Below are 72,089 nucleotides of genomic sequence, written 5' to 3'. Positions count from 1 at the left end.
TTTTCAGACAAGAATATTGTCCAGGGACGGAAAGCTGCCTTGCTGAATGTCACACAGCACGAAATACAAGTACAGCGACCCCTCCTTCCCAGACTGCGCTCTGTTCAACAGAGCAAGCACCCTCTCTTTTGCTGTCTTCCATGTGGACCCAAGGGGCAAAGATGATCTGATCCTTGCTTTGCTAATGCAGAAGTGGAGGCATGAAGAAGAGCCTGATTCCCTCAGTGCACTGTCTTCGAGGTCCAAGCATGGTCCCTAAGGGTCCAGATGCTTGCTACGCATTCTTCAAGACAACTTGAAACGTCACTGTTTCCATGAAATCTCTAGTCCCTTGGTTGGAAGCAGCCACTGCCTCCTGTGAACCTCACCCACTTGCAACCCAGGCTGTCTATCCACCCCTGTCTTGTGACGGTTAACTCCTTACAGTGATGCCTTTGTCCACTTAGCCCCTCTACCAAGATGTTAGTATCTTTATTTTTTAAAATTTTTAAATATTTACTTAAGTTTAAGAGAGAGAAAGAGACAGAGCATGAATGAGGGAGGGGCAGAGAGAGAGGGAGACACAGAATCCGAAGCAGGCTCCAGGCTCCCAGTTGTCAGCCCAGAGCCCGATGTGGGGCTCGAACTCACCAACCGTGAGATCGTGAACTGAACTAAGTCAGACGCTTAACCGACTGAGCCACCCAGGCGCCCCAAGATGTCAGCATCTTTGGGTGCAGATACTGTAGGTAATGGATTACAGCCAAACCTAACTCTAATGAATGCAATGCACGATCCTTATTCGTTAATGCATTTCTGTATTATTATATTCTTTTTACAGAGTTAAAAAAAACACAAAGTTTAAAAGAAAAGAAGGATCTGATTTTAGAGCATTCTGATTCCATGAAGCCTGACTTACCACATTGATCCTTTGCGTAAAGATGCATCTGTGGACAGGCGCATACCAAGGGCTGGGCAGATGACTGGGGGCAGGACAGATTAGCCCTGGGTGTAGACAATAAGGGGTACATTGTCTGAAGTGATTTTTTTAAATGATAATGTCAATGTTCTCTGTTTTTCAGCCATTTTCTCTGTTTTCACGGTAGAAAACTTCTCAGTTTTTACCAAAAACAATAGGAATTGTGATGGATTTTCTGCTGAAGGTATTTTAGTGGAAATTTTCAACTGTGGAGACTTTGGAACACTGCTAGAATAAATCCTGAAGGGAAACAAAAACATGGACAGTACTGCAATTTCTGGAATTTATTGAGAAATGAGATAGTTTATGTATCCCTGCCAAACTTGCCCTGATGAAGATAGTAAAAATCCCTATTTGTAAATCTGTTACTTTGTGTGAAAGAAAATTTCAAGATTAAAATTGGTAGGGGCGCCTGGGTGGTTCAGTCAGATAAGTGTTCGACTTTGGCTCAGGTCATGATCTCACGGTTTGTGAGTTCCAGCCCCGCATGGGGATCTGTGCTGACAGCTCAGAGCCTGGAGCCTGCTTGGGATTCTGTGTCTCCCTCTCTCTCTCTCTGCCCCTCCCCCGCTCATGCTCTGTCTCTCTCTCTGAAAAATAAACATTAAATAAATTAATTTAATTTAATTTAATTTAATTTAATTGGTAAAAAGAATTGTTTGATGAACCAGTAATGAAGAAAACAGCCTGACAAATCTGGCTACTGAACGTGAATTTACAAAGACTAATTTTGACAAAATCACTGACGAATATATGGACATTAAGGGGCAAATGCAGAATTTATAATATTATTCCTTATTAATTGCTAGAGACCAACCTGCAGGTATACGTTGTCTTCCTTTAAAAGAAAATACACCAATATAATTTTTAAAAGTATTAACCTACTATATGCTTTTCCTTTTTCACTATACACATTTTTGTTACTGACATGATTACGTATATGGTGTTCAATGAGAGGCCATTTTGCAGTCATCTGCCGTTATTATTTGTTTTAAAATAATTGTGGGGTGCCTGGGTGGCTCAGTCGGTTGAGCCACCGACTTCGGCTCAGGTCCAGCTTCGGCTCTGTCCAGCTCTGTGCTGACAGCTCAGAGCCTGGAGTCTGCTTTGGATTCTGTGTCTCCATTTCTCTCTCTGCCCCTCCCCCGCTCATGCTCTGTCTCTCTCTGTCAAAAATAAACATTAAAACAAAACAAAAGAAAACAATGTAAAATAATTGTGTTGTCCAGAGGAAAGAAGGCTAAAAACGATCCATTCTGGGTCCATCCCTGGGTGCTCCCCTCCCCCGCCCCCACCTCCAGCCATGGTGAACTCCATTTCCTTTTAATCCTCCAGCAAGACTGGAGTCCCCATCCCTCAGCGTTTTGGAAAGGAAGCTCTTATGAGGCTGTGTTTCTGGCCAGTTAAGGTTTATTAGTTGTGTCTTCCTTATTAAACTGCAATCGCCTTGGCTCTGGGTCCTTGTCCATCTTTACAATGTAAAAGGAGAAATACAATTTCCTCCCTTGGAATCGCCTGTGTTAGAGAGGCTCTCCGCCTCCGCACTACTGACATTTTAGGCCAGGAAATTCTTTGCTGTGAGGTCCATCCTGTGCATCGTATGAGATGTGTCACAGCATCCCTGGCCTCTCCCCTCCAGATGCCAGTAACACTCCCTCCCCCCAGGCGTGACCACCAAAATGGTCTCCAGAAATGGCCCTGGTTGCAAACCACCATTTAGATTGAGGTTCTGCAGGCTGTAGTTGAAATGGGCGTGGAAAAGGGGCCCTCTTCTCCGTTGTTGAACTTGGACAACCCTCCCAGCATCGCGGAGCCTCTGTTTTCTGCATCTGTAAAGTTGGAAGAAGAACATCTATTTTGTTTTGATGTGAGGTTCAAAAAAGATAACGTATGTGAAAATGACTTGAATGCTCTAAATCTATTTGTGGTTGTGGAAGGGCATTATTATGGAGAGGTCAAAATTTTTACGCTGCAATTCAGTTGTGGGGGGAAAAAATGCTGTAGCTCTTAAAAGGATCTATAATTGATTTCATCTTTATTTGAGTCCCCAGAAAACTTAATTGGCCAATTAAATGTAATTTCTTTTTTTCCCATTTAAAACAGCCTTTTCCATTCAACTTAATTTCTTTGGGTTACGAATTCAATCAATTCAAAATACAAATGGCCAGGGCAGTTTCCCTCAAGATATGTCTCCACCTTCTTCTCTTTCTCTAGATTGTGTTGGGGGAGGGGGGTGTTGGCGGGGGGACTTACAAGTCCTACAGTAATGGGGGCTAGTCTCATTTCCACATGCTGGCCACCTGTCACCGCTGATCTGTTAAGTTCTGGACTGTTCCCGGGTATCTGCCTGGGAAAGGGAGTCCCACCTTATCCTTTGGAGCGTTGTGTTTGGTCCCCACTCCCTGAAGCCACCTTATCTACCACCCAGATCTACTGGGTTCTTTATTTCTTTCAGCCTCTGCATCCCCTGGAGGGACAGGAACTCCCAGGTGTGTTCCCCGCACCAGGCCGGAGTCTGAAAGTCTCTGCAAGTCAGACCTCAAGCCCCTTACCTGGACACCTTCCTCAGCCCCAGTGCCATGCTGGGTGCATTCTGGGCCACCGACCCTAGGCTAAGACATGTACATGTTCCAGGGGCAAGTTATCCTATTTCCCCATCGAAGTGCTTCTAAATTCATACTAAACATCTTTCACCTCTCCTACCTTCAACAACCCAGGGTTTGAACTTGATTTGGGGAGCAGAAACACCCCCATCTCACACCTCTTACCATCTTCTCCCTTCCGCGGCCCCTGCCCAGACCTGTAAATGACTCTCCTCCTTCCCAGTGGTAATATGGCCACAGGGCTGCTAGGAAGGAAACAGGTTTATCAATAAGAGAACATACATTAAGATGTATTTCAAAACCATCAGCAGCTCCAGTGAAGGCTCCGGGCCAGGTGATGGGAAAGAAGAATCCTCTGAAAATGGAAAGCATGCCCCAAACTGCCTTCCTATGTCGGCCAACTGTCCTCCCACACGGAGACGGACTCCTGCCCTCGAAAAGCAAAACCTATCCTCAGAGAGAATGTCTCTTAAACCTCCTTGCCCTTCTAAGCTTCCCTGCTTTCTCTTCTTTTCCTCCTTGTTTTTCCATTGTCATCTCCTTTCTCTCTGGATTTGGTTTCCGGTGTGCTTTGCTCTTGGGAGTGGTCCCCTGGAAAGAGGCCCTTGGGTTAGCCGAGGGCTCCCTGCTCGCTTTCCCATCTTTTCTGGGGAAGCCGGGCTGACACAGCTGCTCTGGCAACCGGTGTTTCCAAGGAGAGCCGCCAAGCATGTGGAGCCTCCGCGGGGAGAGCTGGGACAGCATCTCCTCATGGAAAAGCCATTCCAGTGTGTTTCTTCAGAACCACCGACAAGGGCCAAGACAGACTCCAGGCTTATTCCCCAGCTGAAGAGAGCCTTGGGAGCAATTCCCAATGGCTCCATCAACAGCTTCCTCTGGAAATTTGTATCCTACATTTCAGAGCCAACTGTGCATTCTTGGTAGCACCCAAACGTATGCTACATGTACACACACAAGGACACATCTCCCCTTGGACTCTGTTTAGAAGCCTGGGTTAATAGAATGGAACTTCCTCCGCCACATGGACTAAAATAACTCTGGCATCCCCTTCTGGATGGAGTTTAATTAGGAGAGACACAGCATTTAAACTATGCTTATTACTTTCAGTTGCTTGTACAGGCTGCGGATTTAGGAAAAAGAAATGGAAGTCATGTGCGCTGGGGTTTTTTAATGGGATGACACTCTGGAAGGGGAAAACTGCCAAGGGAATATTTAATATCTTTCTCTCCTTCTAGGCAGCCTGGCTGAGAAAGGAGATCCAGGTTCTTTTTTTTTTTTTTTTTTTTCAACGTTTTTTTTTTTTTTTTGTTTTGTTTTTATTTTTGGGACAGAGAGAGACAGAGCATGAACGGGGGAGGGGCAGAGAGACAGGGAGACACAGAATCGGAAACAGGCTCCAGGCTCCGAGCCATCAGCCCAGAGCCTGACGCGGGGCTCCAACTCACGGACCGCGAGATCGTGACCTGGCTGAAGTCGGACGCTTAACCCACTGCGCCACCCAGGCGCCCCTGAGATCCAGGTTCTAATAACAATATCCTCGTCATCATCACTAGCATTCCTTGAGTGCCCACTCTATACCAGAACTCCGGTTTTATTAGCATTATATTATTTAGTCAAAAGAATTACAATTCAGCCAACAAGTCCTATTGGGGACCATCTGTTTCTTGGGGGAGATCAGGGATGTACACTTAGCATGAATCAGGGGTTCCTCCCTAGAGCGACCATATACCTATGCAGGGCTGGCTCTTAATGTGCATGTGAGATGAATCAATGTATAAATGACCTAATGTAGATGTGCTCAGAATGAGTAAGATACAGAAGAATTATCTGTGAGGATAGGGTCTGTCACCCCACCGGGTTATCTTGGCCACAGACCTTGCTTTTGGGTGGACCAAACATATTTATTGTTCCATTCTACAATGGACGGATAACTTTTTGGTGGAACTTAAAATTTGGAAGAATAGGGAGAATTTTTCTCCCCCAAATTTTTACTGGCATCCCAAAGGGGATATACTTTTAGGACACAACTGCGATTTTAAGCATGAAGAGAGTAAAAGAGAGCAGAATAAAAAGGCTGTGCTGGGGGCAGAGTGGGGAAACTCCAGAGGAGGTCCTCAGGGAAGACCTCTCACAAAAAGTGCCTCTTCAGCTGAGGATCATAAGGGGGAAAAAAGCCATGCCTAGACTTTTCCTGGGGGAAGAGAAGTTCAGTTAACAAAAATGGCAAATGCAAAGGTACTGAGGCAGAACTGACTGTGATGTGGACACAGACAGAAGATCAGTGAGCTTAGTGAGTGAGGAGGAAAGTGGTCCAGGACAGGGATAGAGAGGTAGGCAGGTGTTAGATCATGGAAGGTGTTACAGGACCTGGTGAGGGGTTTGGATTTTATTCCAAGTGCTATGATAATATTTGGAGAGTTGCAGCAGGGGAGTGACATGTTCTGATTTACATTTTAAAAAGAACCCTCTGGCTGCCATATGAGGAGGGAATTATGAGACCTATAATGTGAGTTAAGTGGAACAGTCGAGGGCAGAGGTGATGGTAGTCTGGACTAGGGGTAGTGACTCTATGGAAAGGCCTGGATCCAGCTGGTGAGTAAGGGAGCTGGGAGTGGAACCGGGCTTACAGCAGCGTCCATCCCTCTGGCCAACATAAATATTCCTGCTTTTCTCTTTTAAATGGACTTACCGCCTAACAGTGCTTCTTGCAGAGCCGTAAGGTCACCGGGAGTTGCTAAGGTCTACACCAGAACAAGAATAACACGGGGGTGGGACAGCACCCCCGTCAGCATCTCCACAGTTCAGTATCCTGGACGGAGCACTGGACATGAAAGGGGCCAGGAGAGCCCAGTAGGGGCAGGAAAAGAGGGGCCGGCAAAGTCCTGGGTTCCTGCAGGGAATGGGGCATCTGAGGAATGCACAGTAGGGCTTACACTCGGGAAGGGGGAGGCCAGTTTCTGAAGCTCAGTGATCTTGCAGCACAAGGACAGAGAACCTGTGTGGGGTTTTCGGGAGGGATAGGGTCAGTGGGAGCCTGAGGCCTTCAGAATTACTGGGTGGGAGCCGGCCCTCCACTTCGGAAACCTGAAGGGAAGTCCTTAGAAGATTTGTCCTCACCCCACCTCCTCATCCGCCCCACCCCCTTCACCCCTCCTTACTCCCCACCCCCCTACCTCCCTAGCCCACCACCCCATCCTTACCCTCACTCCCCTCCACCTCTCCTCACCCCCCCTCCTCCTTGCCCCCCCACCCCCCTCTTCACCCCCCATTCCCCTCTGCCCCTCCCCCTTCTACCCCTCCTCCTCCATCCCTCCTTACCCCTCACCCCTCTCTCCTCCCCACCCCCTCCACCCTCCTGGCCTCCCACCCCACTGCTCCCCTCCTCCATCTCCTCACCCCCTTCACCCCTTTACCCCCCCACCCCTCTCCACCCCTTCTCACTCCCCACTCCCCTCTACCCCTCCTCACCTCCCTCACCCCCCTCTTCTCCCCACCCCCAGGAGGAAAAGGTGCTGTCACTTCCAGACGCTCTGTGTTCCTCAAGTGCCCGTGTGTATCTCCATCATTATCTTTTAGACATCTTATCATAATTCTTTGTTTGCAGGTCAGTCTCCCCGCAGGACAGTAGTCTCCTTGGAAGCTGTCTTGCTTACTTCTTCATCTCACACCACGTCAAAGGAGCTGGCATGCAGTAGGCCGTCAGCAAAAACTTGCTGAACTGTGCAATGCATGACATTCCTAGAAGCACGGAACCGAAGAATTGCTCTAAGGTGGATTCTAAGAATTTGTAAATCAACAAGCCCAGGGATTCCTAACCTTTGTTAGTCACAGACCCTTTTGAGAAAATAATGGCAGCCATGGACCCTTTCCCCAGAAAAATCCATACATAAAATAAAAATTTTAAGGACTTTTTTTTCTTGTTGTTTTTCGTTTCGTTTCATTTTGTTTCGTTTTGTTTTGTTTACAGATGGGAAAATTGAGGGCCACACAACAGAAGTGACTTATCCGAAGCTACCAAACTTGTCTATGACATCATAGCTAGAACCCAGGTGTCTTGACTCCTATTCTGTGTCCATTCCACCGTGCCTGGGCAGACCTGGCTAACACGGGGACTCTGTCACAATAGTCCCACAGAGGGTGCAAAGATAACAATCAGAACCATACCAAGAACTGGCCCTGGGGAGAATTCTTAGAAAACAGACAATTGCAGAGGTGATAAGCTCCTACCCTGGACTGCAGTGATCACGCTTTGCCCACCATGGGCAGGCCAGGAAGAGTCTAGGAGGTACTTCAGTCCTGAAAGTTAGTGACTACTCAGTAGTCACCAAGAGAAAGGCAGCAATATCATGTGTGTGTTCAAGGATCCAAACCTACTTGTAAGCACTAATTAGTTCATTGTCAACCTCCCTGGTACGAGGTATGAACACCTCGAAGCAGCAAAGCTCTGTCCTTGCAGATAGGTTTATTAAGGACAAAGTCTTGAGGGGATGTTCCTCAGGGCCTGCCCCCTCCGGATGGCAAACACAGAAGAAAACACAGATTTCTGTAGGCTTATCTGACCCCCTCCCATTTAGCACAAGAGAGACAGAGACAGGGAGACAGAGAGACAGAGAGACACAGAGACACAGAGAGAATGTGTTGAAAGACAGGAAGAAGAAAAAAAGGAGCACAGAGTGTGGTGTGAGAAGAGAAGGAATGGGAACACAATTCCCTTACAAGTCTGTGGGTCTCTACAGCCTAGAAACACTTTCTGACTCAGTGGCATCCCAGAATCCTCCAGCCCTGCTTGTAATGGCTGAGAGGACCTGGTAAAAAAAAAAAAAAAAAAAAGTAACATTCCCTGTGACCATTCTGACTGTTTTCTTCCTTCAAGAACCACAAGGCTGGGTCCACAGGAAAACAGAAGAAAACAAAACACACTCAAAGAAAAAAAAAAAAAAAAGAGAGAGAGAACTCACTTCCCTCTGAGGCCCGTCATTAAACACCAGATGTCCAGCAGGGAGAGATGCTAAACCAAAACAGCTGTGCCTGAGTTCCCCAGCCACCTCTCTCCTTCCAGGCTCCGCAAACCACAAGTCCCTGTGCCTGTCAGTCTGATGGGAGCTTCCTCTCCACCATGTGAGTCCCTGGCTTTCAAGTTGCAGAGCTGTTGATGGGCGGGGGTGATCCTGACAGCGACCTGCTCTCCCCTCACAGACGGACTCCTTCCCTTCTCCAGCCCTCCAGGCACCTGGCATTTGTATTCTGTTCTATTCAGCTCTGACGTTACCCCTTCCGTGCTGCTTTTATTCCTAGACTCACTTTTTCCTCTGTGCCTGAAGATGAGCCCAGCTAACATTTATGTATCTATTGTGTATCCGTCATGTGCTACTTACAGCGTCTTCAGTCTCAGAACTAGGAATAGCTGAGACTCTTCTTCAGAACTCCTCTGCATTTATCTTGGCTCTCTGAATCACTTAAGTAACCATATTTCCTTTCTTTTACTGCCTTGGATGCTAAGATGCCCAAAGCCAAATTTGTGACCCCATCACTAGCAAAGGACACACGGAGACTCTGAGGATGCGACCTGAGATCCTAACCTATTTCTTGTTTTCCCTCATGTTTCCTATCCTTGCTTTTTCTTCACCCTGATTTTATTACCTGCTTAAAGAAAAAGTCACTGGGCTACTTTTTGTTTTGTGTGGGTAAACTCAATTCCTATCTGAAGTGGGTCATGATGCAAATAAAAATAAGAGGTGCTGTATATGTATGTATCTCTGTAATTTTCATAATAATCTTGCAACTTTCTTAAGATTTTTTTTTTTAAGTTTACTTATTTATTTTGAGAGAAAGAGCAAGTGTCAGCAGGGAAGGGGCAGAAAGAGAGGGAGGCAGAGAATCCCAAGCAGGCCCTGGGTGTCAGTGCAGAGCCCGACACAGGGCTGGATCTCACAAACTGAGATCATGGGCTGAGCCGAGATCAAGAGTCAGACGCTTAATGGACTGAGCCGCTCAGACATCCCTAATCTTGCAACTTTCAAGGCAAGTATCAAGGAGCTCGAGAGTTTGCATAACTTATTCAAGATCATACGACTTTTAAATATTTTTATTTATTTATTTTGAGAGAAAGAGAGCAAGAGAGAGGAAGGGAGAGAGGGAGAGAATCCTAAGCAGGCTCCACACTCAGCGGGGAGCCCAACTCCGGGCTTGACCCCATGACCCTGGGATCATGACCTGAACCAAAATCAAGAGTCAGACGCTCAACCAACTGAGCCATCCAGGCACCTCCTAAGATCATGCAACTTTTAAGTCAAAGAGCTAGGAGTTAAATCTATATTGGTCTGACTTCAAAGCTCATGTTCTTGACAGAGTTGCTTATACTTAGTGAGCACTATGTGCCTGGTTTTATGCCATGTCCTATGTGTACTATCTCATTTATTCTAACAACCCTATAAAGCAGCTACTAGTGGTACAACTATTTTACAGGTAAAGTGGGGTTCAGAAAGATGAAATCATTTGTCAGAAGTGGTTCAGCATACTGAGATTCAGATCTATGAGGCCTGAACTTTGAGTCTCTGCGCTCTTTCCAGATTCTCTAACTCATAATAGAGATAAGCATGCAAAGAAAAAAAAAATCAGATTCTAATTACGTGTTTGAGTCTTTTGAGCGTCCCTATTGCCTGGTTATGTCACAAAGGCTTATCAACTGACAAATCCTACTGGAGCAATGGGTGTCTGGGTAGCAGTAGGTATTTCTGAGTTTCACAGTTCTTCATGGACCAGATGGATCAAAAACACAAAGTCTGTGTGTATTACGGGATTTTAAATGCCAGCCTGAGCACTGACAGAGAGGAAGATAACTACCTACCTAGCGCCCAAAGAGCGGAAAGAAAAGCCTTTGGGAAAGGGCGGCGCTGCTCACCAGCGCCACCTGGCAGTAGACGTGTGGAATTGCTCCGAGAAAGAAACCTGCCGGCAAAATGAAATTCCCAAGTACAATTTATTGGGGCTCTTGTGTGTTGACTGCTTAAGTGCATAAATGAGAAACTTGAAACTCACAATAAGTAATTTTCTGAGTTGCTGGACCACAGTTTATTTAGCCGATCTCAGCCTTTATTTCCATTGTACCGTGCAAACTCTCAAAAGTAGCATTCCTTGGTAGATCCTGACTTCTGCAACCCCTCACAGCCAGCTGGCATGGTGAATGCCCCACACTCCATATTGAGGCATTCAGGGAGTCAGGCAGAAAACATGTCAGCAGTGGGTACTAACAGCACTGTTGTCCCCTGTGTCCACATAGTATGGCATTTCTGCCCTGGAGACGATGTCTGAGGCTCCAGTCCTGAATTGCAGTCAGCTCAGCGGGCCTTATTACCCTGTATGACTCCCACCAGCTCCCTCTCCTAGGAAGTGGGAAACACTGGATTCTCCTCCCTCTGTCCACTAATTATTGACGAGGTGCTCTCATGTATAACCAAAAAAGCCAGTCCTGAGACAGCACAACCCACTGAGTGCAGCTTGGAACTCTGGTATTGATGGTTTCCACACCACTCCAGGAGTTAGCTATTAGCTATCCAGGCTGCTGGATTAGCAGGAACAGCCCCTGCGCTAAGCTGGTTCCCCCCTTACTCTGCCTGGCCCCTCCGTCACCAGGGACAAGACAGAAAAGTCTGCAGATTAATTCCCACACAATTGCATTGTCCTCTGAGAAATGTCTGGAAAGATGGAAAGGAGCTAGAAATTTGAGGATAAACCAAATGTTGCTTTGCTTTTCAAAGAGGGGCAATGATGGGTCCTTGGTACTTCAAAAAGTATAACATTCTTTAGAAGCAAATGCTGTGTGAACAGTAAAGAAATAGTGAATAATAGGAGTTGGGAACATTCGCTATGAATAAATCATGTAAAATGAACCAACTTTCCTTTTTAGGAAAAGGTGTCTTACTGGTAGATTTTGGAATGCTAGAAGACACCATTTGGGAATAAAGGGTGCCCAAACTAGTTAATGGAGTAAACATCCCGCTGGAGGGGATACCTTACGGAGCCCCAAAGGTGGGTCCCTGCTTTGACTTGGGCCAGTAATGTTGTCTATGACTCAAATGAAACAAATGAAAAAAAACCCCACACTTACCGATGCCAGGATTCAAAATTATCTGACATCTTGGAACAACAACAAAAATTAAGAAAACTAAATTTAATTAGTGAAAATAGAAAGTCTTAAACCTACTTGAAAACAATCAAATACAGGAAGGAGTAGTGGGCAGTTCATGACAAAGACTCAGGGGCCTGAGGACTACAAGTCAAGCATGAGTGAGCCCTACGGAGCAGGGGTTTAAGAAGCACTGTTCCTGGGAGCTCTGATGTCCATGACAGCAGGGTAAAGACTTCTGAAAACCTACTCTTCCATAAAAGCAATGAGAACACTGACAAAACTGATCAGAATCAACGTTTTCAGAACTCTGGAAATTAACCAAAGCCTTGCAATAATCCAAGGAGTATTTATTGGGGAGAAATGGCTGCATCTCCTGAGACACAGCATGCTTTGCTGTTGGTGAGAATGCAGACTGGTGCAGCCACTCTGGAAATCAGTCTGGAGGTTCCTCAAAAAGTTAAAAATAGAGCTATCCTATGACTCAGCAATTATACTGCTAGGTATTTATCCAAAGGAGACAAAAATGCTGATTCAAAGGGGGAACATGCACCCCAATGTTTACAGCGGCACTATCAACAATAGACAAATTATGGAAAGAGCCAAATGTCCATCAACTGATAAATGGATAAGGAGGATGTAGTGCACACACACAGTGGAATATGACTTGGTGATCAAAAAGAATGAAATCTTACCATTTGCAACAACATGGATAGAGCCGGAGTGTATCATGCTAAGCAAAATAAGTTAGCCAGGGAAAGACAAATATCATAAGATTTCACTCATATGTGGAATTTAAGATATAAATCATATGAACATAGGGGAAGGGAAGGAAAAATAAAATAAGATAAAAACAGAGATGGAGGCAAACCATAAGAGACTCTTAAATACAGAGAACAAAGTGAGAGTTGCTGAAGGGGAGGTGGGGGGATGGGCTAAATAGGTGATGGGCATTAAGGAGGGCACTTGTTGGGTTGAGCACTGGGTGTTATATGTAAGTGGTGAATCACTAAATTCTACTCCTGAAACCAATACTACACAATACTTTAAGTAACTTGAATTTAAATAAAAAACAAAAACAAAAACAAAAACAGTGTGCTTTGGGGCATCTAAACTTGTCTATTCCCACCCACTGCCCATATAAATATAAATGATATAATAAATCTTTTTGATATATAAAGATACAACTATGTATATTATATATAAATATGTATACATTAGTAAGATGTATATCACATGTATATATAACATCTTAGCAATGTGCTTGGTACTTAGATACTACTTCATAAATATTTGCTTATCAATGACCGTTTTTCCTTTTCTTCACTTCCTTTATTATTTCTGCCTCCATATACGATCTGTTGCTAGATCCCGTTCATTCTTCTTTCCCAATTTTCACAGCAGCTAGAAAATCCTGGCAAGAATAGTGGCCTCCTAGGTCCATGTCAAGGCTCTGATTTATAAGCCTGGGTCAGGCTGGGTTGTCTCTGGGAAGGGAGACGCAAAGGTGAATTGTAACCAAAGACGAGAACCGAGATTAGCGCCAAAAGTCAGGCTCATATCCTGGACATATGCTAGGAGTTGGGAATTCCATTATACGCTATTGTATTATATTGTTATTCCATTATACGCTAATGTAAGCCAATGGACAGAATGCAAAGAAAAGCAGGCGAAATGGAGCAAGGAGAAAGCAGGTAAAGGACAGAGGATGTAGCTGTGACCGAGCAAAGACGCCCGGGGAAAGCCTGGTGTTGGGTCCGGGGCTATCTTTCTGCCCCACCTCCTTCCTCCATCCTGGATGTCATCGTATCCTGCGCCTTCATCCATCCACTCTAATGTTTGGACAGTTGCAATAGTTCTTGAGGTGTGTTACACAGAGGTACACCCAAGGTTCTTTCAACATTTAACTCAGTTTTGAAAAACTGTATCCAATTCACCATTTGGGGAGCTGTAAGAAGGTGAGAAAGAGGTCCAGTCGGTGAAGACTCAAGCGCCAGGCTCCAGTCTCAGCCAGCTTAATTCACTGTCTCATGTTTCAGCTTCATTTTTATTTCCTTAGCTGTTGGGATTTCTCCTACAATTTAGTTTTATTGAGAGCTTTTGCTTTAATCAAGTTTGACTTCACACTGGTCTACTGCAACCTTGCCAGGGACATCTCTGCCTTTTTTCTCCCCACTCTTCTTCCCTGTACTCCACTCTGAATGAATCATGCTACCTACCTTCTTCGTTAAGTTACCTCCTCCTTGCTCCAGAATACCGATTGTCTTTTTATCATCCTCAGAGCAAAGGTCAGATCCTCAGCTGAGCCCCTGGGGCCCTCTTCCATCAGAACAAAGGAATGTTATGACGCCTTATGCTGATAGGATCCGTGATGTGTGGGACACAGTAAGTCAACACCAGCTTCGTGTATACAACTGTTCCTGAAGGGAAGCTCTGCATCCTCCCATCTCCCAGGCCCTACCTTGCACACAGGAATAGCACCTTGTAATTCAAATGAGACTTTCCTCCTGACAGCATACTTCCTGCGCCTATAGAGCTAAGATTCCAGTTGTGGGGGGGGGGGGGGGGGTGCGGGGGATGACCCAGTGATGTTTAGGAAGGGTCTTGAGTTTCTGTCTTCTGTGGAAAATAATACAGTGATGTTTAGGAAGTGCCACCACTCCTATCTTCTGTAGTGGGGATCCACTTCTGATTGGCCTAGAAATATAACCATGGGGACGACCTAAGGATTCCTGGCAGGCTTCATTACACCTGGTCCTTGATGCCCCCTTGTGGCAATCTGTCACCATGCAGGGGTTAATAAGATGAACAGGAGAGTGGTCCTTTAGTGGGCGCCTAACTTTGAGCCAACTACCTCCCAGGCTTTAATCCATTTATCCTCACCACAATGCTCTTAGGTAGCTACTAGGACTTTTACAACTTGTTCTAAGTAACATAGCTAACAAGTAGCAGAACGGAGACTTGAATCTGGGCTGGTTAGATGGTTAGCTGGTAAGCCCCCCAACATTACTTTAGATATTCAGCATATAGGCCATCATGCGATTGAGGTTTCCCACAAAAAGATTGATTATAGCCCACATTAAATTCCCGTATGAGGAACTTGGACTTAACAGCACCAGTATTTTCAACTGGGTTATTTCTAACTGGGTTAGCAAAAGTGAGATTTTTTTTTTAATCCGGTAAGTAATTTTTTTTTAAAGGAGGTAATGCTGTTAGCCCTGATGCTAACATGTCCAGAGATACCGTGGTAGGTATACAAAGATGAATTAAGAGGTGGGACTTTCTGGAATCATGGACTAATAAACTTGGAAGAATTTTTTTTTAAACATTTATTCATTTTTTGAAAGACAGAGAGACAGAGCACTAGTGGGGGAGGGGCAGAGAGAGAAGGAGACACAGAATCCAAAGCAGGCTCCAGGCTTTGAGTTGTCAGCACAGAGCCCAATGCAGGGCTTGAACCCATGAATCGTGAGATCATGACCTGAGCCAAACTCAGAGGCTTAACCGAGTGAGCCACCCAGGTGCTCCAACTTGGAAGAATTTCTACCCAGAAAAATAACAACTTAACTGAGAAAGTTATTTAAAATAGCCATTACTTAAAGTCTCTGGAAAGTGTCCTAATGACATACAGCAAAGGAGAAACATTCTTTCAAGAAAACCTACAAAATCTCAGTTAAGAACAGCATGAGTCTGAGGCATTTGAGCTGTGTTCTGCTCTATTATCCTCCTACTAGCCCCATGTTATGGAAGCTCTACTCGGGGCATGTGCAGCCAGGGTCTCCATCACCCCTTGGAACCTAGTCTCAGGCTATAGTTTGACTTCTGAAGGGGCAGGATGCTGGTGTTTCTCAGCTCCCAGCTCCATTTTGTGGAAGTTCTATTCCAGATAGGCACACCAGGAGGACTGGGTCTCCTTTTCCTTATCTGGCATCCATTGGTAAGGTGGAAGTTCTCCAGGCATGGTCAGTCACGGGTACTGGGGCCCTGCTTGCCTACACCCCAGCTCCCTTGCAGAGAAGAAATGCCATGCTGGGAAGGCAAGTCGAGAAGACCAAGGGTTTCCACATCCCTTTCTCCTAATACCGAATCACAGAGCAGGATGTCATCCTGAGAAAAGAGGGTCTCTGACCCAGCTCCGGTGCAGTAGTAGACAGGTTCTGCCTAGCAGGAAAAGCAGGTCCTAAGGAGGAAAAGCTCCACAGCTCTGACTTAGGGGACTGACCTTTTTTTTTGGAATAAAGAATGGAAAACTCCATGACTAAGTGCATCGTTGAAAATAATGACATCTTTGTGGAAAGCAGAAGGAGGCTGGCATCATCTACATGATACAAACAAAATGGCAGAATGGCCAGCAGTTTCATAGGGAAAACCAAGGAAAGGAGAAGCCAAGAACTCTCCTTGGATCACAGTCAACTCTGGGAGTTGGGAAGGCTGGGCTGCACTGTATCCCTCAGGAGCCATCAGAGCAGGATGAGGACAGAAGTCCCCAGGAACTTTGAGAGGAGCCATTTTGGAGTGGTAAGGGGGAGACACCAGATCAGAACGGGTGCAAGAGTGAAGTGCAAACGTGTAGAGCAGTGAAGATAGTTTGTCAGAAGTAAGCGTCATGAGGAATCAAGAGAACAGCGTGGAGCTCCACAGGGATGTGGGATCATCGGAGAAGTTATGTTAGTTTGTCAAGTTTTTAAGATGAAAATTTTTGCACCATGTTTGTGTGTGGATGGAATGGACCTGATTAAGAAGGGGCGGTTACTGGTGTGCAGAAGCGGTATTGCTTTGGGAAGAGAGATGACCAGATGCACATGAAGAGACTGGCCTTTCAGAGGACAGGACACTTGCTCCATTGAACTAGGAGTGGAAGAAAAGATTGATGCAGACGTAAGCACGTGGACAGAGTCGGTCAAGGAAAGGCAGCAGCACTACCATATGATGGCTTTTACTTTAACTATAAAGTGAAAGATAAGAATAGGAAATTTGGGAAGAGGATAGGAGATAAGCTTACCAGAGACACAGAGAGAGAGAGAGAGGGAAGGAATCCGAGGCACCCCAGTGTGCCCACTTGAAGTGAGTTATTCATTTAGAGCAACAACAGTATGCTCCATATTGTGGTTTTCTCTAGCCGTTCCTGGAAGCACTGGTATAGAAACTTTGGCTTGAAAGGTGAGTTTGATGAAAAGAAAAAAGAGTGAAACCAAGAAAGCAGCAGGGGAGTGATAATGCTGATAAATCATGAAATTGAAGTCATAAAGATGTAAGTGATGTCAAGAGAGAGCAAATGAACAAAAGAAAAAAAAAAGTGGTTAGCCTAATAGGCAGGAGGCCTAGAAATTGGATTTGCAAACTCATGATTTTTGGAAGGGGTGCAGATATTTGACAATGTCTGGGGCAGGATCTTGGGCATGTGGGTTGAGGGACAGTTGAGAAGGTCAATGAGTAGATGTGCAAGGTGCTGGGTGAGCAGCCAACCTGCATATACAAGTTTATAAGCTCAATGACATTGACCGCAAGAGACAGTGACTGTGATTTGGGTCCTACAGTCTTCGGTGAAGGAGAGCAAGTGACAACTAAGGAAGAGGGGGGGGAAGTAATGTAGGGTAGCATGAGCTACAAAGGAGCTACGTTGGTTATGTGATTGTGTCTTTTGGTTTTTTTTTTTTTTTAATTTTTTTAATGTTTATTTTTGAGAGAGAGAGTGTGTGTGTGAGGGAGGGGCAATTGACTGAGGCACCCAGGTGTCTCTAGGTTTAGTTTGTTTTTTTCATAAGAGGGAAGGAAATAATTGTCTGGATGTAGCTATGGCAAACAAGGAGGACCATCATCCTTCCACTGGATCCTGAGCTTTGAGAGAGTAAGAGAGCACACAGTCACCTTGGATTTCAACTAAGGCAAGTGGGTGTTGAAAATAGTTGACGTGTTTGAAGATATAGATGAGTTTGCTGATCACTTAGTGGAAGTTCTTGGTGGCAGACTAGCAGAGGTTAGGAGGGAGGGAAGAAATACAGAGTTGGTTAGATGAGGGGATGTATAGATACATTTTTATTAAAAAAAAAAACAGGGGGCACCTGGGTGGCTCACTTGGTTAAGTGTCCAACTTTGGCTCAGGCCATGATCTCACGGTCCGTGAGTTCGAGCCCCGCGTCAGGCTCTGTGCCGACAGCTCAGAGCTTGGAGCCTGCTTTGGATTCTGTGTCTCCCTCTCTCTTTCTACACCTCCCCCCTCGCACTCTGTCTCTCTCAAAAATAAAATAAAATAAAATAAAATAAAATAAAATAAAATAAAATAAAATAAAATTAATAAAAAACAGGACTAGCATTGCTGATTGGTAAATAGCTTGCTATAATATGATGACATACATCTATATGTGTATAAAATAATCTTTTCAGTAAAATAACGACAGAGAATCCCACCAGCTTCCAATTTTATTTTATTTTTCTAGCATTTTAAATGGTTTCCCCTGTCCATTTAGATGTCTTGGGCCCTCGGTGGTTTGTGGCTTTGATTCTGTTCAGCCCCGCTGGAAAACAAAGCATTAGGGAATGCATTTGGACCTCAGTCGGTGCCCAGCAGAAACAAAACAGAATATCTATTTCATTAGCACACCAGGACCTGGGAGAGGTGAGAATTCTCTGGAAAGAAAAGTACAGGAGGGCTCGGAGAGATGTCAGCCAAGCCCCACAAGCTCTATTTTACTTCTTGACAGACCACATCTCCATCAAAGCAGCTGGACTAGACAAGGCTCTCTGGTTAAGATGCTGAAATTGATATTCAGATTAAAGGTAATGTGAGGATCACTCTCTCTCTCTCTCTGTCTCTCTCAGACCAAGGGTTTTGTGTGAGGGAAAGCAGTAGGCAAATCAAAGGAGGTGCTGCGGCTCCCAAAGAAAATGAGAACAGAAGAGGGTGATGGAGAATATGGTTTAAATGACCGAAAGAAAGGCTGCACTTGTCTATACAGGTCTGGCCTGCCCATCAGACAAGTCAGACTGGGAGTGGCCATCTGCTGCTCTGAATAATGACAATGAGCCACCTGCAGTGACCCAGCTTTTGATTGCCTCAGCAATGTGTTGGTACAAGGACCCAGCTCATCTTCCTGGTGCTAAGAAACACGTGGAGCCATTCACTGGACGCTTAAAGGTATTACAGTGAGGGCGTCAGGGTGGCTCAGTCAGTTCAGCGTCCAACATTGGCTCAGGTCCTGATCTCACAATTCGTGGGTTCAAGCCCTGCGTGGGGCTCCCTGCTGCCAGCGCAGAGCCCATTTTGGATCCGCTGTCCCCGCCTCTCTGCCCTTTCCCTGCTCTCTCTCATTAAAAAAATAAATAAATAATAAAGATAGTACATGATATGTTAAATGGGATAATATATCCAGCCTGCCCAGTGCATACGAAGGCTACTTTCCTTCCACTTCATTGTTTTGTAAAAACACAGTGTAACAATGGATAACACACATTCTCTAAAGAATTGGTTTTCTTTCCCTCTGACCTTTAAAATTGCAATCATTACAATATGAAACTATTATTATTGGTACTGTTGACTCTAAATGACTTTCTTTGCATTAAGTGGGATTCTATGTGAGATGGGTCCTCTGTGACCCTCTATCCAATAAGGTTTAGTGAAGTTGCCTCACCTGGAAGGTGCTCTCGCAGCGAGGATGATAATTAACCATACTGAGATGCTCCTGAGTGTCAGCCAGGTACTGTGCTTAACACATGTTATCCCCTTCCCCCAGAAACTCTGTGGGAGGAGTATCTGTATCCCAATTTTATAGGTGAAAAACCCTGAAGCTTAAGAAGGTTCTGCTGCTCAGTCAAGCCTATTTTATTAATGATCAAATTCGTGAATAAAAGGTTTTCTTTAACTTCTATCATGTTAGCGGTGGAGCATAGCTGACCTTTGATTGGAACCTTAAGGCAGATTTTAAAGCCCTATGAATTTGTTACCTAAGCCTAGGTCACTGAGATCAAACACAAGAACATACAGTCAAACATGACAAGTGTATATTGATGCCTATCTTATTTTTCTTGAACACTGATGACTTTGATCAAAACGTAACTTCAACTATAGGAATCTGCCCTTGGGTGCGTCCATGTCTCTCTGGGCAATCTCACTCATGCTTACGGCTTTACCTGCCAACTCACTTCCGATGACTTCAAATCTTTAATTAAAACTCAATCTCTTTCCTGAGTTCCAGATCTATACATATCCAACTACCCATGAGAGATCTCCTCCTTGCGGTTCCTAAGGGACTACTAACTCAATAGATCCCAAATAAAACCCATCCCATTTTGTCCCAAGTAAGCTTCTCCTCTTCTAGTCCATGCCCACCCAGACAGCTATAACAGGAACCTGCAAGTCTTCACATGGAATGGAAGACATTCTTCCTTCCATGGAGGGAGACAGAAAAGTCTCCCTCTCTTCACGTATCCTATTGGTGGCCAAGTCCTGTAGAGGAGAGGTTCTCAGGGTAAGATCTCTAGATCACCAGCAACAGTAACATCTGGAAACTAGTTAGAAATAAAAATACTTAGACTTCTCCCTAGTTCAGCCTCTTTGTAGGTAGGACCCACTAAGCTGTGTTTTAACATGCCTGCTAAATTGACCTTCCGTAGTATCTCTCTGATTACTCCACTCCTGAAGCTTTTATTGTGATCATTTCCTAACCAGTCTACCTTTCTCCACCCTTAGTTCCCTCCATGTTACCCTCCCCTTTCCTACCAGAATGTTCCCTCTAAATGCAAATCTGATCACGTCTCTACCCTACATAAAATTCTCCAGTGTTCCCCCAATGCTTACGCAGCACTGTCTACTAGAAATATAATATGGGTCACATATGTAATCTTTTTGTGTGGCTGCTAGAAAAATTTTAAAGTTAAAAAATAAAGCAAAATTAAAAATTAATTCGAGCACTGTTACGGAACCCAATATATCAAAAATATTATTGCAACCTGTACCTAATATGAGAGTCACTAATAAGATATTTTATATTCCTTTTGCATGCCAAATCTTTGAAATCTGGTGTATATTTTTATGCTTACGTATCTCAATTCCAGATGTTAATTTTTCAGTGGAGAGACTTGACTTATATTTAGATTTCATGCAATTTACAATGGAGTTGAAAGAGCACATATGCTTATCCAAGTTGTTCCAAACATACTTAAAAGTTTTCCAGTAACCGAATTGAATCCATTTTTAAATTTAAATAAATTAAAATTAAAGATTAAACTGCTCAGTTACACTAGCCACATTTCAAATGCTCTATAATCCCATGTGGCTAGTAGCTACCGTATTGGTTAGTGGGGTTTAGAGGACAAAATTTGATCTCCTTGGTATGGCTTCCTAGGCTCCCTGTGAACTAACTTCTCTGACTTCATCAGTATGTCTATCTTCGTCCCTTGTTGCACATAATGATTCTGTTACACAGAAGTGCATCTCCTAAGATATTCCATGTCATTTCACACCTTGGGCCTTTTCCCATGACTCCTCCTCTTCCTCAATCACTCTGTCCCCCCATTCATGTGTCAAAACCCACCAATTTTTTAGATCCTGCCCAATACACTGCTCAATTGTTAAGCGTCCCACCTCTGCGTCCCAGGACTGATTAATCCCTCTTTAAATGGAATCAAACTCTGTGTAAATTAAATCTCACATAAGATTGTATTTCACTTACTTGTTCACAGGTCTCTCATTACTAGAGAATAAACTAAAAATAATAAAATAAATAACATAATATAAAAAAATAAAATCTTGTGTTATTCATTTTTCATATCCCTAGCATTTAGAACACCATCCAATGCTAATAGACACTTAAAAATGTATGTTGGGTTAACAAATAGTTAATATCCCAAAATTTGCACCCTTTTCTCTGTGACACACTCCCCTCTGTGGCCCTGCAGGGCAGTGGTTTACTAACACTGAAGAATTGGATGTTTTGTTGTAACTGTCACATCATAGCGATTTCCCCAAAGCTCTAGGAGTGAGATGGGCTTTCTGCCTTCCCATTTCTTCCTTCTCCAAACGTGATGATGCACACCTTTACACGCCTCACAAAGGATTTAGAAATAAGACTGTAAGTTCTGGGGACTGTTATCATTCTCTGGTTTGCTCAGGCCAGGTCTCTTAACCTTTCTGAACCTTGGTTTTCTCATCTGTAAAAGGGGGGAGGGGTGACAGTAGCCGCCCTCTTCACAGGGATGTGCTAACTGAATGCACTAAGTGATGTAACGTGCTTGGCAAACTGTGACGACTTAGGCCAACCTAAGGGCTTATTCTCATTTAATCTCAGAAGGTCACCAACACAGACCAAAAGAGGAATCACCTCCTTTAGGCAAGAGTCTACACTGCCTAAAGAGGCATGAGAAGAGGGAAGTAAGTGCATGGATGAGGTGCCTGATGGTGAGGGTAGGCTGCCCCCGTCCTGCTTTCTTCATCACATTATATTCCTAGACGGAGAAGATGCTGTTTTACCCTCTCCACTGGTTCTACATCTGGCTTTTTTCCCCTCCAAGTCTTCTCTTATCCTCTTGTGATCTTTCTTCATACAGGCTGCTAGAGACAAGGTCTCTGGAGTCAGGTGGAACTGAGAAGCAAGAACAACATTGTAAAGCTATTGGGTCTTAAGATTGACATTGCAGTCCAGGTATGAGCTGTAAAGATCTAATGGAGTACTTGCTGAGCCGGGCTCCCCTCTGCCCACATCCATCTCCCAAGAGGAAGGACCTCAGCAGGTTCAAATGAAAGCAGAGGCTGAGTGCACGGGGAAGGGGCCCTCCCCGGAGCCAGCTTCAAAGGGGGTAGGATGACAGTGTTCCCAGGTAAGTGTGAGTATGCAAGAGTAGAGGAACCTTCCCTGATTCCTGTCTGGGACCCAGGAAGGTGTTTGTCATACCCTTGTGGTCTGAGGGCAGAAGGTAGAGATGATTATGCGAGAGGCTGAGAGCAAAGAGCACCTGAAACAGCCACTGGCAGTTTTCTAGGCTCCAAAGCAGTGTGGGAGAATTCCAGACTTCCCTCTGTCTCCAAGGCAGATGGTGACAGATAGCCAGCAGGTAGATCCGGACGGCGTCTGCGACATGAGGAAGCTGATGGGCAGGCAGCCACTCCACAGATAACCACAGCTGGGGCTCAGGAAGAGGTGGGCTCACGGGTGATAGGTGACACCCAGGTATTCAGTGCCACCCCCACCTCTCATGCCCACCCAGCACACGAGACCTTGAATGGAGACACAGCCCTTGGAAGTCCCCGGAAGGAGAAGAAAACATGGAATTGACATCCTGGAATTGGCTTGACTGAGGATTCAGTAAGGAGGGGTCCAGGAGGATGGAGAGATTAAGTCAAGTTACAGAAAATAACAAAATAGGGATGCATTTTTGATACCCATGAGAGATCTCACATCCTCTGTGAATAGTTGTTTGTATGTCTGTATCCCTGCTAGACTATAAATCCCCCGATGGGATGCTCTGTGTCATGCATCCCTGCTTCTCCGAAGCCAGGGTTTGCACATCATAAGCCCACCTGACAAGTCTGTGAACTTGCTCTGAAATGAGCTGAGTTGGAGATCATATGTTTTCTTGGCAAACCCAAGCTGTGTCCTCTCTTTTCCCTTGTTTATCTGCTGTCACAACTCAGGACGCATGTATGCATTCTTACACTCACGTATCCATCCATGCCTTCACTCAGAGAATATTTATTGAGTTCTTAAACTGTGAAGCTCTACAGATGTGAGTGGGGACGGGAGGCAGAGATTTAAAATGAGGTATTTGCATGTTTTGCTTTGTTTTGTTTTAAATTTTCGAGAGTCCTTTCTTATCACTTTATTCTGGCTTCACAGTCACAGCAGAGGCGAAGGGAAGCAGGTGGTGTTAACTTCACTGTTGAGGCGAAGAAAAAGACAAGTTGAGATTTGACCAAAGTGACACAGAAATTGATGGTAGAGATGAGGGAGGAGGGGGGCGGTAGGGGAGAGGAGGGGAAATTTAGTTCTTCTGATTCTTTGTGCTCTTACGTAAAAAGACACCAGAACATATGTTTGGGTTAAAATTGCCATCAGCCAATGGAAAGAGCCACCACCAGCCAGAGCTAGAACATTCTCAGCAATAAAATTAATCAAATAGTATTTAAACCCAAAGTATAAAATAAATATCCATGAGTCTATACCGATATAAATAAATGATTGAATAAATAAATAAACGTGGGAGAACAGCCAGATATCTCTGAAGAAGAACCTAGATCATTTATTTAGATATTCTGCTTTGAAGGAGGTACAGCATAACTCTCCACTCCTTAAGTGTGAGCTGTGCATAGTGACTTCCTTCCTAAGAACATAGTATGGAGAGAAAAAAGAGTAACTCTATGGTGAAGAAACTTGACCTCAGCCAGGTGATCCAGGTCAACATCAACAGTGATAAGTCAGGTTGACAGTATGTACCCTTGGTAGGATGTAATGAGAATGGCACTTGACCTCTGTGACTATTCGTCGCCAAACCTGTAGCCTCAGTCTCACTATGAGAAATCATCAGATGAATCTTTGTCGAGGAACGTTCGACATAATACCTGACTAGTACACCTCAAAACTGTCAAGGTTATCAAAAACAAGGAAGTCTGAGAAACTGTCACAGGCAAGAGGAGGCTAAGGACACAACATGACTTACTGTAGTTTGGATGTGATCCTGGATGAATAAAGGAAATTAGATACAAGCTAAGGAAATCTAAATAAAGTATTGACGTTAGTTAATAATAACATCAATTTGGGTTGACTGCGCCTCGTATATCTCCTTAATGTAAGATGTTAATGGAGGAAACTGGATGTGGAGTTATAGGGGAACTCCCTACTGTTGTCACAACTTTTCTGTAAATTAAATTATTCCGAAGTTAAAAGTTAATTAAAAGTTGGAGAGCCTGGGTGGCTCAGTCGGTTAAGCGTCCGACTTCGGCCCAGGTCACGATCCCATGCTTCGTGTTTTCGAGCCCGGTGTCGGGCTGTGTGCTGACAGCTCAGAGCCTGGAGCCTGCTTCAGATTCTGTGTCTCCCTTTCTCTCTCTGCCCCTCCTCCACTCATGCTCTCTCTCTCTCTCTCTCTCTCTCTCTCTCTCAAAAAATAAATTAACAGTAAACAAAATTTTTTAAGCTAATTAGAAGTGAAGTGAATTTCAGGGGTGTCTACATAGCTCAGTCAAGCTTCCAACTCCTGATTTTGGCTCAGGTCATGATCTCACGGTTTGGGAGTTCAAGCCCCACCTGGGGCTCTGCACTGACAACACAGAGCCTGCTTGGGAGTCTCTGTCTCCCTCTCTTTCTGCCCCTACCTCCCACTCTCTTTATTTTAAAATAAATAAATAGACATTTAAAAAGTGGGATAAATTTTTAAAAATAATATTCATTGTACAGTGAAAAAAAGCACAATAAATTTATTCCAGCATGATAAGGGAAAGGATGGGAGGAAAGAGCTATACGAGATTTTATCCTGCTCTCCCATGAAACTGTAGCGTTTACAGCCAACCTTGGTTGAAGTAACACAGAAAAGGGTCCTCGTATTCCTGTCACAAATATGTGGTTCCTCCAGTGTCTGGCAAGTCTGGACAAACACATTTTCCATGCCAGCATCTCCAGAATCTTTGATTTCCAAGGTCAAGAAGCCCATATATTACTCTTTGGCAATTCTTCTGGTTTACCTGGAACTTGAATGTCTACCATATCATCCAGTTAATTTTCAGAATCCAGGAATCAGTGAGAGAACGGGGGTCAAAATACCTTTGAGTATCACCTAATTGCCATGCCCCTGACTTGATCCTTCTCAGTTTGTATTCCTTCATCCATAAAATGATGATCCCGGGGTAGTACAAGGTTAAATGATATAAGGTATGCGAAAGCTTTCTGTGACCTAGAAAGGGCTGTGAAGTTTTATTTTGGAATGTCCTTGTCTTTTGGGAGACTAGGACGGCCTGTGTCTTTTCTTCTTTTAAACCGTGCTCTGGCTTAACCACTCACTTCAGTTCAATAGGCATTTTTCAAGTATCATTAATATGTTAGGCACATTAACACGTGCCTCACCTGGGTAATGGTGTCCCTGGAAATATAAGAAGATGGAGACACCAGTTTTTCAGAGTCTTCCTGGGAAGAGCTGTATGTGGCTGGATGGATAAGTTGCCTGGGGTGGGGATTATAACCCACAAGAGGCATGCATCAGTTACAACACCCTTGGTTTTTGCGCATTGAACCCCAATTCAAAATGGCCTGAATGAGTTGTTGGCTTACCTAACTGGAAGGTCCAGAGTCAGGTAGACTTTAGGGTTCAAGAGTACAGTGGCTTAACTATAGCATTAAGGATGCAATTTTCTCCTTTTTCTGTTCTGTTATCTACAGTGATGGCTTTATCCTAGAACTGGCTCCCCTCAGGGTATGGGATGACTGCCAGCAGCAAGCGGAGTTCTTAGCTTCCTTGTTCACAGTAAGGTGGGATGGGAGGGCACCTATAAAACTAGAGCCACTACCCATGACCTTGACTACCCTATCTTAATCAGACACTCCTACCTCCACTGCCTTGCCAGTCCCTAACTATGTATGACTTCCTTGCCATCTTGAAATATTATTTATTTTTAATTTTACTTATTTGTATATTTACTCATTTATAGTCAGCTCCCCCACCCCCCCTGGCTCCGTAAGGTCATGGGTTTCATCTTGTTCACCTTTGGTCCCTTCTAAGAGAGGAGGCCCCTCCTTGTTGACCTACAGGAAAGACGCTGAGTCTGCTGCGAGGGGTTTCTTCTCTGTCTTCCTTCCTAAGCCCATGCTGATTCCTGCCTGAGTCCTGATTGCTGGGGTGGGGTGTAGGGGGCCGAGGAGTGCTACCAATCAGGACTTCACTAGAAAAAGAGGACCATAGGTGCCCCGCGGAGTAACGCCTTTCTAAACAAAGGCAGCCCAAGTTGATATGGTCCGGGTGGAAAAAATAGGAGGTGAGTCGAACAGCCTGGGAAAAGATGGGAAGATAAGACTGGTGGACACATTGTCCTCAGAGGAAAGAGGAAAATGAGTGGTGGGTAGCAAAGTTGGTAATCAAGTGGGTGAAGAGCAAAATGACATAAGAGGAAGGTTCAGGACCAAGTGTGAACAGAGGGTGGGTATGGCAGAACTCCTGTCATGCAGGCCTTCTGTCGACATTCCTGAGCGTGCTAACCACGCTGTGCATGGCCATGCTCCAAGGGCCCTGTGAAATAGTAATAAGAACTCCTCACATTTTCAGAGCATTTCATAAATTACAAAACACATTTGCAGACATGATCTCACTTCATTGTCACAGCCATCCTGTGGGGTTAGTTGGATCATTCCTATTTTGCAAGTGAAGACACCAGCCCTCAGTGTGATTTTCCAAAAGCCACACGGTTCCGGAGAGGGAAAGCTGGGTGCAGATACTCTCTTTCGAGTCCTGGGTTCATCCTATTTCAGTGCAGTTGAAGAAGGATGGGTAACAATTTCCTGAGATGGAAATTCATCTTAGGCTTAGGTTTTTCTGCCTTGCATTATGTGTCTTTCTGTGTAGAGTGGAGTTGCTGTGTAATTCACAGTTACACAGCTCCTTCTGTGTAAACATGAAATTTCTCATAATAAAAAGTTTAAAAACATTGTAAGAATAGAGTCAAGTTGTTTGGTCAGGCCCTGGCAGAGAAAGTCAAGGGAAGGTCAGGCCCCAACGAAGTCAGGTGCTCAAGGTTTGGGCTTCAGTGCTTTACGATTTGACTGAAAGAAAGAAAGAAAGAAGAGGGAAAAAAAGAACATTTGGGAATAAGGAATAAGAAAAATCATGTGTGTGCTCAAGCAGCTAAAAAAAAAAAAAAGGCACAAAGGAATGAGTTGTTCCCTCTGGGTTTTATATTCTCTTGCCAGATCCTTTAATTATGCTTCTATTCTTTTTTCCCAAATTTAATTTCCCCCCAGACTTAAATAAAGAGCAGATGATGTTTCGTAGAAGGCTTAGTAGAGTGGCCGTTTGGAAGTTATTTTTGTCCGGGTGCATGTCCTGGCTTGATCTACAATTCACTGTGTGGTCTTGGGTTATTTACTACCTAGGAGGTTCACTTTCTCCAACTGTAACAGAGGAATTAGAACATTTGCCACCAAATGGCCTCCCAAAAAAATGCAAAAGAAGGTGAGGTGATGGCCATGAAGGCACTTAGAACACTTCCAATGAGGAATGTCTCAAGCTGGAAGACGTTCTGATTACAGCATTTCTCAGAATCACCTGGGTTTGTGGGAGTGGCTATAGTCCAGGGCTGTCTGCTGCCCAGGAATTAAAGCTGGAAGGACGTTAGCAATCCTGGCTGGATCCCGGCCGGAATGGGACCTCAGATCTTTTGAACCTGTGCTCTTTCTGCTTCTCCAGGATGCCTCCTGGTTGGTCTGGCTGGTTTGACATAGCTTTCACCCCACCGGAAGGTATTATCAGTTGGCTCTGATTGCTTCGGGGAACAGTATTGTAAGAAAGGGATGGGGTCAATCCTTGATCATCCATGCTAAGGGGTGAAGCACGATCTCAGAGAGCAGGTGATCTCAAGGAGTGTGGGTCCTTTTAATTCAGCATTGCAATTTAAAAAAAAAAAAAGTTTTACTCTCTTAATTTTGTTTTGCTCAAGCTGAACTTTACAAGATGGAAGAGGGAGGTGGCCCAGACAGACTCTGGGTGGTGGGAGGGAGGTTATCTAGAGTTGAGCCTGGCTTAAGGTTTTCTCTCTGCTGTCACTTGTGAAGACATCAGGACACATCTGACAGCCTGGTCTCCAGTTTCTTGTCTTCTCAGCACTACTGATGTCCTTTTAGCAAAAGGATGTCATTGACTATCAAGTCTCTATTTAATCATGCATTCATTCACTTATTCAATAAGCATGTTCTAAGTAGATCCTATGTGTCAAGAACCTCCCAAGGATCAACAGTACAGGGATTAGTAACCTGCCTTTACTTGATGGTTGTTGTACGGATCAGATGAGCACAATGCAGTATGATTAATAACTATCACAGTGGAATTCCTGAGGAGAATGTGAAGGAGGAGCCCTTTCTAAGCCCAGCAGAGTCAGAAAAGACTTTCAGGAAGAGGTAACACTTGAATTTGGACTTGAGGGATAAACAGGGATGTTCAATGTGGATGGTGGAAGGTGAAGGCAGGGAGGGCATCCAGGAAGAGGGAACAGCATGTACAGAGGCATGGAGGCATGATGAAGCAGTGGCATATTTGAGGAATAGCAAGCCTCTTGATTGGCTGGAGGCTACCTGGGAGTGGGGAGAGGTGAGTCCACACAGGTAAGTAGGTACCAGATCCAGCACTAAGCTTATCCTGAAGAAGAGGAATGATATTAGAGAATCAGACCAGATTCTCATTTTAGAAAGAGCCCTCAGGTAGAAATGTAGAGACTAGATGAGAGGTATGTGAGATGGAATGAGCGAGGTGGATGGGATGGGGTGGATGGGGAGGTGGATGAAGTGGATGAGGTAGGGTGGGTGGGATAGAAGGGATAGGATGGGACGGGGTGAGGTGGGTAGGGTAGGGCAGGTGGGATGAGGTGGGTGGGGCGGATGGAATGGGATGTGCTGGGGTGGGTGGTGTGGATGACACTGACTTTGAGGTGGGTGTGGGACATCCATGTGAAAATAGCTGGTGGGCAAATGGGTTTAAGAACTTGGGAGACAGGAGAGTGTGAGGCTAAAGATCCTCACTATGCATGTGGGTGAGGCCACTGAGGATTAGAGGGCTGAGGAAAAGCCTGGAGGAACCAATATTTAAGGACCGGTAGAGGGGGAGGAGCCAGGGGGGGGGGGAAAAGACTCAGACCAGAAATTTGGGGAGGTGTGGGGTGGAAACCAAGGCACAGCAATGTTAGGGAGGCCAGGGCTGGGGAGATAGAAGAAGGGAGAACAGACAGTGCTAGCAAGTTCCTCAGAGAAGATAAGAACAAGACAGGCCCCACACGGGGCCAGGGAAGACCTGGTTGGTAGAGCCAGCGCTTGGCAGCAAATGTGCCCGAACAAGAATCCCAGTTGGGAGCAGGGCCGCCATTCATACAGGATGAACCGAGCTGAGGAGGAGAGCAATCCGCCTGCACCCCTTTGCCCTAATTCCTAGCCAAGGGCTCTTGCACAGTCTTCAGAGCACCTCTGATGAAGGATAGTTGGGAACAGAATTCAGCACTGATTGACTGGCAGGTCCTGTGTTAGGTACTTTATGCAAGTAATCTTGTCATAGCCCTTTGAGGCTGAGAGCACAATCCTCCCTTTCAAAATGACGAAATCAAGGCTCAGCACAGCCAAATCACTTGCTCCTCTCTTTCCTCTCCACTGGTTGCCAGGTCACAACCCCCAAAACACATCGGTGAAGAACCATAACTGTGCTTCCCATCTGTGGAGAGCCAGTCTTCATCTCTGACAGGCTCCAGCTCCTAAAGTTGATGAGCGAAGAAGAGAAACTTGGGCCAGATCTAGGAAGAGTCTTACTGAAGGCAAGCCAAGGTTGTAAGATATCAATTTCGGTAAATGAGGGATTTCATTCACTACTGAGAGTAGGGGGATTTTCGCTGAGCTGACACAGCAGGATACTTGCTAAGCTTGAACTAAATGGGCCAAGGACAGAGCTCAAGGTCAGGGACTGGCCAGAAAGAGGATTCAAGGAGCCTAACTCAAGTTTGGTTGAAGGAGAGAGTCTTTGTTACCCCTGTGTCCTCTTAGCCAAGGCTGTTCTCTGCTCACTCAAAATACTCAAGTCGTGCCTTCTGCGCCAGGCATTTACTGTGGCCTCTGCTGGAATGCCTTTGCCAGCAGGTGTCTCTGTGGCCAAGGTCCTTAGCCACACCTCCTCCTCCTCTGTGCAGCCTTCCCCAAGTGCCCTATTTATGAGCTCACATCCCCACCCCTGCTCAGTATCTCCCCTGCCTTTTTTCTCCATAGCACTTATTAAAACATTACAAGATGTTTTACTTAGACATTTTATTTATAGTCTGTTCCCCACCCCCCGCCCCCAGCAACCATGTCAGTCCCACGAGGCAGGGACGTATATCTGTATATCCGTTTTGTTCACTGCTGTATCCCTAACAACTGGACCAGCATCTGGCACGTAGGATGGGCTCATTCTTTGCTGAATGAACTGGATGCCCAGATGAAGGTCTCCACAAATACCCTCAGATCTTGATTACCTACGTCAACAGGAAAGGATAATAATCCCCAATGACGGATGATCTGCCCAACCAATTCATAATGTACTTTACCATGTGTTATTTCAATTTTAATACAGGACTGCAGGGATTTGCCTTCAGTAAGAATTCGATGGTGTTACGTGGCTCTGAGGGGTGGAACAAAGGAAAAGGAAGCCCAGAAATACTGGGACAAAGAAGCCCATCCGGGATTCAGTTTGCTGCAGAAAAATTCACATGCATACGAGATCATCTTCCATATATATATGCAGACTCCTATATAAGGGACCCTCAGTGGGCACTGAATAGCTATTATCTCCTCTTCCACACATCCTATGCAGCATTTCCCAAGGGCACCTCCTGCTGTTCCTGAACCAGTTCGGCCTCCCCCTGCCGCATGCCCCTGCACAAGCTCCTTCCTATGCTTGGAATGTTGTCTTTCCCCTACCCTGTGTCCACCCACTGCCCCCTCACTTCTCCCCTCTCTGTAATTCCTCCCTCACCCTTCAAGTCTCAGCTGAGATACTGCCTAGGAAGGACTCCCCTGGGGAGAGTTAATCACTTCCTCCTCCAATAATAGCATCCAATACAAACACTGTAATTATGTTGCATTATAATTGCTAATTTGTTCCCAGTCTGTCCTTCTCCCCAGAAGACTGTAGGAGCCTGGAGGGCAGAGACTTACTTTACTCAGTACTGTAGCCCTGGCCACTAACACGTGTGTGACTCACGGCAGGACTGCGGTGAATGACCGAGGGGCTGTAGGCATCCCAGACGCTGTAAACAGGGAAGGAAAACATCTTGCCCGGAACAGCGATTTCTCAGTCATCATTCCCCGCCTGGGAGGCCAGGTAAACTCTGCTTCAAAGGAACCTGACATGTTTAACACACATGCTGCTGAACGGAGGGCTGTCATTCAGGCTGGCGGAGTATACATTTGAGGGCAGAGTTTACCACAGGGTTCCTTTAAATAATGAGTTTCTTCATTGTTTTCCAAGGCAAGAGCTGAATCAGCCAGGGAATCCGAACTCAGCCCCGCAGACTTTCGCACAAGGGCACCCCAGGTGAATGGCTAGCTTGATCATCGTCACTTTCTCCTTGTCTGTACACACTGGCTATGGGCATCTGGATGGTGCCCAAAACCAGATCCGGAAAAATCTACGAGGCCTCAAATCCAGATTAAGAGAGGAGGGGCAGAGAATCACAGCAACAGGCAAGGTTTTCGTTTTGTTTCGTTTGTTTGGTTTTGCATTATAGCATCCCCAATGTCTAGACCGGGTCCCTGGCACATACCTGATACTCCCAGAATATCTGTTGAATGAATGTGTGACTAAGGGACTCTAAAATATCACCAAGAATGGAGAAGACGTTATAGCACTGCAGTTAGAAATAACTCTTTAATGAGCCTTGAAGGGTGGGTCTGGTGGGTGAGTCTCCCAAGAGGCATACTCTCAGAAAAGCAGATGGTGACCAAACTGCTGTCCAAAGAGTGTGGGTCCAATGAACTAAACTTTGGTCTGACAGTGGAGTATGCACGTTCCCATCTGGGCACAAAAGGAGAACTGCCCAGCTTCCTCCTTTTCTCTCATTTTCCATGTGGTGCTCAGCTCCTGTCTCAAGAAATAGTGAATATTTGAGGAACATTGGCTACAAAGGGCATAAAATCATTAGAAAGCCGGGAGTGACCACATGCCTCCGTATAGCCTTGGCTATAACTTGACCCAGGACCAGTTTTTATTTTTATTTTTATTTTTGAGGGAGAGGGCGCAGGGGACAGAGGATTCAAAGCAGGCTCTGCGCAGACAGCAGTGAGCCTAATGTGGGGCTCAAATTCACGAACTGTGAGATCATGACCTGAGCTGAAGTCGGATGCTCTACCAACTGAGCCACCCAGGTACCCCGACCCAGGACCACTTTTAAGAGCTAAAAGATCACAAGATTTTTTATTTTATTATTTTTATTGTTTTTTGAGTGCAATGAAACTCTTCCTTCAGGTTGATTTTGCATGAAAAATCTCTGCAGGTGGGCTATAACCATAACTTTTAAAGCTTGGCCATATGGGAAGAAAGCTAGCATTTATCCAGTGCCAATCATATGCCAGAATGCATAAACCAGACACTTCTGGTAATTATTCAATCCTTATGACTGCACTATGAGGGAAGTGCTATACCCCTTTTGCAGATAGGAACTGAGGCTCGAGGGTAATCTGTAACTTGCCTCAGCTCACCCAATCTGTCACAGGCTGGCTGATGAGTCCACGCCAACTCAGCACACAGCTCACAGATGGGCTTCAGAAAACACTCGTGATTTTAAGAGAACCAAATCCTCTTGATGAATACATTTTCCTGACCTTTTCAGCGACGGACACGTTTGATTGGGCATATGGAGATTGGCCTGGCGCAGAACGGCAAGAAGGCCTGTGATCCCTCCAAGCGGATGAGGTAAGGCTCCAAAGCATATTTCCCCAAGGCCCTCTTAAGCCCAGCCAGTCTGAGCTTAAACCTTCTGACTGCAGTGCAAGTGTGCGGGATAATGAGCTGCGGAGGAAAATGGGAGGTGAACAGGCTCCTGATGAGAATAGCTTAACTCGCCTTGCAAAGCGGCTCGAGTGCACAGTAGCCCTGTTTCTTGGGAAAATAACATCACGGATACATTGCAGAGATGTAGGTGGTAATGGCACAGAACGTAAGAACATGTTGGCACTGTCTATTTAAAATAGCAAGAGCAGCAGAAAGGCATGAATGCAGTAATTCTAACCCCGTTAAACTAAAAACATTCCTTGGGCCCTCTTGGGAGACTTTATTTGGCTTCCCAAGGAGGGAGGTGAACCAGCCTCTTTGTGGTCAGTTTCGTTTGGGGATAGTCGTGTTCCACTCTTCACCTAATTGGCATAGAAGAGTAGACATAACCCAGAGACACCCAGTAAAAATGTGGAGGTTTGGAATGAGTTTTATTTGTAAGAGGTCTTCCCTTGGGTAGACCCATTAGGAAACCTTTAACAGGACTTGCACTCCCGAGAATGAAAACAGACGCCAGGCTTCCTGGGTTCAGTCCATTTCTGCCACTTGCCTTGGACAAGGAAACTCATTCATCTGTGTTTGTTTCCTCATCTGCAAAATGGGGATAATAAAATTATCTACCCATAAGGATTTATATAAAGGTTAAATGAGATAATCCATGCAAAGGAGCACAATCCCCAATATATGGGAAGCCCTCAGTTGTTTATTATTATTACCTTACACACCCAATCACAAAGCTATGCACTGCAGCCACTGCAGTACTGTTTATAATAAAAACTGGGAACAATCTAAAAATCCAAAATTGAGGTGCCTAGGTGGTGACTCAGTCGGTTAAACATCCGACTTCGGCTCAGGTCATGATCTAGTGGTTTGTGGGTTCCAGCCCCGCGTTGGTCTCTGTGCTGACAGCTCAGAGCCTGGAACCTGCTTCGGATTCTGTGTCTCCCTCTCTGCCCCTCCCCCACACTCTCTCTCTCTCTCTCTCTCTCTCTCAAAAATGGATAATAAAACGTTTAAAAAATAAATAATAAAGTAAAAAATAAAAATCCAAAATTAAGTCAATGATTAAGCAAAATAGACTGCATATCCAGTCCAGAAAAAAAAGACAGAGCCTTTGAAAATGCCGGCTATGACAAAGCATAAGAGACTCTTAAAAACTGAGAACAAACTGAGGGTTGATGGGGGGTGGGAGGGAGGGGAGGGTACGTGATGGGTATTGAAGAGGGCATCTTTTGGGATGAGCACTGGGTGTTGTATGGAAACCAATTCGACAATAAATTTCATATATTAAAAAAAAAATGCCGGCTATGAAAGCTATAGAAGAATATTTTTTAAGTGTTTATGATAAAGTAAGTGGAGAAAAGAGCAGCATACAAATTACAATCATATAGTACAAAAACCAAGTCCTATAAATTGGGGGAAGGGAGATTTATAGGAAATACATGAAAATGTATTAGGATGAGTGAACTCTGGGTAATTTAAAATTTTTCCGTGCTCTGTTTTCCCAAGTGTCTTATGTATTTTCAGAGTAAAAATATATGAAATAATATTTAAAAGTTATGTAAAGTTGCTGCTTTTTGAGGGCAGTTTACACTAAGGCTTAAGGAACTGAGTGCTATTTTTTTTTTTTTTTTATTTTATCAATACTTTCAGAAAAAGAGGACCTAAGGGAAGTAGGTAGTAAAATAATTTTCCCGGCTTATAAATCGGTGATAGTTGGTTCTCTGGAAGCTTCAGTAAATAAGGTTGGAGTTGTTCCCTTATTTCGGACACACTATCTAATATTTTCCGTGACAATTTCTCATCAGCTTTTCTGCGTTTGCTATGGACATTCTAGCTGACCCTTGGTCAGGGAGGCCAGTCAGGCCAAGGGACCTAGAAATAGTTATCTCCAGGGAGTCAGTGAGAGCCTGCTACGGTGTTCATGATGGACAAGAGGTACTTGGTCCAAACCAGGTCTGTCCTAAACACACTTCATCGTCGGTCTTTCTCCTCTAACCCGCCCCTCCCTCTCTCCTTTTGCTCACTGCACCCTTCTGGTAAGCCCAGTGCTAGGCCACAAGTGGAGCAGAGGTGGATGAGACTCGGCTCCTGCCTTGAGGGAGCCCAGCCCAGGACAAGAAGGAGCAGACAAACTCAGCCCCAACGCAACACGACAGAGGCCACCATATCAGTGCTGTGCAGCCATAGAGGAAGGCATCTGATGGCGGCTGGGAATGAGGAAATGTTTGCCAGGGTAGGAGAAAGGCTGGGATAAAGGCATCCTGGGCGGAGGAACAGCAGCTACAAGGGCAGTTGCAAAAGCACCAGGAGGGCATGTTGTTGAGGGGGAAGGTGGTGGGGCTGGTGTCTTGTGGGCTTTAGTCTGAGAGAGAGGATCAGGAAGGAGTCAGCATGTGAAGACACCATGCTTAGGGGGTGGACCCAAGTCTTACAGGCTAAGGGTCAGTGGAAGTTTTAAAGCAGGAGAGAGCCATGCTTAGATTCTATTTTGGGAAGATAATGCCACCTGCAGTGTAAGAGGCTGTGCTTGTTCAAGGGATGGAGTCAGTAGCAAGGGTACATGGGTAGTAGTGGTACGTTGAGGTGGTCTCAGCAGTCTGAGGGCAGCTCACTAGGGCTTGGCAGCTCCTTGCAGCAGGAAGGGGTGGGGGGCCCAGGGCCATCTGGGCAGTTGATGAGAGGGGTCTGGTCTTCAGAAAATAATTTTAGGCTGAGGATACTGATCAGGAAGGTAGAGAGCACAGGAGTGGGTGGATGCTCTAGAAACAGATGAGGTTACCCTGGTGGGACTAGGGGACAGAATTATAGGGAATAATAATGTTTCAAGATACTTGGTCTTCAAGATTAGGTTTGATGGAGGGTTGCCTGAGGGTCTACTGAGGCTCTAAACTGCATGAATAGTGTTTTCTTTCCCATGGCCATTGCAGATGAATTTTCAGTTCAAGTTTCTTGACTGGTTTGTTTTTGCTGGCTTTGAAAATGCAGTGGTGTATGGTGAGTAGGAGGCTTTGGAACCAGAGGGACCTGTGTGCCTGTCCCAGCTCCCTGACTCTGGGGAAGGAGTTGAACCTCTCTGACGCTGCACTGTGGAAAAGGGAGTGAGCTCGGACATTCACACACTTGTTTGCGATATGATGTAGGTTTGGTTGCTTATATAAAAGTGTGTAACCTCAGCCTTGCAATGTATTCCATAAGCTAAACCAAAAGACTTCTCTTCGTAAAGATACATCATTTATAAAATTTACAATCTTTAGCATATTTTAAAGTGAAACGTGTGCTGATTTTAATGTTTGAGCTGGCTCTGGCATTTCAATGATTAAAAAGTGGGCTAGAAAGTTCTAGAGGACAGGGCACATTTGTTTCTCTTTTCATCCTGACTTTTCAAAAGAAAAAGAAAAAAGGTGAGTATACAGATTACAACGCTAGATGAGCTCAAGCTCTCAAAAATGCATTATCATCTCCACAGTCATCTAATTCAGAGACAGTGGAACAAATCCAAGTAACAAGTTTATTCTAGTCTACAGCACAATTTTTTACATACATTTTAGTGGTTTTGACAGTGTTACTTTTGAGCAGACTTTAAATTCACAAAAGTTAATATATTAAAAACAGAATACACACAAAACCACAGGCATCAGGATGGTCAGAATCATGCAGGTAGGGGTGGTCTGGTTGGTGTTATCACTGGGCGCCTTGCCTGTTTAAGAATTCACCAGCAAATACCAGTTCTTCCCAAATGAGAGAGTTCTACATATGCACACCCAAAATAAACCCTCTTTTGAAGCCGCATCAGTACAAAACTTCAATGAGTAAGCCTAAATGTTTCATCAAACCAACTATTCCACTGATCAAAACCAGTACTTGCAAACAGTCAATACCAGCACCATTCTAAAGGCAAGGTTATTTCATTTATTAAAACACCAACAGGAGATTAATAAACAAAGCAACTAAGGTTAATCTTAATATAAGACACTGAGGGCAAAAACCAAAAATGATATATTAAATACCACTCCACTGAGCTAGGATATAACCCATGAACTACAGGTGCATGGGTTTCTATCTGTCAAACAATGCTTTTAGATATTTTGCTACGGAAAAGAAAAAAAGTAAATCAGGAGATGCAGGGGAAAGATAGGAATGTGAATTTGTGCATCTAGTTCCACAATTGAAAATGAGTACCAAACTGATAATAGTAAGCTAAGTGACAGTGACTTAACTGACGGGCACCAAGCAGGCAGTACCACTATTCACTGTAATTCATAACACTCTTCAGGAGTCTCGCGTGGATGGCCCCTCCAATAATACCATCGTAACACAGACATGAATGCTCATCCACTGTTGAAAGGGACCCTGAAGAACACATAGCAAAGGCATAGAGAAAAAGTTGAGTCCTTTGAAAAAGTTAATGATATCAAAATACTTTTCTATCACTGGTAAACCAAACGAGGTCAAGTATATGGCCCAAAGCAGCATGGAATTCAGAGTCAGAGGTTGGCAGAAAAGTTTGGAAAACCGCAGTTTTTAAAAATTGGCAATTTCTCTATGCTTAATAAAACTATCAGAAGAGGTATAATGTTTGTTCATTTGTGGAATGTTGACAGCTTGCTGCAAAAATTCACATGAATGAGGAACCGCAGAGATGCGCTTCGATGAAATATTCTTTAAAAATTTACAAAAAACGAAACTTTCTATTTAAAAAATAACCATGTTATGCCAAGATGAAACATGGTAAAAGTAGTGTAGGTTCTGTCCATGATTCTTCACACAGCTAATGGGAAGGTGATAGAAACAATTTTCTCGTAAAAAGGAAGCTTTGTTATTGCACTGACTTTTACAACCTGACCTAGTAATTTAGAAAAATTATGTAGTAAAATCTGTAAAATTAAAATACAAAATTCTGTTTTGTAAACATCAGTTGGCCAAGTCTATCCAGAGTCCTTCATGATAGTGGAATGGAATGAATAATTAATTCACTACCTTATTTATCTGCTGTGAAGAGGGAAATTCCAGAACACAGCTTTTATACTTTCACAGTAATTATATTCAAAAGATATAAATGAAGTCAGTGCAGTTGTCTTTGTTTGTCTTTTTCCCTCTGTGCAACCTTCGGCTCTTACCCCACTCCCAAGTGCCATAATTGAAATAATACTGGTTTTGAGACCTAGTACAGATTGGTCATAAATGTCGCATAAAGTCTGTAGGACTGCGATAAAGGTATTTCCAAATGGCATAGTAATGTACCGCAGCTGCCGTGGCCACAAACAGGTGCCAGATGGCATGGGCAAATGGAATGATGCCATCACTCTTGAAGAACACAACTCCCAGGCAATAAATTAAGCCCCCACAGGCAAGTTCGTGAAGTCCATCAGTGTTATTCTGTCAACAGAGGAAAAAGAGAAAGAGGTTTTGATGTTACTCGATGTGACAAACTAAAGAGATAATTGCAATTCCCCCTGAGCCTGCTGATTTTCTAGACAATGAAGTAGCTGCACAGGCTGAATCCCGGTCCGTAATCATGAACTTAACTTAAAAGCCTCTCATCCATCAACCTGGATTTACCCTGGGGGTTGACCATCTTGGACCGGAGCAAGCAGTCGGGTTATGGGACCCACACTCTACTCATCTACAGCATGTTGAAGCAGATTACAATCACATCCAGACATGGGAATTCATTTTAATAAAGTATAATCCTTGGCTTTCATCTTCTCCTTTAAGAGCTTTCTTCCCTACTAAGGCACGGCCACACCACTCCATTTAGAATTTACATCTGGGCCCGGGGTTTCACTTCCCTTATCCTCCTCAAACGCTGGACCACACCGATTCCTTTTCTGAGACTCCCCCCTGCTTGTGTGAGCTTACAGCTTCCTTATGGCTGACACAGGAAATCAGGGCTACATGTGACCTCGGAGATCAGAGAGCGTTTAAGGATAACATACTTCCTAACCTTCTACATGTTGCCAGGCCTTTTTGTCTGTGAGCCTGGGCGTTTCTTAGCTTAGCAGGAAGTTTTGTGCTTTAACATAAAAAAGAGAATTTTTAGGTTGCTCTTGGTTTTCCAAGACCTCAGCCCATCTTCAAAATTAAACTGGTCTGTGTGAATGAGGGAAAGAGAACAGAGGCAGGGTTTGGTGGAGGTGCGGGGCGGGGCGGGGGGCGGGGGGGTGGATTGATGAAACAAGTCGGTCCCCTGGATTCCTGAGGACTAGGAATAGAAAAGTCTCAGGTTCTGCAAGATGGTGGAAACCTAAGCCAGATTGTGGCGAGGCCCTGGAAAGGGACAGGTGTGTGGGTGTCCCAGAGGCCTGGGCACTGATGACTGCAACCTTGTGAGCCCTGGAGCCTTGGACTGCAGCCAAGTCCAGCAGGGAGCGTGGGAAAGCTCTAATGCAGCCACCAACGTGAAGGGGCCCCATGTGCCTAGACAGTGGCAGCAATGGACAACCATGAGCCAAGAACCAGGCATGAGGACCCAGGGCCACAGATGAGGATCAGTCCTTTCTTCAAAGTTCACATAAGCCCCCTGGTTTTTGTAGGATCAAAAGATGGGGAAGGAGCCAACCCAAATCGACTGATTCCAGATTTTTCATTAACCTTGGTAAGATGGAAAGTCAGCCAGATTGATTTTTATCAGAACAAACAAAAAAAAACAAAACAAAAAAATTCCAATACCACACATTTATCATTTCCTAAAGGTTACAAAGCAATTAATATCCATTAATTATACAAAATCCTCTGGTATGTGCATTAGGGGCATTTTTTTTTCTAGAAAGTATTCATCACATTTTTAAGGAGGCATATAATTCCTAAACAGTAAAAGCCACTCATCTAACATAACACAACCTCCTCATTTTAGAGATGAAGAGAGTAAAACCAGAGGAATGAAGTAGCCTGAACAAAGTCATAGAGCTGGTCACTGCCCAAAAGATACCACTCTTCTTTTCTTTCTGCTAAAACAATAAGCGTGAGACCAAGCCAAGTATACAGGTTGGTTCTGACATAACATTCTGTTAAAGATAGCTCCCTAAGACACCAAATTTATCAACTTTCAAAGAACCAGAACATAGTTAATCCTAAAACACATTTTCATCATGACCCATGTCATTACTTTGTTACAGCAGGCACTGTTTGAAGCATTTCCATATATTTACTCAGTTAATCTTCACAACCCTAAATTAGGTACTATTATCCCAACTTTACAGATGAGAAAACTAAAACACAGAGAGGTTTCATAATTTGCTCAAGGCCACATAGTTTTTAAGTGTCAGAATGGGGTTTGAATCAAGGCAGTCTGGTTCCTGAGCTTATATTCTTTTGGGGCTTATATTCTTTTGGGGAGGTGGGGTGGGTGGGTGGGTGGGAGGGATGGGTCATTTTTTTGATTGATGATTAATTTACAGGGTGTAATGCATAAATACTACATGAACACCATGGGTTTTGATAAATGCATACACCTAGCTAACCCATACTCCTATCAAGATAGATAACTACCCCAACACCCCCTCCCAATCCTGGACAATCTCTTTCACCTAGGTAACCATTATTCTTACTGCATTAACACAGACCAAATCTGTTTTAGACTTCACATAAATGGAATTATAATGTATGTACATTTTTATGTCTGTTTTTTTGTATTTGTGAGATTCCTGCATGTGCTTATGTATATCAATCATTCCTTCCTTTTTACCACTTAGCATTCCCTTGATTTATTTATTATAATTTGTTTATCAATTCTTCCCATCTGGGGCTTATGGAGGTCTTTCTGTATATGTTTTCATTTCTGATGGGTAGTACCTATTGAGTCATAAGTTTATGCTTAATTTTATAATAAACTGCTAAACAATTTTCCAAATAGTTATACCATTTTATACTCCCCTGAACAATGAATTAGGGCTCCAGTTATTTCACATCTTTGCTAGAATTTGGTGTTGTCAGTCTTTTTGATTTTAACAGTTCTACGGGATATATTCTAGTAGCACACTGAGGTTTTAATTTTCATTTCCAGGATGACTAATGGTGTTGGGCACTTTTTCAAGGGCCTACTGGATACTTGAGTACATTTCTTTGTGAAGTGCCTGTTCAAGTGTTTTACTCATTTTTATAGGACTGACTATTACTCATTTGGAGTGTTTTATATATTTCATATACATGTCTTTTACCAGATACATATAGAGAAAGCAACTGCTGTATTTTCCCCCAGCCTGTAGCATGTCTATGCATTTTCAAGTTCATGGATCTCTTCTTTTGCAGTATCTAATCTGTTAAACCCTCCAATGAATTTTTTTCTTAACATATCATTTTCAAATCTAGAATTTCCACTCGGTTCCTTTTTTATAGTTCCATATCTTTTCTGAGATTCTTCATTTGTTTACTCATTATGTTTGGAAGTCCTTGTATGTAAAATTTCAACATCTCTGTCCTCTTTGGATCTGTTTCTATCGACTTGTTTTTCCTTAGGTGTGTGGTGTCACCTTTTCTTGCTTCTTGTTTATCTACTAATCTTTGTTTGAATAAATGGACGCAAGCTGTTGGGAGTACAGATTCTGTGGTCTTCCTTTTAGGAATGTTGAGTTTTGTTCTGTAGGCAGTTTATGTACAGAGGATCAGGTATATTTGTTGTGGCAATTCCAGGGCAGTCCTCACTCTAGACCTAGAGCAGTTCTCCTAAGACACGAAGGTCACCTTTCTAGGTTCGGCTGAACACCTGAATTGTTCAGCATGGCCACTCTGGCTGGTTGGACCCTGACATCTTCCAGCACCAGGCACCTCTGGAATCTCTACCTATCTCACAGCTTTCCAATAGCTACTCTTGACCTGGGCATGCAGAGTCTTGCCCTGTGCAAATCCAGCTTAGTATCTGGGCAAGGATTCAGGGAAACCCCTTTGTAGATTTCCGGAGATGCCTCTCTATGAAGCTCCCTCCTTTCCAGGATCCTACCCCAAAACTGCAGCAGGCTCAGTAGCTGAAATGCTGATTTCTGTTTCTTCCACGCTGACTGCTGCTTTCTGGCTCCCCTTTCTTTTGTCGCAGTTTGGAAAGTGTCCCCAGGGAGAAAACTGGGGCGAATTTGAGGCTCATCTTTTGGTTTCTGTTCCCTCAAGGAATACAGTCCTGTGTCTGGAGTCCAATACCAAGAAACAGTTGTTTCATCTACTTTTTCCAGTTTTATATCATTCTTTATGGCATAAGAATAAGTCATTTGATTCTGACCAGAACCAAAGCTTAGAGTGTCCAGTCTTACTGTTGTTAGTTCACATGGCTTATGAGTTTCTTTTTGATCTGGTCTCTGTCTAGCTCTCCAGCTTTATCACAAGACTTGTGCTACCTGCACACTTACCTGCCTCATGCCCAGAGGCACAAACAGGTGCACACCCTCATGTTCCAAACAATGAACTACTTTCAATTCTTCAAAGGTGTTAGTGCTTTCTCCTCTCAGGGCTCCCTTCATGCTACATTCTTTCCTCTTCCACTTGTATCATCCTTACTATCTCTAGGCCCTTTTTTGTCTTTATGAATCAGCTTGAACACCATTTCCTCTGGTGCTTGGCTCATGTGCTCCCACAGCAGCCTACACTTTCCCCAAAGACATAAAAACTTCATGAGAGTTTCTTATTGAACATGAATTGTAGTTTCCTGCTTGGTGCTAAGGTCTATGGGGGGAAATGCGAGGATCATCCTGTTTGGCTATCATAAACATTAGTCACTGACTACTGTACAACTTGTGAAAATGCCAAGATTTAGGCTAGTAAAAATACTGGAGAAACCTGCTCTTATGGTAGCCAGAGGGAATTTATTTGATGTCCTACTCTAGTGATTAGTAACCTACACATACAGACCTTGCTTAAACTGTTTTGGGTGTCCTGATTTGCCCTCCAACGAGATGGCCTGCAAGGCAGATTTTCTCATTTCCATTATTCATCTCCTTCCCCTCACTACTCCCTGTTACCTTTACCAGCTAAACTATATGGATTTCTAATGCTAGGTAATTATTAAAGCTACCATAAAGCTCTTTAATCCTAAAGAAACACAACTTGTGACATTCTCATAAGACGTATTACCGAAAACAGCAAGCAAACCTGTAATTCCTAAACCTTTAACAGGTATTTTGGTGACCAGGGCAGGAGCTATGTACATTCTTATAATATGCCCATGAGCTCAGGAGTGAAATGGTAGACACAAGTCTTCTGACCTCTATAGACTGAGAAAAGAATTCAAACTGGACACAGTGTGAGTTCCTTAATTAACAACATAGTGGCTGATGCCAAACAGTGTAGAGCGTAGGATACTGGAGCTGATGGCACTAAGCTAATGGCACAAAGTAACCAGTTGGATGGGATCACAAGGCCACAATGCTGTTTTTCTTTCAGATTGACAGAGGGGTGCCCAGGTGGTTCGGTCAGTTAAGATCTGCTCTCGATTTCAGTTTGGGTCACGATCTCATAGTTCACGAGTTTGAGCCCTGCATCGGGCTCTGCACTGGCAATGTGGACCATGCTTGGAATTCTTTCTCTCTTCCCCTCCCAGACTCGAGCTGTCTCTCTCTCTCAAAATAAATAAATAAACTTAAAAAAAAAAAATTAACAGATAGGGCCGCCCGGGCAGCTTGGTTGGTTAAGCATCCAACTTCGGCTCAGGTCATGACCTCATGGTTCATGGGTTTGAGTCCTGCGTCAGGCTCTGTGCTGACAGCTCAGAGCCTGGAGCCCGCTTCGGATTCTGTGTCTCCCTCTCTCTCTGCCCTCCCCTGCTCGTAATCTCTCTCTCTCAAAAATAAATATTAAAAAAAAAAATAAAAGAAATTTTCAAGCAAAGTTAAAATAAAAAAGCACTTTTCTAAGAAACAGAAATAATTTGACTTAAAACCAAGTGAAAGGAAAGTAAAAGTGAAGACTTTTGGGAAATATTAAATAAAATGTTCACACAACTGGGCTCTTCTGGTCCCTCTAATTCTTAGGATTTAAAAAGTCAGTAATTTATAGTTTTTTCATTTTAAGACATAAAAAAATTTACCCTCTTCTGTGGATTTAGGGTTAAGACACCATTTCGGGCAGAAATACCCCTCCACCCATAACCTCATGGGTTATGGTTATGGTTATCCAAAAGATAACATAACCCATGAGGTTATCCAAAGAAACACATACAGAAGATTACCATATGGAAAGAAACACACTTCAGTGTAGAACTTCTCCAAACTCCAAACAGTAGCTAAAACAGATTGTTGGCGCTTTGCTATTTACATACTTTTTCTTTGGAGTCTCTAATTAATGGACATGTCATAATTTCAGAAAGAAAAACTACATATCGTATCTATACACACATGAAGAATCCCAGCAGTTAAAAAGGAAATTAGGTGAAATAACTAAAATTATGAAGCCATTTCTTACCATTGATGTCACCACCAAAGCTGGAGAAAACCCCATTGTGAGATAGAAAAAGAGCTCAACCACCTTATACCTGCAGGATAGAAAGGCAGTTCATTTTATGTATTCCTATAATACCTAGTCCAGTCCCATACCAGCTTTCCCTTTTTTCTTTTGAAAGAGAAATGCAAAGTCTTCAACTATCCCAATGAACCGTATTTTCCCAGTAGACCATTAGGGCTCTGATTAAAACACTATAGTTGAGTGACAGTGAACTAGCATTCCTCTCAGGACTGAAATGGCATCAAACTCCATTAGCAACTTGGAAAATGTTTTCTGCCAAAAGGAGTTACTGTTGCATCCAATCCACCATGCATTTTCCGGCTTCCAATCTCCCAGCGTTTGCCCTCATTACTGCCCCAATCCACAGCTACAAGAAGCTGAAATTATCATGATGGACAGGACAGGGATGCCATATGGGGCCAGGTTTATCAGTGGCGGAGGGGCAGGAGCCCTAAGGAATGAAGAGCATGTAGTTTTCTGTCTCTTTATTTTTCATCTGCACAAACTCCCAACTTGTAAGGCTCATCCCATGAGGCTACAGAATGTCCGAAAACACTAAAAAATATACTCCGCTGAAATTTAACTTGCATTTCAGCCTAATCAAAGGAGGCTCTACGTTCCCTGGAGGCAGGGGCCAAATTTCATTTATGTTTGGATGTGCAAAGCCTACCACAGTGCCTGGCACTTTAGGCACTCCCTAATATCTGCCCAACCGAACGGCCATAGGTGACTCACATCTCATTCTCCATGTTTTATACTCAAGAGTCCACCATGAAGTAAACTTATCAGGGACCTGGGGAAGAATGGGTTTGTGGGTTTGCTTTACATTAGGAAGCCTGGAATAGGAGAAAAGATAGTTGTTTTACTCTACTTTCTATTTGATCCAAGGATATAAGTTAGGGGTTCGGGCCCAAGAAGCAAACCGTTCTCTTGGATTTATATACACTACATAACACCACTCAGAATTGCTAATTGTAGTAAAAAATGCATTTAAGTGAATTTCAAAGTCAGAAGTTAGTGAAAACTACCATTTTCTTCTGAAAAGAGAAAATAACTTAATACTTTGTGATAAACACAACATGTTCGATTCTGAGAGCCATTCTGCCAACAACAACAGGTAAGCTAATAAACTGTACTCAAAGACAATGATTTCATGCTTGTGGGTTTCTCCAATTCAGGCATCTGAAGTAATGAAAAGAGCCATGGAACAAGAACTAGGACACTTGGGTCCTAATTCTACATGAATCGCTAATTTGATGCACATCCTAAATGTTCTCATTTTTTTTTTTCTTAACCATGAGGCAGGAATAGATGACTTTGAAGGTCTCCTCTAGAGCCATCATGCTAAATCTCAATAGGCTTTCCTTTTTATATTGCTTCACATTTCTGACTATGGGCAATGAATAATGGGTTAAAAAATGTGCCCTGTGATTAGGATGCCTCTACAAATATCCCCTTTCTCAGGGAAGCTTAGTTTGGAACATCTTCTGGGTTCCTGTCTAGATAAGTGTTGTTCTTATCTGTTATCTTCAATCTTCATAGAAAGCTTGAGAAGCAATTACTTTTCTCATGGGCTAAGCGTAGATTACAGAGAATAAGGCTAAGTTCGCTGATAAGGCCAGTCACCTGAGGATTGTCCCTCAACTGCTTCCTGTCACACGTGTGCCATTCAGTTCTTTCCACAGCAATCTGTCTACCAACAACGAATACCAAATGGTTTCAAAGATTTGTTAAAAGCAATATATATTCTATTTATGTATTTCTACTATTTTGAAGTGCAAATATAAAGCAAATTATGTTGTAATGTCGATAAAATTTAGGCAGTTAATTTTTAAACTATCAAATGTAAATTACGTTCTCTTACTTTTCATGGTAGAGAAATACATAAATGGTTCCTCCAGCTGCCATGAGCCAGATAAACCAACGCATATGAGATGCCAGGGGTCCAAGTTCACGGAGATTTAACCTAAAAAATGTAAACATGACAACAAAGAACAGAAGTGATAAATGAAGGGAATTCACAGGACCCGTGTTTTCCTCTAGGCCTGAAAACTGGGGGAACAAGCGCTAGCATAAAACCGGGAGGAAAAGGCATCCAACATGCCACGGAAGTATTCAGGCAGTTTGGGCAAAGTTAATAACGATAAAATTGTCAGTCGACCTTTAAGACTTCGAATTGTTCCACTGTGGTTTAAAAACAGAACCAGCTAAAAGGAGGTATGAAGTGAGTCCCATCACACCTGTGATGCCTGACTTGCCTTATGAGGCAGACTGCTGTCAGATTAGCTCAATTCTGATAATGTATCTGCAAGCGGACCGCTTACAGAGCTTAATGAGAACCCTGAACAAAATCCTGAGCCAGGATCACATACCCACAGCGGATACCTAATACACAGACCAAGTACCTGCATTACCAATCTCTCGGCCAAGAGAGAACATGAATTAGCCCAACGTATGTTATGAAAGACATTTTGTCAGAATTTTAACTGTGGACTCTTGTAAAGCTTGAGTTTTAAGATGCTGCAAATTCATTTGTACTCATTTCATATTAAGAATGGACACGAGAAGAAAACCAAACGTTATTCTGATTGGCTACGGCTACGAAACGATTATTTCCAGATGGAAAAGGCACCACCTGCCTATTGAAAACTACATGAAAACAAGTTCCTTACTGTAATATTTGATTCCTCAGCCAACTTTAAAAAATTTTATGTACTTAAATTGGGGAGCACTTCTCCAAAGCCTGTAACTGTTCTCGCTCCAATATGATACAGACCTATAATTTAGTGACAAGTATTAGAGAGGGAACACACTTTTTACTCCAACAGACAATTAGGTTTCTTTTTAATGATGGATGCTGCGTAAGTCAGAATGTAGAGGCCTGTTGTTTCTAGTGACCCTAGCAGTTCATGGCACAACATGAATTTCTGAGTGTTTAAAACTGGATCATGTCTTCGTAGAGGGAATCGAATGTTCCTTTAATTTAGGTTTCAAGGCAACAACAGATTCTACCTCATCTGTACCAAAAGAGCAGAAAGATAAAAAGAAAAAAAAAAAATGAAGAGAATACTAGGTATATATTTTTTTAATATATCATTTAAAAAAAAATAATCTGTATGCCCAGTGTGGGGCTTAAACTCACAGCCCTGAGGTCAAAAGTCACACGCTCCACCCACTGCGCCAGAATACTAGATATTTTAAACAGCTAATTTGTTTAGTTCTTCTACTCATATAAGCTAAAGAAGTAAGACATGTACTCCATATATAGTAGCTACCGTGCTGTGAAGTGAATTGAAAACGGTAAATTTCAAAAGCGAGCTTGTTTTCCTCACACGTATTTACAGATTTCCACTTAAACAATTAGATGTCCAAGTATTATGAACAGCAGCAAAAGCAGAAAAAGAATGTGGAAAGCAAGGGTGACAGATTTCAAAAGACAGAATGCTACCTACGAACAAGTTCTTAGCGCTTCCTCTTGAATAACCCAGTGCCAGGTATGTATTCTGAACAGCAGTAACATTCTCCCCTTAAAATCTGCAATCTGACCCAAGTAAATAAAAAATTTAAAAAAGCATGTATGCATGTGTACTGGCAGGGGGTGGGGTGGGGGGCATATGCATGGGGGCTGGGGCAGGGACCCGAGGAAGGGAGGGAAGGGGGACAGAAATTCTATCCCCAAAACGCTACCTTCAAAAATACAAAGAAGGTATCTTACCATGGAGCGTAAGAAGCAGCAATGAAGAAATAAATAACCATTCTATCACACATGTGAAAACAATGTTCCACTGTCCTAGTGGGGGAAAAACAAGTTAGCAAGTTTTCAGAAAAGTTTCAGACTGGCAGCATGGGTTATCACTCCACCGTGTTGTAATTTCCATTCCTGTTCTAGTTCCTTGGGGCAGTTATAACTTGGCTTTCAAAGGTATTTTTAATATTATGAAGCCACAAGTAAAAGCTTTACATTACTCTTAAGCTTGCACATGCGATACTCACCATATTTGAGATAGAGTAATCAGGAACTCCAAAGTGGTTAAAAAACAAACAAACAAAACCTGTCTTTTCTGAGGTTTTCCGTTTCTTTTAGAGCCTATGTAACTGAGAAAGAAAACTCCTCGAGGGCAGACCACCCCTCAACCCCTGTCATAGTGCAGGATGTGAAGGGGTTTTTCATGCCTTTTTAGAATACCTTCAAAGAATGTTTCACTTCAAATAGCTTAATGTAGATGATACGTTGTAATAAAGGAAATTCAGAAACTAACTTAGGAACAACAATGACAAAAACAAAAACAAATAAACAAAAAATTAAGAGGCATATTTGCTGCAAGCAGGTAGCCACCTGGATTTCTAAATGAGTTCCTCCTTCCAAAACTGAAAATTCAGGACGTGTACAAAGATCTGGCTCACTGAGGTCTAGTCCCCGAATGGATTAGACAGAACCTGCCCTTTACTGAAGTGATTTAAAAGTGTGAATGCACTGCATCGTCTTGAATCCATTTTCAGTGTCCAAGTGGTGAGAGCTGTGATTTGGTGGAGTGCTACTGTTACATTTTGCCTCACCACACACACAATGTCGACCAAAGCAAGTTGAGGACGTTTTAGTCACGGTTAGCGTTAGTCATGTTAGTGAAGGCAAAATCATTTAGGTCACGGGTCTCAAAGGCTTACACTACATTAATGCTTCTCAAACTTGACTGCGTATCACCATCACCTGGGGAGCTTATAAAATAGTCACAAACTCCAGTCCAGAAGATTGTAATGTGTAAAAGGGCTAGAACATGGGGTAGGGGATGGAGGGAAGAGAAGAGTCTTATTATTATTATTTTATTTTATTTTTTTAACTCTTTGGATGATTGTGATTCCTAGCCAGGTCTGAGGCCTTTCTGATTCTGCTCTCTAGATTATTAGGCTCTTGTTACAGAAGGTAAAGTCAGACCTGTAATGTTATTCAAGATCCATGACCGGCTTCTCTGACCCTTACTCTCCACACAGGGAAAATAGACATAACAACATTTCTATCATAGAGTGTGTGTGAGCATTAAATGAGATCACGTGGACCATGTGTTCATTAGCATAGTATCTAGCACATAGTAGGTACTCAATAAATGCTCATTCCCTTGCCTTTATAAATTAAGGCTATATTTGGATCTATAAAAAAATTAAGACAGAGCAAAAATCCACACGTGGCTTATGATTCTAGCAGTGCTATTTCAAGGTTCAAGAGAGCCTGGTTTCTGTTACACCTTCTTCTCCGGCCCCTGGGAGGGAGCCCTGAATACTCAAGTATGCATCTACAACTCTTTATTGATTCAGAAGTCTAGACATCAAAGCCAAGACAGCCGAGACAACCACAGGCACTGGGTTGTGCCAGGACAATAACGAAGTGCTCTGGCCTCTGATCTCTGTGACAGTGTGTGCTGGAGAGACAGGTACTTTTGGGGCTCTCTTGTGAGTATGCCTCAGCAAGCCCTCATGATCCGATGCTGTGGTTTCATTTTTGGCCCAAGGAACTGCCACCTTCTAGGCAAAGGTGGCCGGCTGGTAACTGTAAGCAGTACTGAGAAGGGTGTGGTGAAAAACTCCTCAGGACTGGGAGTCAGAGGTCTGGGATGATCAGACACTGCTGGGGGTCACTGACCTGGGCAAGGTAGACCACTTCTAAGCCTCAGTGTCCCTTGGTGAAAATTAAGGCGTCTGGATTAATGACCCCTAAGAATCCTTCCTGCTATGAAACTATGACTCCACACATAAGGAGACCGGTAATCATCTCATGAACCTCAAACCCTGTTCTTAAATACTGGATTGTCTGAATGTTTGAGATTTTTTTCTTTGGACATTCTGTAAAACCGAAAGCTATATTCTATTATTTTAAAGCACTCTAAGTCTGCTTGGAATACTCCTTTTCTGAGAAGTGTTGTGCTTTGGGGTTGTACAGAATCTATTCCATAAGCAACTAAATGGTGTGCTGCATCTTTTGTATTCCCCCAAATTAATCCTTCACCCAGAGGAGGAATGCTTTTATGTCCTCGTTGGGAGGCTAACGGGCTTGGTATGGTTTGGAAAGTACCTGATAGCTAATTGTAGCAAAATCTGTGAACTCTGTTTGAACAGATACACAGCACCCAATTCTGGAAGCTGAACTTTGCAAGACAATAAACCCAAACTGTAGCAAATCTCCTTACATTACAAAGTCCTGGTCATTTGCAATTTTCAGATGATTTTGGCATGCACTGTCTCATTCACCTATCACAGAACCCTGCGAGTCAGGCATTGTTAGTCTCATTTTAGTAATGAAGACAGAGGTTCCGTGGGGTCAGGGGACTTCCAAAAGGGTAAGTGGCAGGGCTGGACTGACTCCAAGTTCACTGTACTCTGTCACTACCCCACAGCTGCTGCGCTCTTAGGGCATCCTTGGCGCACCCGACAACATTAAGAGGTCTCAGGATTCCACATTGTAAGTCCTGGGGAAACAGTGCGGTTTTGTCGGCGGCTTCTGAGAAAGGCCAGCTTTCTTAGATACATATGGGGGGCCTCAGAGTATGTCCAATCCATAGGAAATTTCCCGAATACAAGGCAAGAAGACATCTAGCTCCTCTACTGCTTCAACCTGACGAAACATGCCAGTACAGGAGGCTAACCTGAGTCGACTATTCTGATCTGTTGAAATAGCGTGCTATCCACGGTACCTTAAGTGGCTCTTTTTCCATGATACAATGTGAAATACTGTGGAAACAATGAAGAGGGCACAGAGGCCCATTCCATAAATCCATGCAGTTATCTTTTCCCAGCAGTCGTCAGACAGCCGATGGAGGAGGGCACTGCCCACAATGGCCGGAACAATGAGGAACTGAGGGAAAGGCAAAGAAAAGTAAATATCCTGGGTTTTCCTAAATTGAGACCTTTGTTAAAAATACACAGGTTTAGCAGGGACAATTTTAGAAAGATAATTTTAAACATTTGCCTCTCCTGGATAATCCTCACCAGAGCCACACTGAGTTGTCAGCTATGGCTGCTCAGGGCCCAGGAACCGTGCCCACCAGCAGGTACTGAAGTCAGTGGTAAAAGATGTGACATTACTCAGTTGTTGCAAAGCAGATGTTCTTTATCCTGATTTCATCACGGAAGAACAGATTTCATCCTATTGTCTAATGTGATTTTGAGTAGGTACTTCAAATATTCAAATGCCAAGCATACACCCAGATTTCCCAGGGAGGTCTTGCTTTTAAATGTTCTTTCCTATTTCCCCCATGAACTACTGACATGTCAATATTTCAGCAAAGGGTTAAGGCAATGAATCGAGTCAATAAGTATCCTAATGCGCACACACCACACACACACACACACATCAACTGTGCAAGTCATATGTCCCGATTTTTAGTTTGGATCATTCCACCAATTTGGGAACTACTGCAAAGTGAAAGCATTTTTGGGTTATTTCATTTTTAATAGCACCTTTCAAGTAAGCAAGGGTAATCCACTCTCCTCTCATCTACTCGAGTAATTTTAAGAAATCAGAACCTTACAGGGATTTTTCTTTCCTGTACCATAGTTTACACTCCACATGGACACCGATTTCAATGTCTGTCGTAGGAGTATGAGTATGACTAGTGAATTTTTTTCTTTTAAAGACTCCATCTTTTTAGAGACGTTGTAGGTTCTCAGTAAAATTGAAGAGGAGCAAACATTTTATATTAATACACATCCTCAGGAAAAAATAAACTACTTTATTAGATATTAGAGTACACGTACCTGGCAAAGAATGCAAAATTTAGCAATCTTCTCTCCACACCCCCATCACCTACTTTTGCCCTCTTCCAACAAAAATATCCTATCCCCTAGATAAGATCAGCACTAAATATTCAAATGCTGAAGTTTTCACTGGCCCAGACAGTATGAGAAAAATCAAAGACAAAAAGGTAAGTTCTTCATAAGACAGAACTTCATTTTTTCTGAGATTATGTCCTTTCTACTTTTTCATGTTAAAATACCCTCTCTTTAAATAAAATGATGATGATGGAAGAAATGTTACTGCTCTCTGAAATTCAAAAATTAGGGATACAGTTTAGTAAAGTTTAATAAGGTGACATTTCTCTTCTAAAAAATTAACATGGAGGTTTTGTCAGTTTTTCCCTTTGTTTTTTACAAGTATTCCTTAACTTATGACATACCCAGAAGACACAAGGGACCAATCCGGTCCATCTCTAGCAAATAATATTCCTAGAGGTGAACTGTGCATCTCTATAGCCAAACTATGATATTTAAGTAGTTTAAGTGCTCGATATAATGCTAAGTAAAAAACACTTCATTGATTACTTTTATTGATCAGTGGTATGGAAATTATCAAGGCACTATACCTGTAACTTTCATCAGTGTTTTGTAATTGGTAAATAGAAAAAAATAATGGATATATATTGGAGCAATGAGTGAAGGAACAGGCCACATAAATTATTATTCAGGCTTTTATATTCCTTATATCCTAATCTTGCCCTAGATTTACATACACACATACAAGCACACAACTTTTTCTTATGGGTCTATGGACAATTATCTTCAGAAGTAATAATTTACTTTTAGCTGTTAAATTCATCGAACATCTGGTCAAGAATAAAAGCTGGACATCCTGCAGGTTTGGGAGACAATCAAATTAGGTGTGCATTCTTTAGTCCAAGTTGGTACTCTAAACATTTTGGCCCTCTGGTGAAAGCTCACTTTACATAAGTGTGTCACTAAAGTGAAGACAGGGGTCACATCAAGTCTAGAGAATTCCACTGAATCTTTCCTGTTCCCCAGAAGCGAAGCCATGGGTCTAAGGAGACTGTCCACTAGAGAGGTTACGCCAAATTTCATTATTGAAGCTCTTCTACAGAATCCAGGGCAAGCATGTCAGCTAGTAATTTTTCTCATTAACTAGATTCAAGCATATTAATTATTTAAATAAAAGTCTTTTTAGCACCTAAGGCACAAGGACGTTCAGTGATAAATGAAGATGATGTCTCAGTATTAAGTAATATGTGAATTCCATCATTACAGTACATAAAACCAATGCTTTATAAACTTTGATTTATGCTAAGGAATGACCAAATGGTGTTGTTCTATTAGATTATAAAGGAGTCCACTGGAAACCACAAAGTTTATTTGGGGGTTATTTGGCATCATTGTTTTGTTACAGAAAATACTAGAACTATTCTTTGGGGAAGATTAAAGACATGAAAAGGCACAACTGGAATTCAGGCAAATTTAATTCTTAAGACATATGTATGTAACCTATGTATTGTACTAACGTTGTCTAAAATAATTACATTAGCCTATTCTAAACACTGGTCATGAAAGGATTAAATTGGCCTCCTTCTCTATTTCGTATCTTCAGACTATGCAGCCACAATCTTTCCTTCAAAAGTCTCACTAAATGCAACTTTCAAAGGGAATAATGAAGCCATAGATAAAAGGAAATTCACAATGACACAAGAAAATGTCAATAATACGTTAACAGGAAAACCATGAAAATACATGTTCCTGAACACAGCACACAAGTAGAAGAAATGTACCAAAGTGTTAATTTATGTCTGGGTAGTTTTGTTTTTCTTATATATTCTTCAATATTTTATAAGTTTTTTATAATGAGCATGTTTTGCTTTTTAAGGAAAAAAAAAGTTCACTAAGAATTTAGGGATCAAATCAGCTTTTCCTTCAAGATGTGGAATAATATGGGCACTGCAGAGGTTGGGACGGTGTGCCTACCTGTTTCAAGGGATCATTTAGTAAGAAAAAGCACCCTTTTCATCAAAACCGTCAACTCTCCTGGCCACACGAACACAGCGGATTGTCTTGAAAGGGTGAGTCACTTCATTTCAGAGGTGACAGTCCTCATAAATTAGTTTTCTTTGGTTTTCCCATAACTAGAGTACTTACTACTATTGCTCTTTTAAGGAAGATCTTGTCAGAGAAAGTCAGTTTAGGACGGACATTGCTGACTGTAGATCAGAGCACTCAACGCGTTCGACATGTTCACAGTTTCTGGTAACATGACCCAGCACTGATATCCTGAGAGCAAAGGTCACAGAGGTAGGCACATCCAACTAACTGGGCTGAGGGGACTAAAGATAATAGCCCGCCCTCCCACCGGGGCCCTTTGGGAAGGATGCAAAAGGCAGACAACGCATACTCACTGCATGCGTGTAACAGTTAGCAGCATGTTCGTAACAGGTTGGTTTGTAGCGGCCATTGGCTGGGGCCCGGTGGTTCATGAACCTGTCCAAACAAAAAGACATCACGTGAAAAAGCTCAAAGCGTGTGAAGAACAATGGGGAAGGCTGCCAATATTGTTTGGTCCATTCTAATTGCAGAGGGGACTGCTGGAAATACCTAGTTACGGGAACAAAAACAAAGCCACCAAACAGGTGTAAACTGAGCCAACAACCATGATCTGAAAGCAAATGCCTTAGTTCACTGGATTAAGTATTCTTTCAGTTTAGTCAAAAGAAAAACCTTCTACCAACCAAAAGCAAATAGAAACCCTATCCACCCCCTTCAACTCATACCCCACCCCCATGCTAAAAAAAATTACAAAGAAAAAAAAGGCACAACCAAATCTTAAATCTTAGGGGAAAAAAACAAGGGAATTTTTCTTAACTTTAAATGCCTGTAACTTCCATTCGATGAAAAGGGACACAATACAAGGTTTCAATTTTCTCTCTCAAAATGCATAAACCTTTATACATGTCGATCTTTACACGCTACATTCCACAATTAGCAGGCCCATCCAACTGGTTTCCCTATATTGTATTACCTGTGCCAGCACAGAGAGCTTAAATAAATGATGCTGGGCTGTGTCTAGGCTGCCTAAACAAGAGATATGTTTTTACCTGCATTCTTCCTGAATTAAAAGTTTGCTTCCAAATCCAAATATATGACTACTACCTGATACTCTGGCTATACAATTCAGACATACTTGGGGCGCCTGGGTGGCTTAGTCAGTTAAGTGTTGGACTTCAGCTCAGCTCATGATTTTATGGTTCGTGGTCCGAGCCCCGCATCAGGCTCCTCGCTGAAAGTGCGGAACATGCTTGGGATTCTCTTTCTTCCTCTCTCTGCCACCCCCCCCCCACCCCAAGTAAATAAACTTAAAAAAAACAAACATATACACACAAATATGTGTATGTATCTAAATACCAATATCTGTTATACATATAGACACATACCCACATTCCACACTTCCCTTTGGGCCAACTCTGTGGAAACAAGTGCACAGTGAAAACCATGAAGCATTCTTCCACTTCAGTGTGTAGGTGAGGCTCTCCCCAAATCCAACCCACACCCATGCCATGTTTTCTGAGGGATGCTGGTTTATTCTGTCTGTTCTGTTGGAAAAGGGGAGATGTAAATTCAGGCAGATAAAGCGGCTGCCTGAAAGAAGCAGATGCAGAGAAACCAACAGAGGTAAAAGAACCCCAACAGCACGCAGGTCTCAGAGGCGCCACTGCATTCCTGGGCTTGGAGCCTGCAAGATGTCAACAGCCTTTGCACTATAAATTATCCTTTTGCTTCAGCTAGTTTAAGATGGGGGAGGGGGGAGATTTTGTTATTTGCCACTAATGAGTTCTGACTAGTCACACCTTATTAATCGCCATGATGAAAAATGGTACCAGGCTGAACCAAACGGCAGAGCCAGGATGCCAAAAATTGGCTGAAGCACATGGTCAAGGCATCCTAATCAGTGCCTGGCTTAGGAACAAAAGACTAGCATTTTCTCCCTGAATTAAAAGGGCCTGTTATCCTTAGAGCAAATAAATAAAAAAGAAGACAGCAGTTCCTGTTAACCCAATACAGAGTTCAGATGGAAAATCCACTGGGGAATGAATTTGGGACAGTGAAGATATTTCACTTGCACCACCAATGAGTTAGTTATCTAACTCGTGTGCAGAATATGTACGGATTGAATGGAATTCGCCAGATGGTCTGAAAACTGTTTAACAGAAACGTGCAGTTAACAGCTTCAGATTTTATCCAAGACATTCTCGCACATACATAAATAAATCTTTTTCTCCCCTGATAATCCTTTAAATAATTTTACTAATTTCCTAAGGGGCAAGAGTGTTGCTACAGAGCTGTTATTAGTAAAGGGGAAAATAATTGCACTCTTGGGAAGAATGCTTTCAAAGTGTCCCAAGCATTCAAGGATCTACCTCATCATTACCCCGAGACATAACAGAGCTGTAAATCGCATAACCTATTAGGAATCATATATATATATATATATATATATATATATATATATATATATATACATACACACACATATTTTCAATATTTATCTTGAGAGAGCACCTGTGAGAGTGGGGGAGGGGAAAGAGGGAGCGAGAATCCCATCCCAAGCAGGCTCCATGTTGTCAGCATGGACATGGGGCTCAATCCCATGAACCATGAGATCATGACCTGCGCTGAAATCAAGAGTCTGATGCTTAACGGACTGAGCCACCCGGGTGCCCCCCTATTAGTAATTTTAAAGGGTAAAGAACAAGATGGTGGAGGGTAGATTGAGAGTGTTCTGTTTAGGGTGCAGTAAGTAGGGTTTGTCTACCCACCACCAGGCTGAGGACTAAAATAGCAATTTATATCTCTGGCAGCCCAATCTAAAAATAGTCAAGCCATTACACAGCAACAGGGATAGACTTTCACATTTTCTCCTAAAAGCAAAGAAGCTGGGTGGCCATGTTTATGACAGCTTAGTCCCTGCCCACCCGGAATCACTCAGGGTAAAAATAAACTCGTAAGTTGTAGAGAAAAATATCCCACCCATGTAACTTCAGGTAGTCTCTCATGGACAGAGCCAGATTTGCTTCTAAGACCAGCGAAGAGCAAGTCTGCGAGGAGCCCATCACTGTCTGGGGCTCAGTGAAAACCATGGCACAACATGTTCTGCTGGGAAATTGACAGTGCAATTTGTCCATTTGTCTCTGATCTGGCGGGGTACAATCAAGCCTCCAACATAGCCTCCTGAAGAAATCGTTCCTAAGACCTAAATGGAAAGGCAGAAGTAAAATGTAAATCAACGCCCACACAAGGAACCTATTCTATTCTCTTCCTCCAAAAAGAATGAGAAAGGTCCTCAAGTGTTATGGAAAACAGTGCCCATTTATGGAAGCTGCCTCTACTTCAGGCAGAGTAACCCTAGAAGAGAGTTTCCAGAGTGTTTTACTGGGTTTGAGGGAGGGCGATTTAATCCTGGGTGTGGGAACCACACTTCTATAAAGTTTTTAGTCACGTTTGTTCACTCATCTCCTCACTTCAACACTCTCTCTCGCTTCTCCCTTACTCAGGGAGAAAGGTGACAAAATTTCAAAACTCTGGAGAGAAAGAACAGATAGCCCAAAGCACTGGGCCTTCTGAGAGACTAGATCCGCATCTCATCTGTAGATCTCTGAGGCCCAAGGTCAAATCCCAGAAGCTGTCTTTGATTCCTAGGTGTTCCCCATTCTCCAAATACAAGTGTTGTCAATACCACTTCCAAGTATATTCCAGATCAGCCTACTCTAGACAGTTCCACAGACCCCACCTTACATCAAGACATCGACCTCTCTGATCTATAAAACACAAATCTCTTCATCAGTCTCCCTACTTGTCCCCCCATATACTGTCTTCTTCATTTGGCAGCCACAATAGTCTATGAAAACCAGATCATAGCACACACCCCAACTCTAGCTTAAAACCTGACTTTGGTGGCCTGGGCCCCACCACTGCTGCAGCCTCCAGGTGCCACCTTCCTCCCACTTTCCACCCTCCAGCTACACCACCTCCTCTCTGCTCCTTAAAACACCAAGGTCTTGTCTGGCTCAGGGCGTTTGTGTTTGCTGTTTATTTCTGCCTCTGACGTTCTTCTCCAGAAGGTTCAACCTTCCTCACCTGTCAAGCTCAGCTCAAGTGTCAGCTCCTCAGAGGTTTTCCTGACCATCCTACCTAAAGTATCATTTCAGCCCTCCCCACCCCACCAGGACCCTTAACAAAATTAGTAAAAATTGGGCTTTTTTTCCCCACTTTTGTATTTTTTATTTCATCTTTCCCCATGGTAATGTGAATTCCACGAAGCCCTTCTTGTTTACCATTTCTTTCCAATCCCAAGCACAATGCCCAGCTTACTATTGGAACTTGGTAAGTGTTGAGTGAATAAATAGAAATTCTGGCTGTCGCTTAACTATTTTGTCTTAATCGAGAGGTATCCCCTTGTCAGTTAGTTTCACTGGGGATCCAACAGGCTATGTATGTAAATAAAGAGAAATAGGCAGTTTTAGGGCCAAAAGAACCTTAAGTCTCATGAAAAGGCAAAGACCACGGACGTTCCAAGGGCTCTTTCAACATCACTTGACGGAGCAACGTAAGGCAACCCCGACACACAGCACCTTATTATTAGCCAGTTTATGCGTGAGCGTGGTGTGGTGTTCAGGAATAGTGTCCACTGCCAGAGGTGATGATAGTGGTAGAAGGCATTTAGTTTAATTATTGAATAAGAGAGAGGCATATATATAAGAAGACTACTCCATGCCTGTAATTCAGTGTTCTGAGAACATATTTAAAAATAAAAAATAAAATAAAATTTAAAAAAAGGCAACAGGCTGTCCTGGAAGACATCCTAATGCTCACGAATCAGGTACTTTACCAGGTTATCAGATCACAAGGCTGGGGCTGGGGAAAGGAGCATCCTTCTTGGATTTTCAGTAGCAAGGCTGGAGAAAGGGGTATATATACCAACACAATACAGTTGAGGCTCTGTGGACCCTCAGCCTCAGCGCTTTACACACGGATGCTGTGGTGTGGGCAGGGAGACAGAAACAGGCGAACCGGCAGCAGTGGGTGGTGGAGAGGGACAAAACACTGAGTTGAAATAAATGGGTCTGCCCTTTCCCAGCCATGTGATTTTGGCAAGTTCCCTTTTACTCTCTAGCTCGATTTGCTCTTCCATTAAATGGGTATAACATTTATCTTCCAGGGTTAGAGTTGAGAAGGAGACGAGTAATATGCAAATACCCAGCCACTGCCTGGCACAAGTAAGTACTCAATAAATGTTAGCAGCTATTCTGATCAGTCAGGGATGCTGCCATAGGGAGAAAATGACTCTGGGTGGGGGGGAGGGTGTGGAGTGAGACTCAAATGTGGAAGATATGCTCTGTGTCCCAGTGGCACTTTTCATATCCTAAACTTTTTGAGAAGCCATGCATGCATAAAACCCTCCGCTTAGCACAGTGGGCTACACTTCCTTACAGCCTTCTTCTGCGGAAATGGCAGAACCATAGAAGTTTATCCAAAGCCACAATGACCACCAAGTTTCTATTAAGAACAAACCAGCAAGGTGTTCATTTCTTGTAATTTAGGCACAGCCACAAACTACAGCCTAATGAAATGTTTTTACTGCAATCAAATGCTCTTCAAGGGAGTACCGATAAATCTATCTGGGGAAGCAGACACATGCATTCAAAGACAGTATGTCCTTCCCTCCAGTTTTTCTGTAACTTACCTGCCTATAACTTTTCTGAATGCTCAAAAGATATATAATGGACAATGCTCTAAGGGGTGATGAATAGCACTCTCAACATTTTAATGTTGTAGACCACAAAAACCAGGATTTTTCTTAAATTAATTTGTATTTGCAGGCTTCATAACCAAGTACAAATTTATCCTTAGAAATGGCTTTCCAGTCTAGTCTGTAATAGAAAAACAAGCAATTACGTGATCATTCAATCTTCAGAGAAAATCAGGGTAGGTGTAGATGCCATCCAAAAAATATATGTTAAATATCCATTCCTATTGTGCAGTCACTGAGAAAATTACAAAGTCTATGCCACACCAAAAGAAAATACCTCTAGTTTTCATTTTTAAATGAAAGAAGTGGAGTGCAAAATCACATTACTACATTGATAATAAGGGCTGGATAAATTAGCATCCAGCAAAAAGTAGTTCAACCAACTGAGATAGTGGGATCCTAAATGAAGGTGTTTTTTTTTTTTTTTCTTTTCATTTTTCTGAAGATTTGTTTTAATGTTTGGGCAAAAAAAAGGGGGGGCTTTTTTTTTCTTTCTAAAGGAGAATTCAAATGACAGGAAAGAAATACAAATTCAATCAAATAAGGAAGGGTAATTTCACAGAATATTTCCACTGTTCTCTGAAAACAGGAAGAGCACAAGATGTGCAAAGAAGTAAAACCAAATCAAACAAACCACATGCACAGGGCTTTACCAATCATGTCTGAATGCAGGTTCCTTTCTCCCTTAAGACCCCTCCAATCTTCATTCCTGACTTCAGTTCTAAAGCCAGACATCATGGTTCTTTTTTGCCTTTAGAAGCACTGATACCATGTTCCCACCCGGGGAATATTGCCAGGCATTCAACACCCTGAGTGATGAGCAATATTCAGAAGTTAATCCAAATCTTCAAACTGATTCACCCTTCTAATGGCACAGTCCACCCCAACTCTTCCTATGCATTTTTGGCTCCTTTACCTTTGAGGCCTGGGGGGAGGAATGAGAGAAGCATAATGGGTGAGTGGGCATGGGAATACTAGGGGGTTGGAAAGAAAAAAAAAAAAAGTACAGTTTGAAATTCTGAAATAAAAGGCAACGTCTAAAACCTCAACAATAACCTCCTTGGAGGATTTCATGCATTCCTTGTCTTCTTTCAAATTCCCATGACTGCACACCAAGCTTGCCTGCTAGTGAAGGTCTGGGAATGGGGCCATGGCTGACAGATTCAGACAAAGGATGGAGAGTGAAACACAGGGGAGATGAACTTTCACCCACTTAAACGAAGAAGAATTAGAAAAAAAGCCCAGAGCTTCCTCTCGGAACCATGGGCCAGCCCCCATCCATGGCTAAATGGCAGACACCCGAGTCGGGATTAAGGCCACGGTGCCTCCCTAGGCTGGCGTTCCCACCAGCCCTCCAGTGAATGAGCTGCCGGCCAACCTTCCGGTGGCGCCTCCTCGGTTCCTCCTCCTCGTTTCCTAACACAGGCGCCTCAAAGCAGCTCTTACCACCCGAATGCTAACTTGCCCCTTCGCAGTGCCCAACACAGCACCGCCCTTGGACGCTAAGCCAGCAAGCTCAGAGAACCAGCAAGGCCCGGACCTGGCTGGGCAAGGCTAACCCAGTGGAGCATGCCTCAGTTTCCCTGTTGCTAGGACCGATCACAGACAAAGCACTAAAACGCCCAGCACCCCGGTTTACGACAAATCAAACTGCAGGGCGCAGCGGCTACCCGACCCCTGTTCCGCGCGCCCCGGGAGCCCCCCCCACGCTGGGGATTTGGGGTGGAGGCCACAGCCGGGGTTGGCGGAACCGGGGTCGGCGTCTGCGGCTGCGGTTTGGGTCCATAGAGCAAGGCACGAGCACTTGCCGGGATGGGGGTCGGCAGGATGCAGTCGGGTGCGCAGTGGAATCCCCTGGGAGGAGGGCAGGCTCGGGGTTCGGGGTCCGGGAACCCGGGTCAGGCACGAGATCCCGATGCTGGGAGGAAGGGGATCGCCCAGGGACGGCAGGGCGGGGAATCCCCGGGGAGCTGGTCCCCGGCCAAGGCGCGGGATCCGCGGGGGGATGGATCCAGGTGAGGAGCTGGGACCCACGCCGGACGAGGCGGGATCGGGGACCCGCTGCCGGCACGGCCGGCGGGGCAGGGGCGCCATCCCTCTCACCGCTGGAATCGATTCTTGAACCGCATTGATCCTCCGCTCCTCCTCGGGGGCCGGGAGCTCCGTCTCGTCTGCGCCGGCGGCAGGGCGCGCGGCCCTCATGGGCTTGGGCTGCTCCGGAGGCCGCCCGCGTGCCCGGCGGACCGCTCGGCGGGGCAGGCTGGAGTGGGCCAGGCCGGGGGTCGGGACAGGGTCGGGGCCAGACCGGGCGGCTGGGGGCGGGAGGGAGGCCGCTTAAACGGCCCCCGCGCCTCCCGCCTCCCGCCTCCCGCCTCCCGGCTCCTCCGCCCCCGGGCACCCGCGCCCCGCCCCGGAGCCCGGCTCCACCCCTGCCCGCTCCGCCGGCCTGCGTGCGCCCGCGGCCGCCAGCGCGTCACCGAGCCGGACGGCCAATCAGCACCCGGAGCGGCGCGGCGGCAAAGCTGCCATTCATCCCGCAGGGCCCGGGCGGAGGGGCGGGGCCTCGCGGCTGGGGGCGGGGCCTCGCGGCGGAGGGGCGGGCTTAGGGGGAGAGGAGGAGGGCTGGAAGGGCGGCGCTCTCCTCGAAGGGGTCGAGGTGGACCAGGTAAAGCAAAGGGGCAGAGGGGAGAGGAGGAGAAATTGCGAAGGAGAGGATGGACGAAGACTCTTCAAAGCTGCTGTGAAGAAAATAGCAGCAAACAAGGACTTCTGTCTGCGTTCTAGTCCTGGCTGTGTGTCATTCATTCATTCTTCACATTCATTTCTCCATAGCTCCATTCATTTATTCCTGCACCATTTTGAGAGCCAGCTCTTGCTACTGTGCGAGGCTCCAGGGCAGAGTTAAAAACCTTTCCTTGTGTGCCATGTGAGAAGGTTGGTATCCCTAAGAAACGCTGAGATTAAATGAGAACCACAGATGGGGATATCCTCTACAGAGATCTTTTTATTGACGTCCTCCTCTTCTTCTTTTTTTAAATCTAGGCAGTTTCCAAACAGACCATACAGTAGACATGAATCAGGATCCTGTCGCTAAACCTAAAACTAGAGGGCTTGCTGGAAGAGACGTTCAAAGGAAAGTGAATGATGGGTGACCTCTTGATCCTTTCCCTTATCACTCCTGGAATTTAGGTGTGCTCCCCTCTAGGTAGGTAGCCTGTCCACACCCATCTTCCCACACCCCAAACCGGTGACTCTCAAGGGGCTGTTAGGCCAGCTTGTTAGGAGTGTTTACTCTGCATGCAGTGCAACATTGAAAACCTGAAATTCTTTCACTCAGAATTCTAGTTCCCTTTCCTTGAGTATTTCCCAATGGACAGGTGCATTCCATGGTGATTTCATTAATTTCCCAAAAGAACTCCAGGAGATAGGCATTATCTTACTCATTTCACAGATAAGGAGACTGAGAATTTTGGAAACTTGCCAAAGGCAAATCTAGGATTTGTACTCATCTTTGTCTAATATTAAAGCCTCAGATCCTTTTGGTACACCACACTGTCTCTCCCTAGGATTTTAAGTAGTATGTGTCTTAACAAACAAACAAACAAACAAGCAAGCAAAACTTTTTTTCTATACCAAGTGAGATATATGAGGATGGATTAAAAGTTTTCTCATCTGTTCTGTCTGGCCACCAGGCTGAATAAATTGATTGGGGTGGGGAAGATTACAAAGGAAATAACTAATAAAAATAGATCTAAATAACAATATGAAATAATTCTAAGAAGGTTTAAAAAAACACAATGAACCAACAGATGATTTCAGGTCACATTCTAGTAATTACTTAGGAATGTGCAGAGAAAAGAGGCTATGAGAATGTGGTGGGGCTAATTTGGGGAAAGGGTACAGGAAAGAAGGAAGTCCGGAGATGGATTTTGAATGAGATGATAGGCATGATTTGGTACAGCCTTTCATAAGGGGAGAATGGCTTGAACAAAGATGAGAAGTGGTTAGTATGGGGAAAATTTGTGCGGGGCCACCTAGGTTTAGAAACATCAGTGTGAATGGTATTTGCCCAAGAGAAAAAATGAGCAAGATAAAAATCAGATTAAACTAATAGAATAAAACTCCGTGACCTACAGGGTCATTTCTCTGCATGTCCACAGAAATGCAGGAATATTAACTGAAAGTGGCTTGTGTAAACAATATGGTCACAAATTTAAATCAGCCTCATTGTTGGTGAAACCCATCCCCAAATGTAAAAGCAATCTTGAAAAGATAAAAATAAAACACAAGAAACAGCTTTGAATTAATTATGTAAACACCTGCCACATTATTTTTTAAAGTGACATGTCTGTTTGGATCTGTTTCTGAGGACAAATCCCAAATATTTTTGGAGAAAAGAGGTACTAGATTCAACTTAGAGATTAGTGTTTGGGGAGGGGAAGAAAGTGCACTAGCAGGATGTGACATTTTTGTTGAGCTCAGAGATACAGTTCTTTCTGCAAAATGGCAGACCCACATTTGCAGGGGCATGGCCCGTGCCTAGGAGAAAGAATTTGTGATGCACCAGGCACCAGCTGCAGAGGAATCTCTTGGAAGAACACCTGCTCTGCTAGCTGAAGGGCGCAGAGTTTCTGGACAGGATGCTGACCATACTAGGAAGCACCTGGAATCTAGTCCTCTGGCTGCCATCATCCAACCAGAAAATAGCAGCTCTGCTCACGACTGTGATTTCATCAGATGCCCAGGAAGGTTGCCGAACTTCTGATTTCAAGTCTTATTTTGTGAGTGGCTTTCAATCTGTCTCTTCACCAATATGACAAAGTAAAGCAGTTACTAAAATGTAAAGGAGAGAGAAAGGAGTGAGGTAGACCAACTACCTTGATTTACATAATGAAGCTGAGTGAGGGAACAATCCACAATCTGCAGAATATTAGTAAAGGTGTTTTGCGAGGTGTGGAGGGATTTAGCTCAGTGAGAAGGTTCATAGAATTGTGGGCCATGAGAGGAACAGGCAGGGATTGTGAGAAGCTCTGCTACAAGTATGGGTTAAATTCTAATATTTTCCAACAAGTAAAGTTTAGAATCCCCGTTTTATTATCTCAGCTGTTCAGTTGTATTTATTTGAAAGTGATTTCTTCAGAGACTGGACCACATGGAAGGCGGATATAGAATAGTTACACAGATTCAACTTTCTGTTGAATTGCCTAACGTGGTCCTAGAATTTTTACATGTAGGGGGGGCTCATTTTATCCTTAAAACCATCCTGTAAGGGACAAAATGTCGTATCTATTTTATAAAGTAGTGAAAGTTTAGGGAGGCTTTCTGAGTTACTTAATTTTGTAAGTGTAAGTGAAGAAGTCAGGGTTTAAGAGTATGCTGGTGTGAGAACCCATGAACGTTTCTAAACTTGCACACACTGAAAGATGATGCCCTGAAATTTCACCTGCTACTGGAGCGTGTCCACTGGGCCCAGCATCATTAATTTATTTGTAAACCAAATGCAACTAGGCCTCCTTGGACAAACCCTTGCACCTGCTGTGTGCATTTCTTCTACTTGGAAGAAACACAAACCTGGGTGATTCTCTAAAAGCACAGACGGGTAATGGCAACTGTTACTGAAGTTTTGGTGAATGTGGAAAAGGGCATTACAGTGTGTATCACTCTTAAACATCTATTTCTCCAATGTCCTATGTCTTATGGGAGCTGCCATTTCTTTTTCTCTCAAACAACGCCATTTTTCCACCCAGCATATTTTTTTCCATACCAGTGGGGAAAACCCTCTACCCCAAGAAGGTCTGTCACTATGTTTTCTCATTGCAAAGAAATTAGGTCTTTCTCTTTTGGCTTCTGTCATTAGCAATACCAACCATCACTCTGTGGGGCAAAACAAAGGGTCTTCATGGAGATCTACTTCTTTAAAAGATACAGAAAAGGAAGGACTTGAAAATAACAAATAAATTATTATTTTTATTTATCATACATTTATTGAAAGTCTAATGAGGTGCTGGATACAAAGTAGTAAGAGATGTCCTAGCCTCAAAGAACCTCCAGGTGGTAGGAGACAAAAACAATTGATCTTAAATCACTATTCATTGTGGTTAAGTGCTATGATGGAGTATTGTTCATGATTCTTTAAGGGCACATGACACAAATCTCTAATGATATTGAAGCTGGGTGGGAGAGGGGGGCTTTTCAGAAGAGACGACACTAGGACTTAGTACCCAGTGATTTGATGAGAAAGAGTAACTAAGCTAAGCAATATAGATGTTGATATTCAAAGAAGAGAGAGCATAGCATATGCAAAAGCACTACATGTTGGAAGACCCGCAATTCCACATAATACAAATGAAAGGTGTTTGCGGAGAAGCATCATAGACAGATATGGAGGAGTAAGAGGGGTTCAGATTAAATAAAGTGCTGATGTGCTAAGCCAAGGAGATTTGGAGTTTATACTGCAAGCAGTAGAGACCCCCTGATAAAATTTGTTTGGGAGGGGTATGGATAAGAATACGGGTTGTCTATATCAGCTCTATCCAGGAGAACTTTGAATGATAGAAGTGTCCTATGTCTGCTCCCCAATACCGTAACAGTTAGTCACTTATGCTGTTGAGCACTTGAAATTTAGCTGGTGCATCTGAGGAACTGCATTTTTACTCTTGTTTAATTTTAATTGACTTAAATTTAAATAGCCACGTATGGCTAGTGGCTACCATATTGGACAGTGCCACTATACATCTTTCTCCTCTCTTTTTCTCTCCCTCTCCCTCTCTCTCTGTCACTCACTCTCGCTCTCATTTAAAGATTTGGTTATTTATTTCAGGAAATATTGTTTTATTGCACAGTACAGTTGACACACAATGTTACGTTTGTTTCAGATATACAACATAGTGATCCAGTAACTCTATCTGTCGTGCTATGCTCGCCACAAGTGTAGCTACTACCATGTGATTATCCTTCACCACTTTATCTGTGCTAATAGAGAAACTCCAGTGTATAAGCTGGGCACGTGGCTGCCCAGAGTAAAGACTGCATTTTCTAGCTTGCCTTATAGCAAAGTATGGGCCACATGACTAAGCTCTGGGCAATGGGATGCGAGCTGAAGTGCAACTTCTAGGTTACGCCTTTAAAGGTACACTTTGCCGGGGTGCCTGGATGGCTCAGTCGGTTGGGCATCTGGCTCTTGGTTTTGGCTCAGGTCATGATCTCATGGTTTAGTGATTTTTAGCCCAAGCGCAGAGCCTGGTTGGGGTTTTCTGTCTCCCTCTCTCTCTGCCCCTCCCCTGCTCACACTGCCTCTGTCTCTCTCAAAATAAATAAATAAACTTAAACCAAAAAAAGGCATACTTTGCCATTCCCTTATCAATTTCCCTGTCTCCACAGGCTGAAGTGTGGGCATGAAAGAGAAGCCTTTGGATTATGTGGTATAGCAGAGCAGTGAGGTAGGATCGTGGGCACTAATGGCTTTGGTCCAGCCCTGTCATGCCAGTCAGAATTTTAAGAGCAGGACACCTTAGTGGTTCAGTCGGTTGAGCCTCTCAACTCTTGATTTTGGCTCAGGTCATGATCCCAGGGTCATGGGATGGAACCCTGCATCAGGCTCAGTGCTGAGCACGGAGCCTGCTTAAGATTTTCTCTCCCTCTCTCTCTCTCCTCTTTACTCCTCTCCTCTCCCTCTACCCCTCTTCCCTGCTGTCTCTCGCTAAAAAATAAAAAAATAATTTTAAGTGCAAGAGAGATGAATTTCTGTCTCATTTATACCACTCTTATTCTGAGCTTCTGTCACATGCAGGTTACCCTAGCAGACACTGAGTAAAGCTGGAAGTAGAGTGACCAGTTAAAACAGGATTAGAATAATCCGGGCAAGAAGTGATGAAGAACAGAACTGAGGCAATGCCAATGGGAGGGGAAAGAAAGGAGAGAATCTGAGAAGGATAGAAGGACTCTTTGTAGAAAGCCTAACTCTGAAAACTCAGAGAGGAATGCAGTTTCACCCATGACTGCTTCTGTGAACATTACGTTAAACTCACAATTCAGTACCATTTAAAAATAGAAATCTAATGAGCAAAGAGAAACAAAAATAGGACATATACTCTTCCCTAGACCCAGCTCAGATCTGCTGCAATACAGATATAATTAAGTCAATATAGTACCCTGACCTATTCAGAAACTGAGAAATCTTTGTTTGGGACTAAATGAAGGAGGGCAACCTGAGAGCTAACATACAGTACAAGTTCTAGAATAAATTAAATGTATGTAGGTCGTGCCTGTAGATCACCAACTCCATGTCAATAAAAACGCTGATGGCACGCCTTAAGAGATACCTTCATGAAAAAATAAAACTGATTAAAAAAATTTTTTTAATCTTTATTATTTATTTTTGAGAAAGAGCATGAGCAGGGGAGGGGCAGAAAGAGAGGGAGACACAGAATCCAAAGCAGGCTCCAGGCTCTGAGCTGGTAGCACAGAGCCAGAGGTGGGCTCGAACCCATGAACCGTGAGATCATGACCTGAGCCGAAGTCGGACACTTAACCGACTGAGCCACCCAGGCGCCCGAAAAAATAAAATTTATTTTAAACTGCCAACAATTCCTAAGACTTTCAAGCAAGTTTCCTAATACTTTTTTTTTTTAATCCTCAGACTTTGTAAATTGTAAAAGAATTCTGGTTGGATACATTTTGATTATGAAGGGTCTTGTGGTATTTTGAATAAATAAATGAATGATCATTTGTTAAGCACAAGTTCCTATGCCAGGCACTTTTGAAGGTGAGAATTGCAAAGAACTCTAGGCACATAAGGACTCCATCCCAAAACCCTGCATTTAGAGGCTTGATCAACTCTCTAAAGGCTCCTAGCAGCCCCAAAGGCCTAATCCCTGGGACTACCCAGTCCCCCTTTGAGTTCCTACCTGGAAAAACTCTGAGCTGTCAAAATAATTGACTGTTCTAGCCAACAGCCTGCAACAACCCTGACCTCCCTTTCTATAAATCCTTCCTCCATCCCTTTGAGATGTATATGTGCTTCCTACACTCAGGAGAGTCTTTCTCTAGGACCTGAAATCCATTCCTTTGAAATGCAATCATCAGGAAGGATAGGGCCTCCCTCTCCCAGTCTCTATGGGAGGATATAATCCTGGCTTCAATAATTGCCAGCTTGCAGACACAGCTGGCTTCATTGCATTTACACTAACCAACCTTTTGTAATTCTTCACTTCCAGACTCTACTGGAGCTCTGATTGTTTCCCCACCCCCACCCCCACCCCCATTCCTCATTCTCCCTTTTTAAAATTTATTTTTTAATGTTTACTTATTTTTGAGAGAGAGAGAGAGAGAGCGCGCAAGTGGGGGAGAGGCAGAGAGAGAGGGAGACACAGAATCCAAAGCAGGCTACAGGCTCTAAGCTGTCAGCACAGAGCCCGATGTGGGGCTTGAACCCATGAACTGTAAGATCATGATCTGAGCCGAAGTTGGACACTTATCCGACTGAGCCACCTGGGTGCCCTGCTCATTCTCCCTTTAAACACCCTGTACACATCAGAATGGAGCTCACCTCTTTCCCCACCCGTCAGTAGCTACTGAAGAAAGTCTGTTTTCACCACTTCAACTAATGTTGGGCTCTGTCTGTCCTTGACACAGGTAGGAGCCTGCTGCATGTGTCTATCTAACAATTCTGTGACATGGGCTTTATCATCCTTATTTTGAAGATGAGGAAATTGACCCTCCTAGAGATTAAATAACTCACCCAAGATCACATTTTGTTGTTCATTAGTATTTGAGTCATAGAATTACACAATTATTCAGTGGCAGGAGACTCTAGTGTTCATCTTGTTTGGCCTTTTCATTTTACGGAAGATTGTGAGGACCAGAGAATTTAAATGTTACCTGTGATAAGAGCTGGAAACTGGGTAGGGATGTCAGATTTAGTAAATAATAATACATGGTGCCCAGTTAAATTTGGATTTCAGTTGACAAATAATTTTTCTAGGATGAGTTGGTCCCATGCAGTATTTGCTGTTCATTTATTATTTACCTGAAATTCAAATTCAACTCAGCATTCTGTATTTTATCTCAGGAATTTTTCTTCCCAGGGTCCTTCCACTCCATAACTTAATAAAACAAAAAACATCAACTATCTCATAATTTCTTTGTAGGAAACTGTGATCTAGTGACTTTTGTGGTTTTGATGAGACACTAAACCTTTCTGAAGTTGGGAAAACCCCACAAAGTAATATTTATGAGGGAGAGACATGGTTCATTTACAAACAAATCTACCAAAAAACCCCCAAAAAACTGAATTTAAAACTCGTCTGTCTTATAAACTTAACTGTATCAGGGAGTCACATAGTTGGCTGGAATCTCAAGCTAATATCCATCTGGCCCATCTCTTTGTTGCCATGCCAGTTTGTCCCCAAGCAATTAGTTAAGGGTCCTCTGAACAGGAATCACAATCCTTGTTGAGAGGTACGGAGGGGGCCATCTAGGCCCATGCTGGCAGGGAAGATAAGGTTTGGCAAAGCAAAGAAACATGGAAAGACTCAGAGCCAAGACTAAGGAAGAGTCAGCCCAGGAGAGTGTCTCTGCTGAGAAGTAAACAGAGCTGTGGAAAAAGAGATCTGTCTTACTGTAAAGAGACTGGTGTTTCCAGAGCTGACTCATTAATGATGTTAAAAAGGAGACAGCCCACCCAAAATGGAGTCATTTATGCTAAACCCCACCTTGCAAACCAAGACTTAATACCTAACCTAACTGCAGTTTCAACCCTCCAGGAAGGTAACCTTTAACCAGTTGACATGGTTACCTGTTCAGCACTATTGAGTTAACCTGCCAATAGACCTTTTCCATTCCCCCCCCTCGAAAGGCCACTGTGCCTGAAACAATTTGTGCTTTGCTAATAATTTCCTTTTTTGGTCCCCCTTCCACCTTCAAAAGCCTTTTCTACAGCTTGGTGGAACTCCTTTCTATTTGTTAGATGGGATGATGGCCGATTCATGAATAATAAAGCCAATTTGATCTTCAAATTTACTCAGTTGAAATTTGTTTTTTAACAGGGAGAGAAATAAAGAGAATGTATTTTTCTGACAATACCCGTGACCTTGTAAACAGAGACATGAGTGAGGGAAATGCCATGGTGATAACAGTACCTTTTTCTTTACTGACTGGCACAGCACCACTGATAAAAGCCATAGTTTATATGCAAGCCCTAAGGAATGCTAAGCTTAAAAAAATGCTCCCTATTTACACAGCCTTTTCACCTACTCTATCTTAGGTAAGCCACAGCCACAACTCTTGGCTGGAAGTAGGAGGCAGGACAAATGTTTTGTTACTGGCCATCCCCTCCCCCACACCCATTTTTATTTATTTATTTATTTATTTTTTTATACAGGAAGCTGTTGAGGTGTAGACACATCAAGGACCAGTTCAAGGTCACACAGTTAATGAAGTGGCAGAACTAAAAAACTGTTGTTAATTGAGATTCAAGTTTAACTCGGTGTCCTGTATTTTTATTTACTAAATCTGACTCTGAGTAGAGAATTCTTTCTGAGCAGGAGGGTCTGAAGAGCAGGAGGGTCTAAAGAGCTGCAGCTGAGCTGAGCGGGGGACTGTGCAATGAATGTGACCTCTGAGTCCACCTGCTGAATATTCAATATGGTAACACGGACTTTGAACAAGTGCACAGGGTTATTTTCATCGCACAGAAGTCCCACCTGATTCAGCTCATGCAAAGGT

At 43.5% G+C, this 72,089-nt stretch overlaps 1 protein-coding gene across 3 annotated transcripts; it reads right to left on the bottom strand.

Moving 5' to 3' along the window:
• Positions 1 to 36,865: 36,865 nt before the first annotated feature.
• MMD (monocyte to macrophage differentiation associated) lies at positions 36,866 to 62,693 on the bottom strand. Of its 3 annotated transcripts, none has more exons than XM_042915139.1 (8): positions 62,469 to 62,693; positions 54,961 to 55,042; positions 51,481 to 51,641; positions 48,513 to 48,587; positions 46,662 to 46,763; positions 44,759 to 44,828; positions 38,618 to 38,752; positions 36,866 to 37,726 (listed from the first exon to the last, which is right to left on the bottom strand). In XM_042915139.1, the coding sequence occupies exons 1-8, from the start codon at positions 62,492 to 62,494 to the stop codon at positions 37,646 to 37,648; spliced, it is 732 nt and encodes a 243-aa protein (XP_042771073.1). In that variant the 5' UTR covers positions 62,495 to 62,693; the 3' UTR covers positions 36,866 to 37,645. The 3 variants fall into 3 exon arrangements, with proteins under 3 accessions (XP_042771073.1, XP_042771071.1, XP_042771072.1); XM_042915137.1 differs by lacking the exon at positions 62,469 to 62,693 and adding an exon at positions 57,587 to 58,099; XM_042915138.1 differs by lacking the exons at positions 48,513 to 48,587; positions 62,469 to 62,693 and adding an exon at positions 57,587 to 59,258.
• Between the last annotated feature and the right edge of the window lie 9,396 nt (positions 62,694 to 72,089).

Source organism: Panthera leo, chromosome E1 (genome assembly GCF_018350215.1).
Source record: "Panthera leo isolate Ple1 chromosome E1, P.leo_Ple1_pat1.1, whole genome shotgun sequence".
In the NCBI taxonomy this organism is placed as follows: Eukaryota; Metazoa; Chordata; class Mammalia; order Carnivora; family Felidae; genus Panthera; species Panthera leo.
This window is presented reverse-complemented; position numbering and strand designations above follow the sequence as displayed.

Coding starts and splice junctions, on each gene's coding strand:
- MMD (XM_042915137.1), bottom strand. CDS start 57,741: ATGGACAAATTGCACTGTCAATTTCCCAGCAGAACATGTTGTGCCATG. Junction 48,588..51,480: donor TGGAAAAAGAGCCACTTAAG/GTACCGTGGATA, acceptor TTCCCCCACTAG/GACAGTGGAACATTGTTTTC. Junction 44,829..46,661: donor GTATTTCTCTACCATGAAAA/GTAAGAGAACGT, acceptor TCTATCCTGCAG/GTATAAGGTGGTTGAGCTCT.